Source organism: Passer domesticus, chromosome 1 (genome assembly GCF_036417665.1).
Source record: "Passer domesticus isolate bPasDom1 chromosome 1, bPasDom1.hap1, whole genome shotgun sequence".
In the NCBI taxonomy this organism is placed as follows: Eukaryota; Metazoa; Chordata; class Aves; order Passeriformes; family Passeridae; genus Passer; species Passer domesticus.
In genome coordinates, this window is record NC_087474.1 from 11,555,728 (window position 1) to 11,627,816 (window position 72,089).

The following is a 72,089-nucleotide window of genomic DNA, read 5'->3' on the forward strand; positions in this document are numbered from 1 at the left end:
CCCTCACAGCCAGTTCAAGGAGACAAAGACCCATAGAATACTATTCTGGTTAAATCAAATTGTACTGCTAGTCCATTGCTAGCACTGAAGAAAAAAAGTGATTGTTTCAACAAGCTTGAGTTTAATATCTTTCCTGAAGGGTAAATATATATTAATATATGTCTCTCAAGGAATGAAATGAGTAAATTAACCCCAAGCATAGATGAGATCTGCTACAGGTAGTGAACCAAGTTCCTCAAAAGCTCTTTGAGAAGCCTTTTCTCATTTCCTGTCATTTTAAAATAAATAAAAGTCTATGCTCTGTATTGCTTTTTCTTTAGGTAAACACATTTTTATTCTGCCATAAAGAAATCTCCTTGTGCCATTTTTCCCTGCTGTGAACAGCAGCCTATCAAAAAAATAAAACCTTAAAAGGTCACACTGGAAGCAAGACATATATTACAGTTTCAGATACAAGTCTCAAAGACCTGAGAAATGCTTCATTCAGATTCATAAAAGCTACAACACAAAGAAAGGAATGGCAATTTGTTGATATTAAATCTGTCTTTACCCTTCCAAATAATTATTTTAAATAAAGGGTTTCTCTTGCAATGTTAACTACACAGTATGCCTAGATTAAGCCAATTGAATTTTGCTGATCCGGTGAGACTGTTTACACTTTCAAATGTGGAGGAAGATTTTATAAGTCACTTAAAAAAAAAGAAAGAAAATAATTCCACTTGTTGAAATACACAAAGTTTATATTTACCTGAACTTTATCAATAGATATGTTCTCTGAGCTTCTGAGGCACTGTAATATTTTTCAGCAATTTATTTTTTATAGATGAAGTAACTAGACAAATCTACAGGTGAATTTACATTTTTTTTCACTCAGAAGTAGTTGTGATTTGTAGAGCTTACTAAATTAACAGTGAAGCAATCAGCTCAGAAATGTGACAGCCTCCAGCCCAGGGTACAAAATGTTTTCACTTTTGAGCCCATTTTGCTCAGAAGGTAAGCATGGCACTGCGTATTGTTTCCTTTCATTGCTGAAGCACCCAAGCCTCATTGAATTTCAGGCTTCTAACCTGGCTGGGACCAGTGGGATTTTCTCCCACAGAAAGAGATGGGAAGCCTTAAAAAATAGCAACAATATTACAGCTGAAGTACTAGCAGATATTTTTGCTCATGATGTTAAAGAACAGGAGCTGGTGAAAAATGGGTCACCCTCACATTCATCCCATTTCTCTTATCTGGGATGCCTTTCTTCCCATGGTATGAAAGGGTTTCCATGGAGTTGGTGTTCATGGTGCAAATTAAACACAGTGACCTTTTCAAATCCTGTTCTACCTCAAATGTCCACACATGTAGCATTACTACCCTCACTGATACTGGCAACAAGAGGGATGGGATTAAGCCCTGAAGAGATCAGCAAGAATAAACAGAGCACAGGACTTCTGTGCGAGAGTGATTGAAGTACTGACTATCAGAGCACTTATTCAGCTTTTCTTGACTTCAGCACTCACCTGCAGGATTTAATTTTATCTTCCTCTGTAAGTTCAAGTACATAAAAAATGCACTAATAGAAAATGATCATAAATGTAAAAGAAAGAGGAAGAAACCATTATATGTGTAATTATCATTATTTTATATGGAAAAAATTATATATAAACATATATGCAAATATATAAATAAAATAAGAAGCCCTTCTTTTATCAATAGCATTGGTAATATATAGCAAAATGATACAGAATTCTATAGCCTAGTGGTTAGCACACCTAACTTAAAACAGAATTTGTTATGTTTCTAGGAGTGCTGCAGGCTGTAGAATTCCCTACTCTGGTTTCAGAAGGCTTAGACAAATGGTGACATGCACATGGCCAAAACCTGGAACCAAAACCTCTCACCATGGGATGTGATTTAAAAAACTCTTGTCACTCGTCTTTTTATGTCTTACTATTTACCTTCATGTCAGGAATATTTGATTTGGTTCCTTAGGAAAAAAAAAATGCTGAAAAATTTTTTCAGTGATTCCAATTTGTCCCTGGGGAGTCTCAGCTCAGCACTGCACTTTTTATCTGACTTGGATTAGTGATCTGGTGTCTCTCCACCAGCTTTTTAATTCAGATCCGGTGCAGACTTGTGGAAGTAAATCTCCCTCTTCTGTTCCAGTCTCACTTTTGTGCACTTAGATATGTATGAAGTAATTTGTTTTATAGAACTACATCAGCTGGACAGAAAAGGTAACAGTACCAAGCAGAAGAGGGAGGAAGTGGAATGGAGGAGGGAAATTCAACTAGCAAAATGCCTTCAAAGTAATAAACCTTCCGCACTGAGCTATAAAAAAGTCCTCTTCAATGTCCAACAGCACATACCACAAGATTGGGAATATATGAATAATGTACCTTTTCAAGAAAAAATAACTACATAGGATTCTTGGAAATAGACTTTTTCAACAATCTTCATAGGGGTAGGCAAAGGTACGATTTACCTCCACTCTCTATTCCTGACAATGTTCTGTGCATAGCTTCTCCCCCACTACCCAGGGATTAAAGACAGAGAAAACAGAATGAAACGCAGAGAGATAAGAAAAAGGCAGTGTCTTTGATACTTCCCGAGTGTTCTTTTCCTTCATGTGTTTGGGAAAATCGAGTGCCACAAAAAATAGATGATGAATTAAAAAACCCAACAGTAAAAACATTAGATGAAAGACTTCTTGATCTTCTTCACTCAAACTTCTGCCTGAAAAATATTGTTTCATCTCTCCTTACTTAATAAAAACACAGAGTAAGCAAAACACTGTCCCTGAAGCAAAACTCTCCTTTACACTATGTTTTATGATGCTTCATCAAGTGTGGTCTCAGAGAATGGACATTGTGTCCAGAGCTACAATGCCTTCCTCGTCTGTGCCTAATTTATTTATCATGGAACTGTTGATGGCCTTGTCTAAACCTTATCTACTTGTCACATCTCCAATAATTGATATAGCAAAACACTGAAGCAACAGGGCCATCACCCAAAGAAAAATTGAAGAAAAAAAATATAAAGGCAGGGCTTTTCCTTCATGGAAAAGGAAACTGTGCCATCTGAAGCTTAGCAAGAATCTAATCTCATGCTATTTTTTCATAAAAAGAAACTGACTCCCGTGTTGGGAGGAGAACTCCACAATTTCTGCATTTTAAGTCTCTTCTCTACACAGCAAAGATTAATATGTAAAGAAAAGGGAAGAATCCTTTCTCTCTGGTAGAGAAGGGATCTCTGCCAGTTGGCAGTGACACACCAAACTTGAGACCTTCAGAAGTCTTTCAGAAGTTATTAAAAACAACAAGAAAAGGAAACTGCTCATTTTAGATTCTCCTATTTGCTAAGGTAGCATTCAGAGGCTGAGCTGGGTGTGAATTGCTACAGTTGAGGTCATTCTATTTTGAGGGCAGCCTTTTTTGAAGACAACATAGTTCCTGAAAGTGTAAACTGTTTTTTCTCACCTTGGTGGGATATTAGCTAGGAACTCTGATCGTGATCAGTCCAGAGTCAACACTGTTAGCTGTATTTTTCTCTTCTCAGAAAAATAAAGAGCTTTTGGGTTCCTATGAAAAAGCATAGTAGTGGAAGAGGGACTATCATATCAGAAAAACTTCTCAATCTCCCCTGGATAGCGTCTCATATTTACAGTGCCATCAAGAGACAAGTTTGTGAAGGCCAGGGTTTGGGAAAGTACTCTTTTGTTTGGTTGGTTTTTGGAATCCTTTATTTTCCAAACCAATTTAACCTTGAGGCACCATTTAAAGGATAATCCACATTTGTCTCTTTCCTAAGCCAAATGAATATTCACAACTGGAAAAAAAAGAACACAGAGGATTAACTGAGAAACAGCCTTTTAAATGATGAATGATGAAGAAATAAGGAAGGATAAGAACAGCTATGAATGAGCTGCTCAGCTTCTCAGTGTAATTGAGAAGTGTTTAAACTAGTCAGAGATCTACTGTCACGGTTTTTAAAAGGTGAGGTTATAAAAGATGGGACAGAAAACTACAGATGTACCTTCAGGCTGTTAAGGGAGAGTGACCATGGAAACTGGCATTCTTGGTATTCTTGGGGTCTGGGAACAAACACAGTATATTATCTTTCCCATAAAATGCCAAACTCACAGGAGGCCAAGAGGTGCATCAATTTATCCGTGGCGTAAAGTCAGAGTAGTCTATGGAGTAGTATTAAAAATTAATACAGCCCATTTCAGTGCTACAGGTTTGATTTGTAGCTGGGCAGTAGTTTAACATATGTTTAATCTGATTGAGAATGTAAATGGTTCAAAGAATGACAGTCAGAGCAACTGCAGGAGAAGTAGTTGGCACTTATATGGTTTTGCTGTAGAATCATAAGACCAAATAATCGTAGCTTAGTTATAAAATTCTGCATGATCTGAAAGAAGTAGTTCATTTTGTTTCACTGTTGATTTCTTCATTGCTGCAAGGGAAATCCTGACACACACAGAGGGTGGTGAGAGTGGACTCCTTCCATTTTAAACTGTAAAATGAAACTCCTTAAGAAAAATTAATTTATTGCACTGTTTGCTAGATTTAAGTAATATTTATATGCAAGTATATAAGGTATTTCTTATCTAGATATTATGATGCTGTGAGTCGATCTGCTTTGAAGTCTATTTAGACAACCATGGAATATGCCCATGAGGTTCCTTTAAAATTTAGTTTAACACACCTGCACATAACCCACCTGCAGAAGCGTCTCCACCTCACTCCACCTATCAGTGGGAACCTGCTGCACAACAGAGTTATTTGCCTTTCTCTCTACAAAAGTATAGCAGGACTGGTTGCCCTTTAACATCATTGTTGTCACCCTGCTTTGAAGCTCTCAACAAGATTGTTGAACTATTGTTTCAGCCTTCATAATAAGAAGGAAGAGAGGGAAGATGAGAGCCATGGCGGGTGTACTTGCACTGTGTAATGGAGAAAGGTGTGGATATTCTTTAACTGCTACAGGCTAAGGCTGCCCTAACGCTGGAATATGATTATGTTGATATGGAAAGGGTCTTGTGCTGGTAAAACACCTTTCCCTGGAGCTGTCCCAGGTCTTGTGACAGGCTCTGGCCTGCAGCCCTACAACAAGAAGTGCAACAGCCCTACAACCTGCTGAGTGCAAGGTTTCCATCACCCAATGCGGCAGTGAGCCAGGCGCAGCACAACCAGAGATGGGATTTCTCCATTCGGCACTTTGGGTGGGGTCTTCAAGCTGGGAAGGGGCATGGCAGTGTCACAGACGAGTACCACAACACTGTCACACAGAGTGTAGCAGTTTGAAGAGGCCTTAAAAACCCAACAGAAGGTTATTAATTTGTGCAAAGTTTGGAAATGTTGAAGCACAGCCTTCAGACCAAGGCGGAACTTTCAGTTTCCTGGTGCAATCCATGTCCCAGGCCAGCTCCCCTTCTCTGCCTTCCCTGCAGCACAGCGAGAGCTCAGCCCCTGGCTGAGCCATCATACAGCACTGAGTGAAGCTGCAGGTGTCACATTTTGTCCTATTTGCTGAAAAATTCCAATGGCTGCAGTGCTATCAGTCATCCAAAACTCAGCACAGATTGATATCCCCTTAATGATCTTTGATTACTCTGTGTGCTCCCACATAAGACATAATAGCCAGTATATGACTGTTCTGGTTTTCCATTAATTAGGAAATAAACTTTGTCAACAATCTATCTGTGAAATTAAGAATATATAGAAAATTGCAGCTTCTCTGCCTTCTCTACAAGTAATTTTCATTATTCTTTAAATAATAAAGAGAGTAGAGATCTGCAAAACCCAACAGTTTTATAAAATTATGATTTTAATTTTTGTATTTCACCCACTTAATTTTGATCAAACTAAAAGTTATCATTAATATCTTACTTTCAAAGATTTTTAAACCCTAAAGAGCTCTGGCAGAATAAGGAAGGAGTTCAAGTCCAGTATAAAGAGAAGTTTTATTTGAGTGACTTTCAGGAAACATATCTGTAGTATAGAATGAATAAACGCTTGAAAATGTCCAGATAAAAGCTCTTAAAAAAAAAGAGTCTGGGGGATAAAGTTGTCAGGATTTGAAAATTTGATCATATATCTACCTTCTCAAATTCATCATCATGGAATTTGTTTTTCCTGCAGTGTTCCAAAACTCTCTTTCCCATGGATGATTCATTTGGTAGATTATATAAGATTTTACTTTACAGTTCTCATAGAGAATAAAAATAAAATTGAATGCATGGCTAGGGAACAGATTGACCTTTTATACTTCCAGAGTCTTCACAGATGTTTTCTTTAATGTTTTTTTTTTTCATTTGCCAACACTGTTTCCTAATTTCCTATTTTTTATTTTATTTAATAGCTCCTTGCACCTGCAAATCTGAAAACATTGTAACATGTCACTACATACTCACAGCCCAAATCTGTGAATAGGAAACAGGCACAAGGTGATAAAGTCACTTGCCAAACATTGCAGGCTTGTCCAGTCCTAGGAGCACAATCTAGCATGTTATCTTTTATAACACACTGGAAAATATTTCACTTCTCTGCCAGTACGTGAACCCTTCACTCACCTTATATCTAAACAATTTCTGGTACGTAGAACTGGGGTTTTTAGGTGCTAATAGAGGCCTAAGTTATAATCACAGTGATTGCTGTTGATAATACAAAGCAGCTTGAAATAGCTTTTTGATATTTTTGACTACTTTCATTTTTGCATGCACTGATGTTCTGCAGTTCTCCTAAAAAGAATGGATCAGTCTCTTGGTACACAGGAAAATCCTCTCCTGCTGCAGACTTCCCATGGTGACACCTGAAGTGTGCTCTGTGCTGCAGAGAGGCTCCAGTCTCTGTGAGTTTTCCTTCCCACAGCAAAAAATCTGGCTTGAAGTGGAGGTAGGAGGTGGAGAGGATGGGAGCCTTTTTCCACAAGTGGGAAGCACTTCTGTATTCTACAACTGAAACTACTGAGTACAGTCCCCATAGCTGACCAGCCTGCCACTGATAAAGGGAAATTAACTTCCCTCTCTTCCAGTAGGTGGGAACACAAGGGTGTTAGAATAGCAGCTGTGGATGTTCGGTCACTTGAGGACTTAAAATAGAAAGATTGTTAATTTTAGGAACTTTTTCAAATATTTTAAATCTGTGTGTAGAATATCCATAGAAAATATTTTAAAATTAATATTTTCTATATTAATTCTAAGATAATTAGACAAAAAAATCAAAGCACAATATATGCCATTAAAGTCTATTAAAAAACCTTAAATTTCAGTTATGAGCATTTTACACAGACATCCAGACTGACTACATGAAGCTGGCAAGAGAAAAAATCTGAAAAACTAACAAACAAACCAAAAAATTTCCCACCTCCTCCTCCAAAATTCCACAATACAGATTTTCTATCTACAGTAACTTTTCTTGGATAGATGTCTGTGAACACACTGATAGAAATTGCAGCTAGTTTTGATGAGCTACAGAACAGATGCATAGAAGGAAGGAGGGAGGGTGAGAGATTGTGCAGAACTTCATAAATAAATGTTTTATGCTTATTCATTAATGTTGTGCAAAGAAATATGATAAATAACAATTACAGAACTATCAGTGTCTGTAAATAAAACTGTGCAAAGGAAAAGAGGAGAAATTTGTTTCCAACCATCTTTATGCTTAATGAATGTCTCATTTCTCCAATTAACACTTCCAGTCTTCCATTCTGAAAAAACAGCTGGATGAAATGACTCTGCCTTAAGCATGGATTGGAGGACGTGCCTTGTAACATGCATTTTCCTTGGTCTAAGTGTCACAATTCCCTGTGAATGACGCCACAGATCTGATTGACATGACAGTATCTTAAAACTAAACAGAAGCAAATTGCTGCCCAAAGGCATCAGCAGTCAAAACATTGCTGGTAATTACTCTTGAAGTTAGAAATTCCTCCAGGGATACCTTTCCTATCAAACAATTAAAATCACATGTTATCAGACACAAGTTTGGTTTCTGTGATTTTGTTTGGATTAAAAGACGGATAGAAATTTCTGCAATATTTCTCCATTTTCTGAGATGTTCACATTTTTTTGCCTTCATTTCCCCATTCTGTCTTCTCCAAATTTTTTTCTTCTTTTAGGTACAGGGACTTGTTACTACCTCACTGTGGAGTTTTGAGATATGTGACAGAATATTTCTGCATCACATGAAGAAAATTCAGCCAGTGGATCCATGTGGGTAGAAAACATTTGTGGGCTGGTTTTCCCTTCTTCATCCGACATCTAGAACTTACAAATTCACTGTATTAAATTTTGTGCTTCTTTGGTCAGCTTAGGGTGTGGTTTCTCCATATATGCTTCTTACCATGCAGAGGGATGATGGTAGAGCCACCTGAAGTGGTAGGATACCCATATCACAAGTATTGCATCAGTGCATCAATACCCATCTGTTACACAAATTTCTGATGCACCAATCCAATTTTTTTTCTCCTTTTTGTGGAATAAGATATTCACACCAAATTTCAAGTGCAATCAAAGCTGAGGTACTGCCACATGTAAAACACTTGCAAAAGACTGAACCCTCAATTACTTCCGAACCCACTGCCAGTGGTCAGACCTCCATGGGCACCAGGAACCCCAGTTCCAGGGAACCTGAACTCCAGCTCACCTTGACATAATTGTCAGGATCAAAGCCTCTAGAACACTCTTAACTCACACTTCTATTGCACACACAGCAATACAACAGGACAGTTTTAATTAAGGGATGTAATTGTACATTTCAGTGAAGCAGGATGAATTCAAGCACTCATGAACTTTATGCATTTGTTTATCTCCTGTCAAGCCCCCAGGGCATTTGACCCATGCTGGAGAGATTGCAGAACATTAGTGGAAGCAAAGACACTTTAAAATCCTCATTGCAAAATTGCTTTAATGAGTAATCAGCAGCACATCTTTAAGCCTGTCACACTGACCTTTCCCTGCATGCTTTCTCTCTTTTTTTTTTTTTTTTGCATTAACAGCATTTTTACTTAATACTGTGTTAAAAAAAATGCTGTGGAGAAGGATTTTAATGCTTTCCTTTTATTTCTAACAATGAAATACACATATTTCACCTCTAAAACTTGCTGATACTATAAATTGCGTGACTGTAGTGAAAAAAGATACTTTGTCAGGATGGCACCTTGACAGTGCATGTGTATGAGCCCACTGTAGTGATTTCTTTGTCATGAATGCTTAGTCCAACAGCCCAAACAAGGTTCTCCCCTACAGTTGTTCGCACAGCTATTTGCTGTTCTAGGAGGTCAAAATGGTGGCTAATCCTTAAAATGTATTGAAAATATAAACCAATACAGACCCCAGCAGTGTCAACGATATCAAAACCAGAAACACTGAGGCACAGAAGTTTGTCAATTCTCTTTGATTTTGAATGTATAAAAGGTCTGATTTCACTGGTAGCACATGTGCATTGGAACTAAAATAAGCTAGAGGCAGAGGCTGAACAGAGGACTAAAAATATTAAAATGATGAAAAAATAGTAAAAATAAGTAGGGAAAAAAGGCACAAAATTGGAAATTATGGAGATTATATACACAACTGAATTCTGACATTTTGTCTGCCATTTGTAAATAGGCTGTAACTTCCTAATTTGTGATTTGTTGAAGTCTTTCCAGGAAGAATTTTGCATGGGAAAAATACATGTACAGCTGTACTGAACTGTTTCATAAATGCATATTTTAGTTAATTGTTCTTGTTAAAAATTCAGAAGAAAAAGAAAATATTTAATTTCAAAGTTTTTTTGAACCAAAATGTTTTGGCTTTAATCAATACTAAATGTACTTTGATGCCTGTACATTCATTGATTTGGTTTGTTTTTAAAGCTGCCAACAAACAGAAAAAAACTGTTATTCGTGCAGATCTAATTATAGAAAATGCATATGCAATTGAGAAAACCATGCATACTTAAGACAATTATTTTTGCTTGGACTTCTTCAAGCACTTTTCTGAGGACTATCTTTTTAGATATGTATAATTTTATTCCAGAAATTTTTTTTTGCTCTTGTTTGAGTACTGTTTTAATATTATCACACATTTGTGAGCAGAGAAGAAAGCAAATTTACTGTAAAACTGTGAATTTGCTGTTGCAATAAACCTTAGCCTTAGTTAGAGTTGTTTGCAAAATTATTCTGTGATTTTTCTATTCTTATGTTCCATCTTACAGGATCAAGTGAGCATAAATAGAAATATGTAAATTCCTCCCAGCTGTGAGGAGGGAATGTAACACAATCTGAAGGTGGGCTTGTGGGCATTGAAGCTTGTGCAGATGCTTACTTAGATTTAGGCCTGTTGTATAATTTTTATTCTATATATTTATTGACAACAATACTTTGTTTCTTTAGCAGAATTTGAATTAGGAATAAAGGACAAGTTGGAGACATCAGGAATTATTCTCCTGAGCCAAACCAGCTTTTGAGTGGTCTTCTTGCCCGAGTGCTCATTAATACAAATTTATCATTATAAATTTCTCATTAATTTCTCTTTCTCTTCTTATACATTTACCACATAAACACTTAGTCCTCTCATTTTTGGGGTGTGCCGAACTTCCAACAAGAGATTTCAGGTTTCTTTGGTTCTAAATCTTGTAAGAGGCCTTGGGCTGTCATCTGCCTTTGTCTGGTTGTAAAAAAGTGAGAGGAAGGACTTTGAAGTAGAAAGTTTTCACTCATGTCCTGACCGCTCATGCATTTGGATTATTTGGTGAGTTTGCAACTGTTCAGTGGTTCCAGTGAGTGCTCTGAAGCCTCACTAGAACCAGGGGTTGATGGTGAGGATGGATGTGAAGTGGGGCTGGGCTCTGATAACCAGCTCCCAGAAGGCTGTTAAGCAGCATTCTGCCAGCAGACTCATTTATTTTGCATCTCACCCTGTGAAGCTGCATTACAGCACCTCTTTCAAAGCATGGTCTGTGAAGGACAGCAAGTGCATCATGTAGAAAAATGCAGGAGATAAAAGCTTGCAGTTCACGTCAACCTAAGGGCAAAGGTTTTGCAAAGGACTTTCACAGAGCATCCAGAGTGAGGTAACATATCACTGAACAGCAGCAGCCTTTCCTCCCAATCTTCACAGGGATCGAGTGGGAGGTTTTGCTATTACAAACACCTCTGGTGTACATTTCAAAGTCTCCATCACAGGTGATTATCTAAAGATGTCCTCATTTACTCTTCACGGAAACTCTTTCCAGCAGTCAATTTCCCAGGTCTGCCTGTGCAATCTGCAGCACATCTTCGGTAACACTTTTCCTTCTGACAAGAGGAGTGTGAGCACAAGTGAACATTTTCATAGGCTACTTTCTTAAAGATTTATAACACAATCTCAATGCAAACATTAGAATACTTATTGAAGTGTAACTGTGAGAGGGAGGAGTCAAGGGAAAAAGGCAGTTTGATTAAATTGCAAACATAGAATTGTGGAAAAAAGGTTTTCATTCTGAAATGAGGATTTACTGAACTTTTTCACTGTGAAATAAAATTAATTAACCTCTGAGCAGTCAGTAGTTTCCTTGCAAAGAATCCAGGATTCTGGTCTGTGAGGGTGAAGATGCCAGTCCACATCATGCCAGTCCAAAGATGCCTTTGTGCGACACATCTCACTGGTCACCCATGAGGAATTTCAAAATTGCATGGGTGCAATGAATGCTAGCAGGGAAGAAGACTGCAGAGTATACAATCATTCACACTATCCCTATTTTCAAAATTTTATTCAAAAAATCCTTTTTAATTTACTTTTTTTGGTCATAAATGTTACTCAAATTTTCCAAGGTGAACCCCTGCTCTTCCCTTTGCTGCTTCTCAGATGACAGGCATGAAACAGAGGGGTGTGTCAGGAATGGGCTGTGAGATGCCTTCTGTATATTCCATTGGTTGAATCAAGATTTCTAAAATTATTTTTATCCTCTATTTTCCACTTTTATCTGGAGAGTATAGCCCTCTTTTGTAGCCTGTCAAGGTGTAAATGTGGAAGACCTGACGTGTTTATGATAACTGTAATTGGTAATCTATTTATTGAATGATGCCTTTAGGACTTTATTCTTCCAACCTAAGCCTGAGTTATCTAAAGGTACTACTAAATACATCTCATGAGCACAAGCCACCTGCATTTGTTGTGAATTAGTGGATGTGCAGGGTGCCCAAAACCCAATTGAAGTGATGCCATGGTGCAGCTGTGTGGCCACTTAGGGTATCTCAGATGTGTGGGGATTGCAACACTCATGAGAAAAACACAGCTGAACAGCACTGGGGTATTCCTGCCTATGCCATTTATCAGAGATCAAATTGTAAATGTGAAACAATTATTTAACAAACAGAAAGATCTCCATGAATCATGCTTTTTGCATTTCTTCAATTTACAGTAAATAATGTTCAATCAGATTAAATCAGAGTGGAAAGTCATAATACTGGAATAATATTAAGTTCTTATAGGTAGATTAATACATTTGTTATGGTTTGTTGTGTGTTTATTACAGGGCAGTGGTTGAAATGTCAGTGTTAATTTCTCCTAGATTTTGTTTTTGTTGTTGTTTTTGTTGCTATTTAACCCTTCTGTTTCTAAGACTTTATCTGAAATCCTGGATCTATGAAACATTTTTAAGGATAAAAAAATACAGCATATAATTATTTTCCTTTCAAAAATAATTCAGTCCGCTCTGTATGTAGCAGAGAATATTGAAGCACACATCTATGCCACACATTGTCCAATATAAGATTTGAAAAGCAATTTTCTAAGTTCCAGCAAACAGAGTTTTTTCTCTGACAATGATGAGTCACTCTAGGATTTGGAAGTAAAAAAAAAAAAAAAAATAAAAATAAAAAAAAAAAATTAGAAAATCTTAATTCCTGTATTCCTATGGAAAACAGCAGACATCAGGATTGCAAGATACTAAGATACTTTGGGAATATTTTGCTTTAACAGTTTCCTTTAGCTGTCCAAATTCGAGAACATGAACTCATAATAGCCATCTTCCAGGCCCAGCATTCAGAAACTGTAACATAGCTTTTGGCTGACTCAAGCTTGTCTCTTTCTGTAACAGAAATTGGCTTCCCTGCTACCCCATGACTTACCATCAGTGGTAAACACTCTCCAGAACCCTTTTGAAAAGGATGATTCATCCCTGGGGTATTTTTAGGAATTTGTTAACTTGCATTTAGCTTAGTGTGCTGGTAGCCAATAAACAGAGTGAAGACAAGCCTTGAGCAGTCACACATAAACCATTTTGAATGCTATAATTGTACAGCATTATCTTGGTCTGTAGACTGAGTCATCTGCTGGTTAAGCAGAATGGAAAAAACAGAATAAGACCGTTGCTACAACAGGGATTTTGATAAAATGCTAAAGGAATCAGTGCTAGCAACTGGATTAAATTTATTTTTCCAGGATTACACCTGCTTGTTCCAGGCACAACTAGAAATCTGTGTGTTTTTTCCCAAATTTACTGGTCTTATGTGTGAATATCACACGAATTGAAGTGCCAATATCACAGAAATAACACAGTCTAATGTACTGATATACCTCTTTGAGCAAGTTTGACTCCAGACAGAACCCTTTCTGTGTCTTGTATTTCAATCCATCTGAAACAAAAATGAAACACAGCAGGCACTGCCTGTTGTATGTGGCTGGGGACCCAGTTTTTGCTGACACTTGGAAGTATGCCCAAACTGAGGTGGGGAAAGGGCTGGGAGGGATGAGGGGGGGACGGGGCAGGAGCGGGTGTGGAAGAAGAGAGAAGGAGAAAGAGAAAGAGTTTTTTAGCAGCTGACCACCACTTCAAACCAAGTGCAAATCAGAAACAGGTTTTGCAGTACTTAGCCTAACAGGAAGGTAATAAGTAAGTGAGATTTTACACCATCCTTGGGACTGTGAAACAGAAACCAGATTTTGGCAGACAGATTAGGGGAATGCCACTTCATGGAGAATGGAAAGTGATGAGTTACAGGAACTTGGCACACTGATCAGATCATCTTATCCTCCCACTCCAAGCAATACGATCCTGGCATCCTACTTTACACAAATATCAGAAACATGATCTTCATGAAAGCTCACATGAATTAGAAGCCAGTGACACAGTCTGTCATGCTCCTCTGCAGAGAGTTCTCCTTCAGTGTCATGAGTTGTCTGGCTACGCTACGTATAATGATTTAAGCCTGAAAAGTAAACACTTAGCTGTTTGGAAAATATGAACAATTCTGCTTTTTCTTTTGAAGGATGTTGAATTGGTGAAAGGAAGATATTTGTCAAAGATCACAGTAAAATTGCAGTAGAAGACAAATAAGATTTTGATGAAACTCATGCCAAAAATGTTGCAAAATCCTTTAATCACGTGCCAAGGTACCTGCTGAGTTCTTTAGCACCCAATTAACAAATAAATGAACAGGTGAGAGGACAAAGATCCTTGGAGTCTGTCTCCTTTACAACTTGCCTGAAGGCTTCCAGGATTTTCAAATTCATAGGTCAACAGATGGGCTTATGTGGATTTAGGGGCCTGGAAACTCTGAAAGCTTCACAGTTGCTGCCCTGGCTCTTCAGTGACCATGATAATTCCCAGCTTCTCAGAGAATGCTGCTCTCCATCTCTTTGCTTGGGACATAATGAAATATTCATTGAGCCAAAATGGTCTGTCTCTATGGTTTAGTAGTTTAGGGCACCACCTGACTTAAAACAGGGATTTAAATTCAAGCTGATGGATGCCTTTATACTGAAATACCAGCTGGCACAGGAAATAGGATTCAGATCACTGTCCTAATTATCAGGCTATATAGCAACTTTAATGCTCTGATCAATATTTTATTATGAAATGTAAAATGGAATAGAATAACAGAAGCAGTGGAAGAAGACACCTATCTCAATACAACACTTATGACATCTCTCAGGAGTCAGAAGGGTTTGAGTCCTTCTTTGCAAAAAGGAATAGAAGCCAAGTCCCCTAATCCTGTACTGATATTTGGCAGCCACATGCTCCTAGTTATGGCTGGAACTTTATTATGAGTGTTTTAGTACAAATTTGTGAATAGTTATACTTTCCATTACAGAACATTCTTCGCATCATTAGCTCTTAGACAAAGAAATAAGATACAGTGCAAAGTTCCCAGATCTAGTAGATTTCCATCAGAAATCAGAAGGTGTTAACAATTTTGTTACACAATGTTATGTTAAAATCATTCTTGAAATTTACTCACATAATTTAAGCAGAAAGAAATAAAAGCTGAGTGTAATGATAATTAACCCACACTATTCAACAGCTAATTTATCACAAGTATTTTTAATTTTTTTATCACATATACATATATATGCATATGTAACAATAGAAAATAGAAAATTCTTCCATCAAAAACTAGTTGTAATTATTTAAGTTTGTATTATATCTTCTTTGAAAGTCGTTTATACTATGCCAAATTTTCTGCAATTTCCCACCTGCATTTAAGACTAAAAGCTTTTTATTAGAGAAAGCCATCTGCAGATATACTTATAGCTGATATTCCATCAGATTCTGTAAGTCTATGTCAACCTTACAGATTATATACAATTATCATCATCAGTTTTGCTGCTATATCTCTGCATGTTGTGAACAAGATGACATTAAGAGAATGTTTCTCCAAAGACTTTCTGGTGCTTTTGCTGCCTATTTACATAAAGAAGAAAGACTATTACAACAAGCATGAAAGGTTTGCTGGTCTTTTGTTCCTTCATCTGCAGAGAAAGTTCTCTCATTAATTTCCATAAGACAAACATCTTCCCATGGTACCATCCAAGAAGGTACTGACAAAAATGAGACCAGATGCCTTTCAGTAATTCTATTTGAAACACTTTCTCTGTCAAAATTAGCAAAACAGAGCTGGGGCTGTCTGTTGAAACAGCAATGAGATGAAAGCAATGCTGCAACCTGATATTCCTGTTGGGATTTCTTCAGCGTAAATTCAACTTAAACACCCTTTCTAGAGCATGGCACTAAGGAGCAAGGACAGCAAAAGAGAGGAAAAGACAGGGGTAAAATGTTACAGATGCAGAAGAAATGAAGCCCCAGGAATTCAGGAAGTGTTCTGTAGTATGAAATGAAAGCCTGACACCCAAAGGCTAAAACGGAACCACTGCAAAGCTGGGGACATTACCTACACTGTTGATTTTTTACTATTTCAGGGTTTTTTTTTTTTTTCTCCATTCGTTTTCTTGGGGAAAATTATTGCCTTGCTCTCTAGGAGCATTTCCAAAGAACAGGAAGTGAAAACACAACCTGAGTGTAATTGAACAAAACCTATATTTCAGTGAAAGCACCTCCTAAATATCTGTATTTATGTCTAGCATATGCACACAGGATATGCATATACCCCTGGTAGAGGGGACCAGTAGTGATAAAGGTCTTGTGTCTTGTTCTCTGACACCTGAATTGTGATCTTTGAAAGTGTTGTAACACCTACAGAAAATTCAAGTTATAATTTCACATTAGGAAGGTGGTAAAAAAAAAAAAAAAAAAAAAAAAAAGATGCTGCAGTTCCCCATCACAACACTTTAACACATTCCTGATAGGGTTTGCTGCATCTGATTATCTTGCAGCTGTTCTCGGTGAAGTTTCTTGTCTAGCTGGCATGGACACTGTGAGAAATTGCTTTAAATAAGATAAATCCCAGATAGTTTCCTTAGGTTAGCTCTTGTTATACCTTCTTGATAGCTAATAGAAAGTATCACCACATAGCAGTTCACAAAGATTGTTTAAGGCTGTTTAAGATTATACTGAGACAAAACATCAGACCAAAAACACAACACAAATTTCACACCAGTTCCCCCTAGATGTCAAAAACACAATGAGAGTCAGTTTGGGCCTTATTGAAATTATCAGTCTTGATCAGAAACTTATACAATGAGGTCATTCAAACTGACTTCAAATGCTAACACAATCAATGCATCCTGCTTTCTAGAGGAGCCTGAATTCTCAAATGCTCCCTCATTCCTGCAATGATGCCTCACCAGTCACTCTGTGGGTACAGTTTTACCACACTGGCTTCATGCTTCTTGGCTTTCAATCCAGTCAGTTTATGATATTATGTATTTTCTTGAATGACTGCTACTGAGGCAAGAATAGATCATTATTCTAATTACATTCTTTCAGAATTTTGTCATTTATGTACATAGCTTTATATGTATTCTATATGTGAGCTCCATTTTATATTTTGTCCAATGTGTCTGACTAACAGGAACTTCAAATCACCAATAAACCATGTTTGACACTCCCTTGTTTAACTCAAATCTCCTCAGTTCCCCTATGTGTCTGTAACATAACCAGTCTGGCCAAACTCTTCCATTTCCACCCACAGCAATTTCCAAAATGAGATCATGATTCATTCAGTGGTGCTTTTATTCTGAACACAAACTTATGTTTAAATAGCTTCATGACTGGCATCTACTCTTACAAAGTCTGAGGAACAATTTACAAAGGGATTTCCTTTTAGATCCCTGTTATTTATGAGCTGCATGACATAAGCATGTAAAGCTCTTTTAAAGATATAATGGAGCTTTTAGTGAATTTCCCCATTAATTGGTCTTAAGGAATTTCTGGTGCTAATGCATTTGCAATTATTTTGTAGTGTCTTGGTTTCAACAGCTCCAGTTGCTGCATCTCCTACTGTGTTGCATCCAGGAATGAAAATGTATGGAGGGGGAAATAAAAAAACCCAACACATTAAAAAAAAAATCCACAGATCAAAACAAAATCCAAAGGGTTTAGGAGACAAAAATGAATATCCATTTGTGTATAGCTGGGGATCAAATTGAGAGTTTACTCTTAGTTGCAAAACTAATTTTCTAGAGACTAAAAACAAATGTTTATTTTAATTAGTAAGGACTATCAACACCTACTATGACACTTTAGCAATTGATGACCTTTCAGGCGGCCTTAATATAAGAAGCTGACTTTAAAGTATTGCTGTTATTATAATTAATGCCTTACAAGAAAATGTTGAAGCACTTTTTTCACCTTGATCTTGCATATATACAGCAAACATTAGATTGTACTATCAAGATGCATTTTTTGGGGTGCTCTCTATATTTTTCCAACACTGCTTAGCATTTTCTTTGCTTTTTGACTGCACTAAGCTCTGTGAAAATTATTTCCACAGAATTTGGTACTCAGATTCACTCTACATTAGAACTGGTAAACCAAGATTGCATATTGAAGTTAAGGATCATCCCTCATAATTATATTAATTTATGTTTATCTATACCAAGGTTCACATTCCATGCTATTTTTGTCAGGTATTCAGAACAGCCAGGATTTGGCTAGGTTCTTATGAAATGCTGCTGCACAGTCAGTGTGCATTTTTTGTAGCTTTGAACAACTTCAGTTTCAAAGGCTTCCCATCAGATTTTGTCACTTCAGCTATTCCCCTTTCTAGACAGTTTATGGGTAACTTTCTACATAATTTATTGATAAGTTAACAGCACAGATCACTGAGGTATGCTATTGATCACTCTGCTGGCAATACTGACAATATACCCAGATAACCCTGGATGTATGGACAGATGGGGAATGAGAGGATGAAAGCACCACCTTGAAAAGTGACTTGGGGGTCCTGGTCTGTGGCAAGCAAAACCTGAGCCAGCAGTGCCATGATCTGAAGTCTTGACAGGGGAAATTTAGGTTGGATACTAGGAAAAGGTTCTTCCTCCAGAGGGTGGCTGGACACTGGACAGGCTCCTCAGGGAAGTGGTCACCAAGCCTGGCAAAGCTCCAGAAGTGTTTGGACAATGCTCTCGGGACTGGTGTGACTCTTGGGGATGGTGCTGTGCAGGGCCAGGAGTTGGACTTCATGATTCTTATGGGTCCCCTCCACCTCAGCATATTCTGTCATTCTGCAGTGTGTTTTCCATTTTCTGACCACGTGTTTGTCTTATTCATGTTCAGTCTTCCTTTTGTATATGGATGATAGTGCCTAAATATAGAAAGCTCAAAAAGACTAAAAATGGTGTATTGAGTAGAAAACCCATATGGAGATGTAAGCAGCTTCCTCATGACCATTTCATTCACTGAGAAAAACCTTCAGCAAGTTAAATTTCCAAATGCGTTTTGGAGATTCAAGTAGATTTTATGAACCTACTCTCCATTATCCACATCACTTCTAACCAAAGAGCTGTAGTAGGTTTGTTTAGACAAAATTAACATACAGAAAACCCAGCTCACTATTCCTTAATGCACCATACCTATCATGTTACTTTAAGTCTTTACTGAAGATTGTTTGATCTGTGTGGCATGGCTGTGAAAACAACAATTAGCATTTCTTCAGATTTTCCAGAAATATTTTTGAAAATTTGGCATAATATTAAGCAATTTTGAGCCCTTTGAGATATAAGCATTTCTCTCTTGAGGATCGAATACCACAGTTATGGCTCAGTGATTGCAGCCTTGACTTCTGTTTAGGACTTCTGGGTAACTCATGGTTCTGCTAATGTAGTCTGCAATGTTTTTTTCTCTTACTTCAGTGTGAATCACATTCTCTTTTCTCATATGAAAGTAAAGAACATTAGGTTTAAGAATCTCATCACACTTTTTCAAACTGAGACAACACATAGAGATGGGTTGTCTACCCAAGGCACCATTTTTTGTCCTTTTTGGACTTTGCATGTCTGTGCACTATCATCTATATGCAGAAGGAAGAATGAACAGGAATACATTCAAGTTTCTTCTGAAAAAAATGGTCAGAAAATTCCAGAGGTCAAATGCTTTGCTGAGTAACTCGGGTTGTTGATAACTAGGAGAATGTGAGGAATCTATTTAAAACAACTTGGACACTGTTTGGGAGGCTCTTGTTCTTCTGAGCAGGGTCATATGAAATGGTCACCTGATGTGTGTAGAGCTTGACTGACATAAACCTGCAAGAATCTCATGCAAAGCAACTGCATCAAAACAACAGGGTCATTTTACAAAATAAGCAGGATGAAAGCAGCAGTATTAATTTAGGATATGAATAGGGTTCAGGACTCCATGTGTTTAAGCATTTACTGTAATTTGTCAATGTAGTTCTTAGTAATAGGAGACAAGACATGAGGAATGCGAATCTGACTCTTAAGGATACACTGATGTTATCACTGGAGTTTTCATTTCTTTCAATGTACTAAATCAAATGAACGTGCAGTGATTTAAAATCATCACTCTGCTCCCATAAATCAAGGATTTAACAGTTATGGCTTTTTCAATATGAAAATAAAGAGGACCCAAGTCACTTCTCAACATTCCTACTTAGTCTTAGCTTTGTAATACAACACAGCTATTCCAGAAATTACATTCTATAATGTCCTCTATTGAAAACCTGGTTTTATCCAAGAGGTTGTAGTATTCATTCCACTTCCTGTCTGTGGCCTGTATGTTGTCCATTTCTATGTCCTCAAGGCAGGCAGGAGGATCCAGACAGCAGGATATTAACGACCTGCCCATAAGAAGCTACCCCTGCATGTCTGGCTTGGCACCTCAGTTTGACTTGCTTACCTTAACACCTGAGCTAGAAACAGAGAGCTTTAAGCTGTTGTTGGGGTTGTCTGCAAGAACAAAAACGTGTAGGTGTTTTGGCATTGGTAGCTGATCAGCTCTGTCCCCCAGTCAGACTTTCTGGATGATCAGTAGACTTAATATTGTCTTTATGCTGGTGTGCTACTGCCCTGTGGGAGGCACCATGATTCTTTCCCCTTTTGGAAAGGCAGTGAGTTTGGAGAGGATCTGTAGCTAGTACAGTGTCTATATGCACAGGAGAGGTAAGGCTGAGCTGCAAAATATGTCAACAGAGAGAAGGTTGTTATCGTTTCCATGGTGTGAGTGCAGGCAGGAATGCTGAATTGTTTACATTCTTTTCATATGCAGCCTGCTTACATTTCTGGTGTACTCCCTTTATCAATCACCTGCTGAATTCCTGCAGTGAATCATGTATGGACAAGCTCCAGCTGATGGTTATGTTATACTCAGGTGCTGATAAGAGTGTCTTTCTGTTTGTGTCAGCTTCTGCTCCATAAACAACCTCAATGACCCATATCTTCAATATGTAATAAGTGAAAGCTTTTCCAGGATTATACTGTTAAACTGAAATTAACCTTCAAAGAGCTTTAGCAACAGTGTTAATGTATCAACATATTACACAAAATGGCCTGAAGTGCATACTAATTTCCATGATGGATGAGAGAATTTTGGAAACTATAACTGCTTATTTTGGGGTTTAAAGTAGTCTCAAAGATTAAACTCTATTTCATCAAATTTTGGATGTCTGTGGTGTGAATACCTACCTATAAACTCACCTTGTCTGCTTCTAACAGGGGGAATTAGGTACTTTAAAATAGGTGGGATTCCTTGTGCTCTAGAAATGCTTTGTTGTCTCCTCTGGTTAGAAAAAAAATCTGAATGATGAAATCAGATATAGATGTCTACGCTGCTCATATCAAATTTTGGTAAAATGAAACTGACCATGCCTCTCTGGGATTAAGTTATAACTTCATGGGGTCAGTTTTTTAAAATCTGTGCAATGCATAGCCTCTGGTGCTTTCCTCTGGTGTAGTGTGATGGTGGTTCCTGGGAAGGAGAGGAAACATATTGTGTCCATGGATAAAATGTGTGCTGCAGTATAATAGTTCCCTCGTGGCTATAACAGAGCATTTCATCCACTGATGGAATATGTTCTCTAACAAAACAATTACAAATAAATGATGACAATTTTGAGTACCAGAAATGCCCTTAAGACAGTACTGGTCTTCATTTGTCTTTACTTCTGACCTCAAGAACTGGAATTCTCAGCTGCATGGTCTGTCACACCTTGTTTGTATTGCACAATATTGAAATGGCAGACAAGGTTGAGAGAGGAAAATTTCTTATTTTAAATTTGAGTGGATATTGTATTGTTTCACATTCAAAATCTCTAGGAATGAAAATTGAATTCATAGTGGCTCAGCCATTCTGGCCTTTGGTGCAAGAAATAGGAGGAATTTTGAGAAAGACAATTTGAATCACATACAGATGCATTATACATACAGCTATATACATAGAGATATACAAGATAAGCCCTGTCATGAGAAGGGTGACAGGGCTTGTACATGAGTTTTACTTTCCAAACATCTGCATTTATTAAAGCATGATTTGCCATCTAAAATACAAAATAGACCTTATTTTAGTAATGTATTTACAGATGTTTAAGATGGATACCTACATTAAAGATTGAATTTTATTTCTTACCTACACATTCTTTCTTAAGTCAAGAAGATTTAAATTGTCCTGAGCAACAGTAAAACTGAAAAAACAGAATCACATAAATATCCTTCTAGAAAACTGAGTGAAAGAAGTAGTAGTGGAGAGGGAGCCTAAACTATTCACATTCTTAGAAATAAAAAACAGTGATATTTGCATAATAATACAACATCATTATCTAGAATAAATTGTAGTGTGGACAGGACCTGTTCAACTTATAATGCAAAAAAGACAATTAAATATTATCAAGTTGTTTTTCAGAATTGTGAACAGATAACCATTTTATTTTTCAAAATTTAAGCAGTCTCTAAATTAAAAACAAAAAACAAAAACAAACAAACAAAAAAAAAACCCTCAGGGAAATTTATGGGAGTACTCACATTAATTGAGACACATATATCTATGTTGATGTCAATATTAATCCTTATCGATAGATAGGGACACCAGGATTCATGCAATTCCCTTTTTTCATTGATTATACAGCTCTGTAGCTGGTGATGTAGCCAATAACAGTGCAGGTTGCAAATCCAGAACCTGGTGACCAAGAACTATTTTCTCCCACTTCTTCCATTAAGTGTCAATTGGTGTAATGATGTACTATATTTTAAATAATAATAATTTTTTAAAAGGCAATTTCACTATTAGATTAATAAAAAACATGCATTTGGGAAAAATAGATGTATGTGTTTGGCATTTGTATAGGGATCAGTTCATTCATTCAGAGTTTTGAAGCAGTAATTCTAAGAAGAGGTTTCATGGTAGTGGTTAAGTTTTATGACTGATTGTGATGTAGGTACACAATCAACAGGCACAATATAGATTTGATTTTGCATTTTTTTTACACATCATTTTTGGCTGTAAAATCTGAAGCCAGTTTCATAAAGAAGCTATAGCTCTGTAATTGGAACAATGTGTGCAATAATACCAGTGGCAGGAGAAACAAATGCTTTTTGGACTAAATCAGTGTAACTCAGCTGAGTAAGTCTGAAAAGCTGTGTGAAAGCAGTTATATATTCCCTCCTTGTATGGGACAATTTTTCTAAGTTTAACAATGTACTACAAAGCATAATTCATAATCTCAAGAGAAGACTGAATAATAAGGGAGAAAAAAAAAAAGAAAGCTAATAAAACCCCCCAGAGTAACACAAATTGCTTGACTTTCCTCCATTTATTTTCTTAAGAACTGGGATGAGATAATGGCTTATATGGTCACTGGCACACACATACAGCAAAGTAGCTCCAACATGGCACAGAAGAAGGTAAAAGACAGGAGCTAGTCAGGGGTAATAAACTCTCTGGGTCATTTCAGAAGTCAATTTAAACTGAAATATATAGATATAAATATATAATTACACACACATGTACACACATGAGGATTTTATTACTTGATCATTCTTGGTGGCTCTGTATCCTCAGCAGGAGTAAGGAGACTTCCTGGAGAACAGCAATGGGCCTGCAGCCCCTGCCCTGCAGTGCATGCAGTGACAGCTGTTCAACCTTTTAAGTGAAAAGCATGTGCTGCTCTGCACCCTTCCTTCTTCATTACCAGAATAGTTCTGTCTTGGATTAAGTCCTAGAATATCTACAGAAGAAACAGAATTAAACCCTCTCCCAATAAATCAAACCCTCTCCCTAGAGCTCTACAAAATATTTCCCCAGTAACATAACTAAAAGCCATGTCTTGCAGGAGCAATGACAGATGAGCCACAAAAAAATATTGAGAGGGGTGAGACACTGTCACAGGTTACCCAGAGAAACTGCGGGTGCCCAGTTTCTGGAAGTGTTCAAAACAAGGTTGAACAGGACTTTGACCAACCTGATCTTGTGGAAAGTGTCCTTGCCCAAGGCAGGGGGTTGGAATTAAATGATCTTTAATGTCCTTTCCAACCCAAACGATTCTATGATTTGAAAAGCTTTTGTTTCTGTCACTATGTTCTGCGTTCTGTTATTTGGGAAGAGGGAGTCCACATAGTCAGTTACTTTTAGATTATGGTCTTTTTTTCCCCTCTTGTTTTGCTTTCTAGCTCTGCCTTTCCACAATTCTTTAAACCACTGCATCTTGTTTATTTTATGAGAATTTGCCTGAGAGGAAGAGACAATGATATTATCTCTAACATACTTACTGCAAAACAAGTTTCAGTTCTTGTAGTTCACTTTCAAGCTGTGTGAACATTGACTATTGGCTGCTTAAACACAACTTTCCTGGAAAAAGTGGTTTTTGGTGGGTTTTTTTGGGGTTTTTTTTGTTGTTGTTGGGTTTTTTGGGGTTTTTTTTTTTTTTTTTCCTGAAAAAGTATTTAATAAAATTCATAACACTGAGAAATTCAACTGCAGTGAAATTTTCGACCCTGAAATTTGCTGGTACTAGAAGAAAACACAATGTGTAACACTGCTGTGCTCCAGCATTTGCATTTGCTAGTTATAGCATTCTATTCAGAATTTAAGTTGCCTTCAACAGAATAAGCCTAACTTATTTAGAACGACTAGAAGGCGAGCTGCTAGGATAAGACAAGAGCAGTACAAGCATGTAAAATTCTATTTATCTATGACAGAGCCCAAGGGGCTCTGAGCTGCCTAATAGGAATCCATTCTCTGCCAGTCTTCACTATGAAGAGCTAGAGACCCCTGAAGAAATGTTTATTAATGGTAATTGGACTGCCATGGCTTAGTAGTGTATCATTAATTATATAATTGCATTTGATTAAAAATCCTTACAATAGCAGTTTGCACTTGATCTGGTCTTTTTGATGAAACTAAAAAGAAAATAATAGAAAAAACTTACTGTTCATTAGTAATTCTTAAATTACATTAAGGATTAGTACTGCAATTTGCAGTTACCAGTCTCTTATTCTGTTACAATACTAGAAAATTTTACAGTTGCAAACAGTCTTAAGCTTTGCATTTTGACTTCAGCCTTTTCACTAATGTTGAGCCCTAAATTGTACAAAGAACATCTTGTTGGTTTTAATAGAGTGTTACTTCCAGTCTAACTTCCAAATTTTCTCTGAATAATTACAAGTATTTATGGGAGAAAGAAAAAAAGAATTTTAAACAAGGATGGACTTAGCCTACTTGTGACTGATATGAAATTTTTGCCTATAATTTTTGGTGTCTCATATAGAGATTGAGAGAAAAGGCAGCTTCTGAGTATCTGTGTTCAAGAAGTGTTTGAACGAGACTCTGTGATTCTTGGAGTGTCCTGTGCAGAGCCAGGAGTTGGGCTTGATGACCCTGATGGGTCTCTTCCAGCTCAGGTTATTCTATGTTTCTATATAATTCTGTTATATCCACAGAATTTCAGTGCACTCCCCCTGCATATAAAACTCTCTGAGTCAGGTTCTATTTGTGACAAATCTCAAAGTCCTTGGTCAGGCAAATAAGCTGTAGCAGTTTAAGGTCAGTTTTTAGCTGCCATGAGATCAGGGCAACAAGGCCCTTAAGGGCTGCAGGTCTAATTGAGGAGTCATGAATGCTGGCATGTGATAACACTCTTTAAACGTGTCTCTGATCTCTGACCCTGCTCCTCAGTGACAGCACAGTCCAAGGGCCAGGAATGTTTCAGGGTGGACAAAGCACATCCAGGCACAGAGTCACTTCTAGCTCATTTCTAAACACACAGGTCTGAAAGCTGGATTGGGGCAGGTCTAGGGTCCTGTCTGATTGCCACAAGTATTTCTTCAGCAGGCAATCTTCAGGTAAGATGAGCACAAAGAAGATTCTTTCCATGTTTAAGTGTTGCTTTAGCAAGATGCAAGAGCCAAAGTAAAGCCAATAACCTTACTAATTAATTGGTAAGACAGTTCTGGTTATTTGGGTCTCTGTTCCTGACAAGCAGGCGTACCATACCAGGCCAGGCCTGAAAGAACTCTTCCTGATGGATGACTTTGACTGCTGTGTTACTACTGAAAATAGAGATAAAACACCTTCTCTAGATCTGAAAGCATGTGGCAGAACTCACATGTGCAGTTAACCCAAATTTCACAGTGATCAGAGGTGACCATACTCACACTGCTGCAGGTGAATGGTTCTCCAGCCTCAAGGACTTTGTCATAAATGCTGGCTTGGCCCTTGCCCGTGGTTTGGGACAGCAGATGAACCACACTGGGGTCCATCCTGATTGTATGGTTATGTAGATGATTGTGTCATCGAGACCCTGGTCACATGCAGTTAATAATATGGATATGTCCTTGAAAAACTTGGCTTCTGTTCATGTAAGTGTAGAGATGGGAGTCAAGCTAGGAGTATAAATCAATTACTACTAACAATGCTGTTATTAGGAAAATGTGTTTGAGATCATCCCTGCACACTGAAAGGTTCGGGGAAGCACTCTGCCTTGAAAAAATGTAATGTCTTTTAGAGATTGTAAGCTAATTAAATATTTTCTTAAAGTTTATTAGCAGTAATGTATTAGAGATGTAATGGTCAAAAAATATTAATATGGCTCACACATGTCAGTAAAAGCAATCAGCTTTCAGAGTGTTTCACCCCAAGGTTGTATTTTGAAGCACATGTAAGGAAAGATAAATCAGGGAGAGTTGATTCTCTATGAGATTACTGTTTTTGTCACAGAGTGACTGATTTTAATAAAGTTAACATTTCAAGAAAACATTCCAAAATGTGCTCTTTGTGTTTGCAGTCCACCGGCCTCCATTCATTTGACCAGAACCAAATACAAAGAAGAAAATCAGTACTGCTGTTGAATTCCATTTCATGCCTTATGTTAGAGATTTGTAAAACTGTCCCTTGCTGACTTGGAGATAAGCGGAATAGCGATGAATTCAGCTTCAGGCAAGCTGCTTTTCAAGCAAACCTGTCAGGAGACGGAAAGACTGTTCATAATAATTCATTCTTGTGCAGTGTCTCAAGCGATTAGTGGAGGTATAGGGCAGATCTGAAAAACAAATAACATTAACATACCCTAAAAAAAAAATCTACAAAAGCTAAATGCCTGAAAAACCCTCCCAAAACCCAAACCCAAATAATAATCACATTACTCATTGTAGAGGAGTGGAAACTTTAGGGTAAGCACAGGAACCAGTATTAAGGGATTAATTGTCAGGAAAAAAGGGTCCTTGTCTATAAAGTGCTTTTATGAGAATATACAATCCAAAGCACAGCAGAGAACGGGATTTAATTCACTGTATTTTTACAAAATGCCTGCTCAAGAAAACAATCTCTGGGGCATCAAGTGTAAATGAACTGTGAACATAGAGATCGCCAGTTGGAAAATAATGTCAGTGTGAGCAACCAGAAATATGCAGAATCAGCTTGCAGCAGTGTGCTACAACTGAGCAATTCAGCCACCAAATCATTTTTCCCCTGAGAGCAACAAGCTTTTAATCAGTATCCAAACTGAATTTAGATCTTCCAGTGGAGCAAGGATTTCCACTTAATTGAAGCAGAAGGACCAGTGCCATGGACAAAATCACAGATGTAATTATACCACAGTCTTTTTCTGCTTCAGAGAAATGCAATGGGATATTCTTTCTATTTTTGGAAGAAATGCTAAAGATTTATGGGAGCAAAGTGTGCAACAAAAAGTGAGAGGATAAAGTTAACTTTTTCTAGATTTATGACAGTATTGTGGATTTTGAGCTATTATTATGAGTGTCTGTGAAATGCCAATAAATAACAAAACACGAAAACCACCAAATTACCTCAATGAATGCAGTTCACAAGGATATTTTTTCTCTAGTAATTCCTGTGAGATGAATCACCTACAAAGCTACAGTACTTGGAGCAATTTTTGATATGGGTCTTATTTAACAGTAGGAAAAAAAAAAAAAAAAAAAGAAAAGAATTCAGAGTTTTAAGAGTTTTGAGGCATAATTTGCTATCTCTACTTGCTCTTAGTAGAAGACCAACAGGGTAGGAAAAAATGCGCCCTTCTGTCTGGTGAATCATTATCTCTCTTTCTCACAGTTTCTAATGCTATCTTACCTTTTAAAATTCAAGTGATATTTAAAGTTTTTTCTGTTAGAAGCACATTGAGAGAGAACCCTCTGTTTGCAATCCAGTTCTGGCTACAGCTGAATTATCTGAGCACGGTGCAAGGAGCAGGAGCAAGGCACTGCTGGCCAGAGGAAAAGCCCTAAAATATTAATGATACACCATAGAGCATCCTTGCTGAATCTTAAAGTAACTCTGCTCCTGGCTACTGTGATTCTTTTTCCTCTAAATGTAGGTAGCAAATAGCATGAAGAGGCAAAGCCCTGACAAACAAGAAAAAAAAATTAAAAATTCGAGCTATAGTGCAGAGAAGCTGAAGTGAACAGAAGGATGTGTGATATACCTAAAACTGGCTGTTAACAGAGGCAGTGCCTCTTTTGCTGTGTCTCTGATATGAAGGTAGAACTGATGAGGAACTGGGATGGGGGACAGGCTGGGATTGGTCATGGAGTCAATGTTTCCAGGAGGGCAACAAGGATCTGATAGGGCCTGAGTTTTTCTCGGCTTTAACACCAAACGGTAACAGAGGCAAGTAATTGATCTCTTAATGCTTTACTGAACCCATCTCCTCATGCCACTTTCTGTCCCACTGCAAACACTGGAAGGAGAACATCTGTGGAAAATGTCTGTCAGTCTTGTCTGCCAAGGTAAAAAAAGAGAGATGTTTGCTCTGCATTTTGAGCCCAAGGCTCCCAACTCAGCAGTCAGGTGCAGTAAGATGGGGCCTAAAGGCTCCAGACACAGCTGTAAATGGTAAATGTCCCAGAGAGGAATAAAAAGAAAAGATTACAGTAATGTTTAGAATATGGAAAGTTTGGAAGAAAATGACATAGTAGAGTGCCAACATCCAACAGAGAAAATAAATACAACCAGTGGGTAAGAACAATTATAAGAACTCAGATGTCAGTCTTCCTCATGTCATCAAATCTCTTCTTTTGGTGGTATATATGGCTGCTTTCTAAATAAGGAAGTTCATTCAAATGGCATTGAATTTCAGAATGTATAAAATATTACATTAAAAATAGCAAAGAGATATTTAGGGGGGAATTATATTTTTGCAAACACAAAAAAGTCCATAAGAAATAATTTACTTCCAATGAATATTTATTTTTCTTGTAATATGCAAGGGCAACACTGGACTCAATATTTTGCTGAAAAAGTACTTTTGTTCCCATTTCTGTTCATTTTGTCTTAAAGAATTAGGGCAGCTAGAGGAAAAACAGCAAAAAAATGGCAGCAGTAGCCATGAAGGAACCTGCAGCTGCCCTGTAGTGCAGACTGCAGTAAGGAACACGTGTTGGCTGACCAGTCAATGGGAGGGGAGCAATAAAAATATGAAATCCACAGGTATCCTGAGAAAAAATGATTAAAAATTATCTTATGAAGTTAAAAAATAAGTCCTCTTCTGGACTCCTCTAGTGTTTCACTAAAGCTAAGTGGGTGGAGATTGGAGTTTAGCTCAGTATCAGAAAGAGGAATGGTATCACAATAACCTTCCTGTTGAAAAATCATGATGAGAGCAAATGCACTGAAGAAGATTATAATAATTTTACAAGAGCTAAATATCTGCAGATATTTGTTTTACACAAATTACATAGACTTGGAGAAGATGATATACTTTTTTTGGAGATATTTGTTAGACTTCCCTGTCAGGAGATTAAAACATACACATCTCCTCAAAGGGTCATAACGTTAGACAAATTTAACAATATCAAGACCTAATAAACTTTGAATGATTGATTCCTAAGAAAGAGTCTGTCTTAGGCCATTTTTAGTGCTTGAAGTGGTATTTCATTTTGTTATTGATAGTTTTATGCTGGACCTTTTTCTGTCTCCCTGTTTAATATGTTTTTGATTTCTTATGATACTTAATATTTTTGTACTCATTCTTTCAAGCAGTGGCTTCTAAAAATATTAAACAAATGTATTACTTGCTGCTGGAAGCTGTGATAACTTATTATAGTAGTTATTTTTGTAAAAAAATACATACAAATTAATTTTTTTATATTATCAATATAATTTAAGAAGCAAGGTGAGTATAAGAAAAATCTCAAATTAATGAGCAAACAAATGAAATATATTTGAAAATTACTTTATCAGGAGCAAATGAAGGAATAGAAAATGTAAAAAGAGGTATTCACTTACATATTTTTTCTGTCTGGATAAAAGAGGGACAGACATCCTGAAAGTGCCCTAGTAATGGTAAGAGGAAAGGGATGATAAAGTTGACATAGATCTTTACAGTTCTCCAAATCCTGATGAAGAATTACAATTTTTTTTCCTTTGACTGTGTGTCAAAGCATAGGAGAATCTGGAACTATGATTACTGAGGAATTTGTAGAACTGGGAAAACTGACTAAGTAATATGCTCTGGAGGTCTTCAGTGACTCCTTTTGCCCTCTTTTTATTCAGAACCTAAGGAAAGACTGCAGGGAGAGAAGATGCAGGGTCTTGGCCTCACTCAGGAGATCACAGCAGCACAGAGTCATTCAGGTGACAGGAAGTCCAGGAGGTGCTCAGAACTGGGTCAGCAAAAGTTCAGATGGGGTTGCTTAGGGATTGATACAGATGAGTCTTGAAAACCTCCACAGATGAAGATCACCAAGCCCAAAGATAATTTTCAAGATAATTTCACTCTTAATATTCAAGGATAATATTAAGAATGAATTTCATACTGTGCTTGCTGACAGAAAGCAGAGCTAGAGGGATTTTTTGGATTGCTCATAGTAGCATTCTTATATCCTTCTAAATTCAATTTAAAAAGTAATTGAGAACGTGGTGAAAATGTTACAGCAGAATGCAACATTGATCATAGTGGTAATTTATCAAAAACATTATAGAAACAAGCATAAAGGAGAGTAGGAGAGCAACACAGTCAACTCTGGAACTTTTAAGCCACTTAAAACACTCAAAAGAAACGTATCCTCAGTGAAAACCAGAACATTTTACTTAGGAAAGGTAAAAGCAGAGAAGAACAAAATACTGTTGTTATTAGATCTAGTCTCAAGAAGGTTTCAATTAGCAAAGAACAACAAAAAAAAAAAAATCTAGAATGGCTGTCATCTGTGAGAGGAAGAGTTTTCTCAAGGAAGTAACGATACCTAGACAAGATATTCACAAGTCTAAAAAGGTTTTTCTCTTTCAGTATTCACAAAAATACATCTACACTTCTATCTTTCAGAAAAAGTGATAGAAGGTGTTTGTGTAATTTCTGATTTTCTTAATACTAATTAGATACATTCTTTCAGTAACTGAACTTTTTTTTTTTTTCAGCAGTTTTTAGGACATGAAGTAAAGAGGAAGAAAATAAGTTTGGCAGGTTTTTCTCATGTATTTGCTGGGGAATCCAGAGATCTTATGGAATAGCCATTTTTTTTCTCACTCTGCTAACCAGATAAGCCTCTTAATGTCCTACAAGGTAGCAAAAAACCTGTCTATACCGTAAAGTCTTTCAGAGAGTAACATCCAGTTTATGAATTTCACAGTATTCAATGTCACTCCTCACTACTGTTGTTAAAGGTCCAGTGAATGGTGCAGATAAGATCAGGGACTCTCTTCTTCCCAGAACTGCAAATGGACATTAAAAGTGTTTTTTCTAAAGATATCTGAAGGGGAAGTGTATTTGATGTGATCTGATTTTCAGCAGATATAACTGTTGATTTCTTTCCATTATATGCTGCCTATAAAAAGAGGAAGAGATTTTTTTTGTAGCAATCCCTTTTCTAAAGCTGACTCACTCTAACACAGCAGTCAATTCATATCTTGGGTTATTTTTCACTCACACACCTGAGCAAATTACTTCCTTATCTCATAGGGTGTAATGTTCTAGTCTGTAGTCTTTCTTACGTTGTTAAATATATTGTTAAAAGAAAAACAGATTGAGTTTTATACCAAAGAGTAACTCTGGAGTAAATGTAATGCAATCTATCACAACATTTCAGGGATCCTGCAGTAACTAACTAACACTTCAAGTGGTGTATTTCTAATTGTAATTAATGTTATTTTTCTGAATAATTGATTTTACCAGTAATAAAAACCAGAGAATAAAATTTATTTTCATGTGCAGATCATTAAATAAAAAGGAATATTTTAATTATTTTCTAAAATACATGTTTACATGCACTAAATCATTGTTTTGATTTTTTCTTTAAAAGATAAACCATTGTAAAACAAACCCCAAAAGCCAATGGCTTAATTTAATATACAAAAGCATTACTCTCCTCTGCAAGGGAAAGAGAGCAGCAGCTAAATTTAATTCTGATGTATCCAGTTCTTACCCTTTTGACCGTAAGTCCCAAATCCATTTCTCTGTATGAATTACAAGGGAAAGGAAGGGGTAGGTGGAAGAGGGTGGAAGAGGAGATGAAGGGAAAAGTGAATATGGCATGCTGGTTTTTTCCTTAAAAGAAATGTCAGACTGAAAAATGGAAAAAATTCCAAAATTGTCTAATGGCTAAAATTAAGTTCTCAAGAAAAAAAAGTTTTTCTTTTCTACTAGACACAGCCCCGCTGCTTTTATTGTGTTTTTGGTTACAGGGCAGATTCTCTGGCATGAGTTCAGTGAAGAAAGTTTTGCCAGAGCTGATGGGCCAGGCCAAGCTACAACTTGAGACACCTCAGGAAAACACAGAGATGGCATCTGTGACTGCGTCCTTTCTTGGGGAGCACTGGGGAGGACAAAGAGGAGTGGCTGGGACAGGGTGTGCCTTGCCCAACCCTGCTGTCTGTGGAATGCTGGAGCCAAGCAAAACCTCTTGGGAGGAGCTCTGCTCCTTCCCATAAAAGTGATAAATAGTGTACACTGATCCAAAAACCTGATCTCCTTTTAGCTCAAAAAAACCTAAGCAAAAAATCCCCAGCCCCACACAGATTATTTTCCTAGTGGGTGTGGTCTGTTGCTGCACAACCTATATATGGAATTGTAAATGCAAAAGTATATGACTTTTTGAAATGGAAAATTATAAAAAATAGTTTCAAAAAGAAAAAAAAATCTTAAGTTTTTTCATTGCTCTATGTATGTAAGGTGGGGATATTGGTTAATAAATTGTAAACCACAAAATTTATATCTAAAAGAAGGTTTATATGAAATAACCCCAAGGTAATGTTGTTCTAAAAAGAAGAGTAAATTATTTCCCAGCCTTTAAATGCTTTACATTCCATCTCTTGATTTTGCAATCACACCAGTTTTGTTAGTACTTTTTTTGCATTAAATTTCTTGATGTTTTTTAGGGAGTTGGAGACCTGAAAGGTGAAATAGCTTAACAGATTTTATAGAAGAAACAGGCCAGTTATTTTTGTAAATTACATGTGTCCTTTGTATATTACAGTGGAAGATGATTCACAGTCCTGTTCTGTGGACATCTAAGGGTAAATCCAGAGTATAAGCAAACATATAATAGAACTAAACCTTGAAGATTATTATTAAATTAAAACAAAATGTGCTATAAATAAATAAATAAGCATGGATCATTTTCAGTTTTAGCAAAAGTATACCAAAGATTGCACCAGGTAAGTTCTTTGCTTCATTAAACCTCTGTGTATAAGAAAAAGAATGTTGTCTTCATTCGTGCATGGGGTTTGAAATACTTGTAAGTTACATAAGCACTAAACTGATTTTTTTCCTTAATACAAGATTGTTTTGCATCACAGATGAGATTTATAGGCAAAAAAAAAAAAGTGCAATCCCTAGATTTATAGTTTCCAATAAGTCCAAACATTTTATCACTGAAACCTAAAACCACCATAAATATCTTGGAAGGTTTCAAGAAAATGAAATAATACCATATGGACACTACCACTGGAATTTTTTATTCAAAACTGATTAGGTAATCTACAAAAAAACTGATATCAAAGAGAAAACTGGAAGTAAAACCACAGGAATGGCCAATACATCTGTGTGAAGTCTCCCAAATTTTGAGATAAATGGTCAAAAAGGGAGGTGGCTGCAAATTTTCAATATTTTTGGGTGACCTTCCAATCCTGCCCAACAGCAATATCTTGCAATATTTGAAAATTCAAAGAGTGATGAGGCTTGAATTATACATTTTTATTACCATAAGTTTTGCACAGTCATATTACTGGCAAGTGATAAAGTAAATAAAAGCTATGTACAGGTTTTTCAGCATATGGGAGTACACTTTTTTGGCCTTTCTGCTTTGTTTCAGTAGCATTCACAGGAAGCTATTTTAGGAATTTACTGGATTTAAATTATAGCAACTGTGCTAATTTGCTTTGTGTCTTAGTGCATTATGGAGATATTATCCATGCTGGTTGCAGAGAGTGAATTAATGAAAGTGGATAGACAAGCAGGATAAAGAAATTTTATGAGGAAAAGGTTTTTTCCAAATGAATAATTATTCCATAATCAAAATCTTACTTGAAACTCATAGAATAATATACTTCACTTTTACTCATGCTAACATATCTGATACTTCTTTCATTGAAATACTCTGATAAATTAATGTATGGGTTTAGATTTTTAAAAAATTATAACAAGTGTAATACATGCATGTATTAGATCTTTAATACATCTTTGAAATATGTGTATTTCTCCCTTGAAATTTTCATGTTCAGCATCTTATTATCTTTCAGAACAACCTGTGATAGCATAAAAATTTTAGTTTTTCTGAATCAAGTGAAGTGGGAATTATTTCCGTATTAAAACATTTTGGTCAAGATAATAAGGAAATTCCTTTGATACTATCTAATTCATTTTGGTCCAAATAGATGTACTGAAACCACCAGAATCTAATGTGATACAGGCTGGAATCTGAATACAAGATATTTCTTAACACCTGAGTTTTTATGGTAGAATTCCCTGGTTTTTATGACTAGATCAGCTAAAGCTTTTAGAAAGTTTGTAGTATCATGAATAATCATGGAAATAATAAATCAGTGACATAATCAGAGTTGATAATGAGCTGCTCAATATGTACATGGCCGTATATTTTATTAGGAGTCTTAAAAAAACTTAATCTTTATTATGTTTTGTAATTATAGTATAGTATTATATACCTAAACTAATACAAAAGTCTAGAAGAATTTTGGAAATTCTTTAGCATTTAGCAATATAAATACACTTTCATCTTCTGAAAAATTGAAAAAAACTCTCACTCTAAAACCAAAACCCAAATCAGTCCTTACACAATCACCCATACTTTCCTCATAAATCTGTTTCCTAGGTAACAAGTAGATCATGATAGAACTAAATTACAATGTAGAAGGGAACAACAACCTGCAGCATCTCCATGTTAAAATTTTTGACAAAGGTTTCTGCACCAAGGGTAGTGCATTGCAATATGCATAGATCAGTGACATTTAAAATTACTGTCTTACACCTTAATATTTTTTTTGTTGTATTCATTCATTTTGGTTTAGAGTATTTTTTCCCTGAAACAGTTTTATTCCTAGTTGTGGTGCAGTATGAAAAATACATAATGAAGTTGTTTCCTATTACACTGAGTGCCATAGAGTTTCAAACTTAGGGACTGTGCCTTACTTGTTGATGGAAATTCTAGAGTGACAATAGAAAGGAAAAGTAGAGAAATGTTTTCATGAATGGAAAAGGGAGTCATCATGGGACTCACCTCACCTACCTTTGACCCGGTAAAAATCATATGCCTTGGAATTACTTTCTTGTGAGATTAAAAAAAAAAAAAAAAAAAAAGGAAATTGGGATGATCTCAATGAGATGCTTCACTATAGAGGACTGAAAAGCAGCAAACTATTACTGCATGCATACTCCCAGGTACACATCTCCCATGCAAGAAAAGAAGCCTAGGTACTAAAGGCTCCTAAAGAGCTACTTGTTGCGATGTGATGTCATGGCTTGTCTCAGTTTCCCTGGTGTCTCCCTGAAGTTTTCTTCCCCAGGTGGGGTGTCAATCAATCACCTCTCCTTTCCCCACCCTTGACCGCTGCTGAGCATCGTCTGTCAACCCAGAAATTCCAAGGGGAGCGTGGAGTGATTGGCAGGTTCAAAGGATGCTCTCCACCCCCTGGGGGGCCATTGGCCCACCCAGGTGTCCTTCTCACCTGAGACCTCCTCCCCTCATACCTGGGTTGGTGCTCCCTGTGTTCCCTCCCCTTTCCCTCTCCCCAGGTAAAAGGGCAAGCAGACCATACAGTTGGGAGTTTTGTTGGAGAGTTCTGTTGGAGTTGTTGCAGGATTCAGAGGCCGTGCGGCCCAAATTAAAAACTCTGGATTAAAAACTCTCCTTCAGGACCCACTCCTTTCTCCACCTCGCCTTAAAGGATTCTCCAGCACAGCAGGGCCTGAGGAGTGATCCCACATCAGCAAGTTCCATCCTCAAGCACTGGAGCTCGGGACGTGCCAGGACTTGTCTCCACGTGCCCAGCTGTGACCACAGGTACTGAATAGAATTTCTGGGGAGAAAACTCCACAGGTGCCGCTATTTTGTTCAGCAGCTGGGACCAGGCAGACCAAGGCAGGCCAACTCAGTAATAGTGGTAAACTCCAATAGCTACTAGTTATGTAAACAAGATATAAATTCATTATAACTCACTCTTGAAAGAAAGTGAACATTTCCAAAGTTTTTGGAAAGCTGAAAGATAGTTAATTCTCACAGATTGTTTGACACTTTCATGCTAAGCCCCTCATCTTTAAGTTCAGGATTCTTATTTCATTGAATAATCTGAAATTTATAATAAACCAGAAAAAACCCCAACAAAACAACAACCCTCCACCACCACATAACAAAACAAACAAACAAACCACCACTACAACAGCAACAAAAACAGAAAAATGTTTCTCCCTGTACTGCAGGAGTCATTGATTTCAATAACATGAAATTAAAATTATGGTCAATAATGTTCTGATTGCAGTGTTAGGAAATAGGGCCACCTGACTTTGCCACATAAGTGATAGGTTCAATTTGAGACTAAGGCAATTTGAAGTAATTCTACTCTCAGTTGGTTGGGTTCAGCCTCTACTGATTCCATTATGAAAGGCACCTTAAAGCTGGATGAATAGGGTAGTTGCAATCTAGTAGAAATGCATGTTTATAGTCACATATTAAGAAGCAGCAGGAATAAGTATTATTTGTTCTTCTGAGGATTTGTGAGTAATAGTTTTATCAAGATTTAGTGCTTATAGTCCATCCTTAAACATCCTGAGCACACAGACTGTGAACTAGAAGATCACTTAATTCAGTTTTAAAGTTGAGCCAAAAATGAGAGCTTAATACAGGCCATCAGCTAAAATGCTCAGCATTGACAAGTTTGCCTAACTCGTCAAATCTGGGACAAATGCATATTTTGCAGGACAAGAGATGTGGTAAGAAACACCTGAGATACAATCCCAGTGAGAAAGAATTTGGCTTTGTTTTCAAACCCCATGCACACTCAAAAGAGTAGTTTCTGCTTTACAGCTTTTGCTAGGGAAAACAGACAAAATGGCATTTGTGTAATTGGATGATGTCTTTGCTCACATGGTATGGCTTTATCTTTCACAAACTTTTATGAGAGCTCTTTGATAATATTTGCGTTCAGAGCAAAGCTGCCAGATTTTTTGGCTTTTATCCAGTTCCGCTCAGGGACAAGTAATTCTGGCAAGTTGCCAGATATATTTTTGTTTTCATTTTCAGTAATTGGAATCAATTCTTACAATCTCTGTTTTTCCTAAGGTCTTTTGTCCCATTAAAGGTGACTGCCATGAGTTCAGGTTGAATCATGCAATGCACAAGCATTTCAGAAAAAAAATACAGATGGGAATGGAGACCCCAAGCCTTTTAAGTAGCAGCTACACTTACATGTCTCTCAAGCTTTTCTATTTGAACAAAAATCTATTTAAAAAAAAACAAACAACTAAAAGTCACTTTTCTGTATTTGATTTTGCCAGTACTACAACATTTTATGTTGTAATATATAATGGCAGTATTACAACATTTACCAGTTTACTTGCTTTGGATAACCTACCCTAGAAGTTCTGCCCAAGGTGCAGAGGATGAGATGTCTGATTACAGCGAGGTGAGCCTGCAGCTCATCCCACAGGATCAGCTTCTCACCATGCCCACACTGTACATGAGTCCTTCAAGGCACAGTGAGGAGGCTTGGCAAGACTCTATCCTCTCTTTTTCTGTGCCTGAAGAGGGTGGGTAAAAGGTGGGGGAAAAAAGTGTTTTCCTGATTCTACCTTGTATTGACCACCAGGTAACTGATTTCAGTGGCCAGTAAGGACCTTCAGCTGTGGGCTGATGGCTTCTCCTTTTCACTGTCCTCTGACAAAAAAACAAACAAACAAAAAAAACAAAAACAAAACCACCAAAAAACCAAAACAAAAAACCTTTTGAGAACACTTTTCAGGATACTTGGAGACCTGCTATAGATTCAGCTCCTTTTTGTTTGTTTTCCTCTTTTGTTCAATCAGCTGACTGCCTTCTCCATGCTCTATAGGTGTAAGAGGTGCCTAAAAGAACACACTTCAGGTGCAGGTGACACAATGAAAAACCCCTGAACTTACAATACCTGATGGGGCTGGTACTGAAGAGCTTAACAGCTTAAAGCACGCTATTACAAATTTTTAAGGAGTTTCTATCTGCATTTTCAAGAAGATTGTGATGAATAGACCTTGCGTGAATAATTAAATGCAATCTATTTTCATAAATTATATCTGTCATATGATAGACCTAGTAATTAAATAATTGGAGCTGGAAATCTAGAGCTTTCTGAAAGAAAAAGACAAAAGAAAACTAAAAGAAAAAAAAGGCAGAATTCAATAATAAAAGTGAAGTGAATTTCAAGAACTGTTGTTCAGACTCAAAGATTTCAACTTAACAAAGTGAGATGATTATGTAAAAATGTAATTCTGGACTGCTAAGATTTCTTCTACACTTGTCTGCTGTTTGATATGCTGCTACTCACAATATTCTCTGGCAGATGCTACTGTTTGTGCTTTCACTATTCTTAAAATGACCAAAGCTCACAAAAAATTGCAGTCAGAATTAATAACAAAAGCTCCATATATTTCTTTTGTGTTTGTTTCAGCCAATAGATACATTATACAAGTATAATGACAGTCTATGCATATTTAAAACTGTAGGTTAGAAAGTAATTATTTGGGACTCTAAAACATTTAGCAAAGAATAATATAAAAAAACATATGCAAGCATCTGTGAGCTGAAGGTCAGATTAACAACTTGGTGATAAAACCTTATGGAATCCTTTTTTCTCCCTAAGAAATGTTCTGTATTGGCAAGAGGGAAGGATTACGTGTGGACACGAGAACTTGTCATAGAATGTGACATAGGTGGACTGACCTTAATGCCCTCTGCTTGCTAAGGTTTGATTAACTCTTTACTATATAAGTAGGACATAATATGTTTCCTTCATTTTATGGCTTTTTTCTCTTTAATCCAAGACACACAAAGTACTAGAAATAGTTTTATTTTCAAATTACGTTAACACAATAGCTGATTCTAATACTTTTTCATCTCTAGTTTTTCTTTTTATTCCACATGTGTACCACAGATCAAATACCACTTTATGAAAATACTTGAATACAGAAGAACAAAATTTTAAAAAGAACACAAATTTTTACTTTTAAATAACCATTTCTCATAGTTTTCTGTGTGTTTTGAACATCTCATCTAATTCCAGGGCTAACACACAGACAAATGAACAAATTTCATTAGATTGAATTGCACTTTCATTGTAAAGAGTAAGGATTGCTAGAAATGTGTCCTGACCTGAACTAAGACTTCAAGAATGTTTTTTGCTGATATTGCACTAGAAAAAAAATGTATTTTAGAATGATTAAAAAATGCTCTTAGCTTTTGGAATCTGCCAGAAAATTGACATTTTGAAAATAAATTTGTGCAAAAAAATTTAATTAAGAATGTTTTTATTTATTGAGTTTGTCCAAATATAGTCCCTGCAAAACTTTAACTGTAATTAAATTCCAAACTTCTGTTCCTTTTGGAGCTGAACTAGACTTTCTGCATTGACTAGACATGAACTAGACATTGACAAAATGGTCCAGGCAGTTTTCACAACCTGAAGATAAGTGCAGTGGCATTGGTTAATATGCATCAGAAAGACGTTTAGAAGATTTTGCCATTTTTCAAGTCTTTTCCCTAGCTTTTTTTTTTTTCTATAACATAAGGGCATTCTAGCAGAAAATGTAATTGATTGATAATATTCCTTTTTGATTACCAATTTGTAAGTGGGCCCTTAAGAATTTTCCCATTACTTCATACTTTCCTTCCCCATCCCAGTCAGGTGCAGTGAACTGCATGCTTTGCAAGAGAAAAAGAATTGGCTTAGCTATCCCCTTATTAATTTTCAAATAATTTTTAACTTCATATGTATTGAAAAGATAGAAAAAATGTGCTATATATCAAGTTAGTCAGTAGATGACAAATGATGGCCCCTCACCACCAGCCCATATGCTACTTGCTGTGCAGATTGTGACTGAATAAAAAACGGAGTTCTATTGTAGACAGGCAAATCTGTGAGTTTAGTTTTGCTGAATCATCACATCCTTTGTGCTCCTTCTGACTTTCCATATGTACCTTCTCCCTTCCTCTCTGTTAAATGATGAATTTCCCAAAGGCCAGCTCGTTTTTGGAGGTTGTGTGGCCAAGTTACTGTGGGCTGTTGCAAGAGCAGAAGTTTGAGGGGAGGGGGACTTCTCTCACCCCCTTCACAGTTATGTATTGAAATTTGTCACAGAATTAGCCAATTATTTCACATGTTCTCACTTTCCTCTTCTTTTGAAGATTTTCTTGATACCAAGTTTAGCAGTTTTGTCCTTAGCTGATGTGTGTGCAGCACACATTTTCTGTTCAGGTATTAAAATTTTAAGAGCTCGTTAGAGACCTTTTCTTAACACAGTGAATTTAAATCTTTCCATTTACTTATGTGGAGCACATGTGGCCACTGATGATCCTGTGGTAGAATAATTATCCCATATTTAACAACTTATATAACCTTGCATTCAGTAATTCAAGGTAAGGCTATTTTTACACAATTCAGTATTTGCTAGAGCTAGCACATTATGCAGAGTTATTCTAGTTAAAGAAGTGATAGAGCACTACAGGCCAGCTAAAATATACTAGAGAGAAAAGAGATGTTAAATGGGATCAGTGAAATGGTCTTTCCACTCTTGGATTCTATTACAGCAGATATCCAGGTCTAGTCTTAGAAAACCTGAAAAGAAACATTACCCTCTGTTCCTCTCCCAAGGAAGTTTAGTTTGCTGCATAAGTAATTCATTATTTTCCATTGGCTTGTCATATGAGTAATTTTTAAGCACTTTTCACCACTAAAATTGGCAGAAATTTCTCCTTGCAAACTGACAATGTGATCCGATTCAGTTACAGAGGCATTCTAGAGAATTTAGCAGGATGCCCACATAGCTGTATTGACAAAATGTCCACAACAAACTGAAATAATTGCATTTGTAAAATTGCAAGAAAAAAAATTAGTAGCAATCCTGCTTAATATGTTTAAGAGTACAATTCATGGAAAATCTGAACATGGAAGACATGACTGATCACTACCTGGAGAAAATCATTCTGTCATAAGAGAAAAAACTGCATTAGTATGCAAAACCTTTTGGCATGTTCATAGAGAATCAAGGACAGGACTCTGGATCATCAGTGTACTGTGAAATCTCCCACAAAGAATGTTTCATGTGCAGTCTTTTATTCTGCCCATTCCAACTGATGCATTTTCAAGGACTAAAATGATCTTTCCATTCACTTAATTTTCATCTCTTTGATAGCAAAACCCAAGAGACAAACTTAGCTTTTCCCATGAGGATGTGACCTGAGAATCTTCTCTATGTTTACCATACATGTTCATCCTCAGTTTTTCTGCTAAATTTAGAAGACAAATATATCTTTACAGAGGAAAATTTTTAATGTGATATCTTAAGAGAAGGAATATGACTTGCTAAATGTGGAAAAGGGTTTGAAAAAATATCAGAAATAGGAGCTTGGCACTGTAGAGAAAGACAGTGAGTAAAATGGCATCGTAAAAATATTTAAATGAATAAAAATCTTCAGTGCAGGTTTCCAGTATACCTATAACAAGGAAAGATTCCTTGCAAGCATGCTCTTGTGAAATACAGAATGAGGATTTAAACAACTCCTCAGTATCAGCAAGCCTGAAAATGACAAGTAAAAAGTAGTATCAGGAAACATTTTGCTTCCGCACAGCTGCTCCAGGGTTTTCTGTGTCCCAAGGACTGCATCTGCAGGCAGCAGGACAGCATCCTCCCATGCCCAGCTCCAATGTTTTCTGCACAAAGTCCTCACACCTGGCACTGAGTCCCTCTGAGCCTGGAGTCACAGCATGGAATTTTCTTTCTCCCTCAGATCAGGCCCATGGGGAGGCAGCCTATAGTGATGAACGTTGTGATGAATTCATGGCAGAATGGAGCACTGATGAAGCTTCTGGTCTTATACTCGCCTTCCTCTAGGTCAAATATGCATATGTTTAAAATCAAACATTAGAAAGGAAAAATGAGAAGGTGGAAGGATTTGGGATTTGAATCTAGCAATAATTTCAACTACTGCATGAAGGTTGGGCTATTTGTAAGCTATTTAAGGTTTCAGTTCTCTTTCAGTTTTGTCTGTTTCAGTGTTTACTAATAGCTCAAACAAACACAACTCTGGTTTAATTTAAAAGAAAGATCATCTGAACTCCATTACGTGCTGTAATGTCTCTAAAATAAGGAGGTGAGATGGAAAGCATGAGAAGTCAGGTTCTATTCAGATGAAAACTAAAGTCCATTTATTTTATGAAGCTGTAAGAAACACTTACTTCAGGTATTCTTTCCTTTACAGTCATGAGTGACCAAATTAAATTTTACTGATTTATCCCTTCAAGATATTGTCATACATAATAAATGCATATATAAAGAAACTGCAATAAGAAAAAATCTTTAACTGCTGTTCTCTACAGCTGCAAATGCACAAAATATGAAAGTGGATAGTTTTTATTAGAGTTTCAACTTTGAAAGTCCAGTAATGCTGTGAACTTGGTGATATAAATTAAGTCAGTGAATAAATAAAATATAAAGTCAGTGAAGTTGAAAAGTCAATTTTTCTTCTTGTATAAAGCAGCAGAGTTCTACAAAAAATTATCCAAGCTCTGTCAAATTGCACCATTCATATAGCAAGGTAACTCAGCAGAACTGTGTGTGGCATAATTTTTCCCAATCTACTTGCAACTCATATTTAACCTAGAGATATGTGAGTGTCTATACATGCAGCTATTTGCTGAATTTTTTGTGAGCTCATTTATTGATATTTTCACTTAAACCTGAAATTAAGTAGTTAAAATTTTTGCTTCCTAAGATTATTTTAAAAATTATCTGAAATCACAATAATGCCTTGTGCCTTGCCTGTTCCTTTCAGTAAAGGGCTATTGGAAAAAAAATTTAAAAATATTTGTATATCCTGACTTTTGAGCAAGTCAGTTCAGTTTTTTGATGCAGACATTCTGAGAGGCTCTATGGAAATTTTGGGCCTCAGTTCCCACACCTTCCAAGCACTTATCTACCCACATCTGTGAGCTTCCTACACTCAAAAGGGTGTTGTATTCATATACTTCACTGATGAAAGGCATGTTCATACACTCTTTGTATTTTCTAATCCATTATTTTCCTACTCTAAAGAATGCTATTATTTTATTTTTGATATATTTTATTTCACTGATGTGGAAGGTAATCTCAGTGATCTCAGTGTATCTACTAATGCTATCTGTCAAGCTTTAGAGATTACACTGCAGGGACTGTTTTCAGAATTGCACTGGATCAATAGCACAAGATTGTTTAAGCACACTTGCCTTCTTCCCACCTGAAGCAAATGGTTTGATTATCTCTTCACAGAGATTATGACACAAAGTGCTGACTATGGTTTTAATTTTATTTGATTGATGGATTTAGATTTCAGCTGCACACTATCTAACTATGCCTATCCACCCACAGTTCAGTTGCCACATTGATATGCCCTTTTTTTGTGTCTGTATATGTCTCATCTGAAGAGTAGAGATGATATAGTGGAATAATAACTCTCGAGTTTAATATTCTGTTGAGCATCCCCAACTGCAGTTCTGCAAATGCAAAGCTGAGAAGTTTGCTCATTACATTTCTGAAAGCTGTTATCTTATTGGCCTTGGAATATACTGAAAGAAAATAGGAGCCTCAGAAACCAAATGAAAGGCATTAAAAGTAAAAGCCCAGAAGCTCAGTTATTGAGCTGAAAGAAGTTACTTACATATGAAAGAAGCAAGAAAAATAAGCCATTTGCCCCAGGCCGCCTGATTTGTGAAGGACTCATTACATTACAACAGATGTAGTCTGGAGCTGCTGGTATTTTTTTTTTTATCATAAGTTTGCAAAAATCATTCTGAGATTGTACGTATTATGTCTCATAGTCAGGCTCCCTACAAATGAAATCAACTTTCTTTTATGAAAAAAATAAAATGAAAGAAAGAAAAAAGGAGACGAAAAAACCTTGTACAATATCACAATATGTCACAATATGTCACAAGTGGTAAAATATTTATTTATCCACCACGCTTCTATTGTACAATAGAATCGACATAGTTGCAAAGGCAGTCTTCATTCTGTTAAGATTCTTTTCCCACAAACATGGATAGAGATTGAAGCAATCCAGAAAGGCCTTGGAGATTTGGCTCCCATTATAATTCACCTTGCTAGTCTTTGGATGGTAGGATGTAGGCAGCTGGATTGAAGGGGCCCAGTCTCACAGTTTTGCCATCCATCTGCAAATTCCACAATGCCCATGCCTGGTGGTGTGAATGTGTTAAAGACATGGTTTTGTCATGTTTGCCATACGCAACTCCTATACCAAATATATTGAATTTCTGCATTTTAAACTTCTTTTTTTTTTCTTTCATTAATAATCTTAAAAGGTCGAAAAGTATCTTAGTTCTCTATTACATGCACACAAATTATTGCTATTTTCTTCCTGTTCAAGATCTAATAGCCTGTCTGTCCAAGCTGTGAAATGAAACTCTAGGTCTCCAATTAAGAGTCAATCACATAAATCTTGAGATAGAGAAGCAGCACAAACACTTGTTCAGAGTTTCAGTGTTACATTATGCCTTTAATTGTGATGACCTTTCCCCATGTGCTGCTTTAATATTGAAATCATGGACTGGAATGAATGCTTTTTATCTTTAGATTAGGTTGGTGTAAGGCTGCCATTTGACTTGATCTTTATGACAAATACCAAAAGCCAAATTCTGACCTCATGTACAGTGGTGTAAATTTAAGGTTTCTTTATAGATTTTCATTTGGTATTAAACCACTAATTAGTTCTGTATGAATCATCAGGCTCCTCTTTAAAACATGTATGCAGTGTGAATAACAGAAAGGAGGTTTTAATAAAATACAAGCTTTATACAGGCAATAGTAATTTCTTTTTTAATTACCTGTTAACTAGGAAAAAAAAGTAATTAAAAGCTATTATTTAAAAAAATACAATGTAATTTCAAAGATTATGGAGGATAGATACTTTGGCAGGATTATGTTCATGATACAAACATGACCTACCTGGGTTAAACAAACAGGGATGAAGTAAAAATTGAAATAAACTTTCAATGAAATAAGCATGACAATGTAAGAAACATGAACCATTGACCCTGGAGAGGAAGGAAGACCAAAAAAGTTAATTTGTTTTCAAAAGTCTTGTCCTCCAAGCTCAAGAGCTGTCCATCCCAGTGAGCAGGAAACTGAAATATCATGAGGCCTGCGTGGATGAGCATGGAGCTTCTGCCAAAACTGAAGCACAAAAAGTATCTAGAAATACAGAGTTCAGAGCTTCCCAGAGCCAGAGGGATGTGGAGATGAGAGGTCAGCAAAGAGTCCCTACAATGTTTGAGGGACTGGAGCCTGCCTTGTATGAGGAAAGACTGAAGGGAGCGGGCTGCTCAGAGTGAAAAGAAGGCTCAGAGGGAACCCACCAATGTGTGTAAATATCTGAAGGGAGGCAGTAAAGAAGACAGAGACAAGTTCTGGACAAGCTGCCTAAAAGAAAAGAGGCAGTGAGCACAAATTTAAAACCAGGAAGTTACATCTGAACGTAATGAAACGCTTTAGGAATGTGAGGGTGACAGAGCAGTGATACAAGTGGCCCAAGGAAGTTGTGAAGTCTTCATTCTTGGAAATATTCCATGGTGTCTGGACATCATCCTGGACAGCCTGCTCTAGGTGCCTCTGCTTGAGCAGGTGGCTTGGATCAGATGACCACCAGAGTCAACCTCAACAATCCTGTGATTCTATGATATCCATACAGAATCTAATCCATGAAACGTAAAATGTTTAGCAAAAAATCCATAATCAAATGTGAGTGCAAAGATATTAATCTAGTATCATGATTGAAAATGGTTGAGCAAGTTGCTCAGTTAAGATCTTGCCCAGACTCACTCTATCTCTAACTTCTAATATCACATTTCTCTGAAAATTTGTGTGACAGTTGAGGGGTTTGGGATTTGGTTGGTTTGTTTGCTTGCTTTTTTCTGTCAGCACAACATCTGAACTGAAGAACTCTCACTAGGCAAAACTTAGCTAGCCAAGGCTACAAGATTAAGAGGCAAAGCCTATGTACACCTTCTGCAGAGCTTAACTCATAACACATTAATCTGTGTTATCATTGCAGCAAACAGAATGTGGAATTCTGCTTCTAGTCTTAAGGATTTTATGTTGTGTTTTTGTGAGATTTGTTTGGGTTAAAATTTGAGGTATTGCAAACATTTTAGAGCTAGTGCAAAAAGAATTCTTGGTATTTCAAAACGGAGCATCTTTTCTCCATATTACCATACAGACTGTCATGTGACATGAAAACCACAGTAATGGGCTGTAGTGATCATGCAAATGAAAAGCTTTTCCGGGGAAAAATGTGACTGTTAGAATGTGAAATTCAAAGTATAAAGCAGAAAAAATATACTTTGTGATGCCGAGTAGCAAATCTGTGCCCAAAAGTATACAGCACAAAGAAAAAAATAAACCCCAAATAAATAAATAAATCATAATAATTCTAAAAAATAATTTAATTGAACAACTTAAGGAGGATAGATCTTCAAAAGTCATTAGCTTAAATGTGTCTTGTAAGGAACAGGATATTTGATAGTTAAGGCATTATTTTCAGTAACTTTCTTAGCACAAAAAAGGCAATAGGAACTGCTTATACTATTGAGTTGACAGAAAAAAGATGTGTTCAAGGAAATTAAAGCATGACTTGATCTGAGAGTTTTTGAATGAAGTGATGCAAAACTCAAAAAATATAAAGTTCATGTGAATTCTACATATTCAAAATTTAAAAAAAAAGGCAAAAGTTCTAAAAGAAAGAGATCAGAAATAGCTTTTTTATTTGACATTTATGTATTCTTATGTCTAATATAATTAGGTCAGATCAGAGGTCTCTGCCAGTGTATCAAACACTTTCCATGGAACATATTCATGGAGTGACATTTCCTTTGAAATATCTTCTCTCTTCAAGATATGTGTTCAGGGGATTCTGGAATGAAAGTTCAATCTCAACCATTGTTTTTTCTCATACTTATATAATTGTCCAATTTGTCCTTGAACACAATATTCACTTATTTTCTTTGCAATATTTGGTTTCTATGGATGCATTCTAACTGCTAAATAACAAAAAGGTCAGAAACTTACACTTGAAGCCAAATATGGTTTGTTTTACATCCTCTTAGTCTCATGAGTAGCTTGGCCATGTCCTCACTACATAACACAAATTTTACCTTCTGGACAAGTGGTGCCTGCCCGATGACACTAACTATTATTTTGTTAATTTAGTTCAAAATGTGTAAGGTAATGTCTGGACTGTGGAATGCTAAAGAAGCTCAGTACTATGATATCCTAAAACAAGAAACGTAGGGTGTTCACTGCCTTCCCCCAGATGTGATATGACAGGAAGGGTAGGCAAAATGTTTCACAACAGCCCTGCCCTGCTGGGATTGGGTGCAGGGTGGGATACAGTCCATGTAAAAACGATGATTCCCTGAACAGTGTGCAAGAATTGTCTGCGTGGAACCTGGGATGAGCTAAAGCTGGAGAAGACCATCAAATCATGCAAACAGCTTCATGTCTGTAACTGAGTTTGTGACCTTGTTCTAGTTTAACAGGCTGAGTCTATGCATTCAGGCAGTGGTGGCTGTATTTTAGCTTTAAAAAGTTAGAAATATAAAGCATTCATCTTCTCTGCAACCTTCAAAAGACCTTCAGATCTGTACTTCCTACTCAGTATTTTCTAAGCCAAAAAGCTTTAACTATTTAATATTTTGTCTGGTAATCTATGCTTTTTTCCCACCTTTACAGGTCTTTTCTCCTAGGGCTTTTTTTTTTTTTTTGAGATAGGGTGACCTTGTGGAAATCAAGTTTAGAAGGTTTTTCTTGTATGAGATGACAATGCTTGCTGCAAACTTTGGTTTTTGAAAAGACCAAAAATTTATGGCCTAGAGCCAATAAAGCATTTAAATGCATCTTTAAGCATCTCATTTTTATTTTCAGGTAATCTAGGCAAAATTCTAATGAAGATAATCATATATCTAAGGTTAAACAAATACTTCAACTTTTTTCTGGTCTCATCAAACCCACAATAGCAACAGTACTGCAAGGAATAAGGAAAAAAGATTACCTCTTTTATGGTTTTGGTGTTTTTTTAATGTCAGTTTTATGACCCCCATTTGTATACTTATTGGTTTTTGGCATTTCATTGCCATATTCATTGTTTTCTGTTCTGTTGGGTCAATGATCTAATAATAGTTAAAACTGGAGGAATGACACCTGACTACAAAGAAAGGTGATATGACTTTTAATACTCTAAGTGTCTGAAGGATACTTAATATAAGAATACTGAATATTCTTTAAGTTAATGAAGGACTGTTTTATGTTGCTTTCTAAATAAACTGTATGACTAGAATCAAACCAAATTCTGATTCAGAATTTTCATACCACAGACAGGGTTAGGTATCTCACACAAGTTCATTGGCTACAAGAGCATCATTTGTCACCTCCAAACAAGACCACCCTGTGCATCTGAGCTAACACTTGCTAGCAGATGCACAGATCTGTTTATCTGCAGTCACCTCTGCAATTCCACTGCAGCACTACACCCATCTTCCAGCTGTGCTAATAGAGCTGTTCCAGCTGCAGTTACCCCTCCTAAGGTCAAAGCAGAGACTGTGCCCAAGGGAGACACTGAAGGAGAGAAAACTGCTTGCAGTCACATTAAGCACATGGATTTTTCTATTGTATTTTGTGGTTATAGGTTTTCTGGAAAGTTGTCTGAGGCAGTCTTGAACCTTTGTTAAAGGATCACAGAGGAGTTTAGCAGTTAGCTTAGTTTGTTTGGTCTGAGAATAGTAACACTAATAAGACAGAAGGAAGAATTAAAAGGGAGCCTAGACCTGGAGTTATTAACAACTGCATAAGGACATGAAGAAGACCTAGGGAAGCAGAGGAACCTCAGTTAGGTTATATGAAAAAAACTGGAGGCAGTATACATAATTTGTGGTGGTACTAGAGTATTCAATATATTTTTAATACTTAAGAAGAAATAGATATTATGCTTATTTTAAATATCCTTTAAAGAGATCATATAGTCTTTAAATGTCATAAGGAGATACAGAAGAGAATAGGATGGATAATTTCAGAAAAATATAATACCTGGATGTGAGTGTTATAAGTTTTACTTAAAATAGAATGGATAAAAATACAAAACAATACAAGCTATTATTTGTTGTAGAATACCAGATATCTCTTGCTGTGTCCCTACAAAGTTATCAAACATGCAAGCAGCTGTCAAACTCCCTTCATCTGGATAGAATAGATATCATTACATTTATCTGTGTAAATGAAACCCTGCCAAAAATAAAATGCAACACTTCCAACCAAGGCTTTCCCAAACTGGAACAGATGATCAAAAGGGACAAGCCTTTATGCTTTTATCCAGACCTAAAATGTAATTTTTAAAAAGTGCTATATTAAGAGCTGTCATGTACCTCTACAGCTGGATGCCCAATGATGACATAAGCAGCTTTCATACTGGAGAGAAATATGTCACATTGTTTGTTGCTTGATCAGCATAGGGACTGGGAAGGGGAATATTAACTTCCATAGATGTTTGTCCTAAAGCTTATTTTCTCATATGCTTGGGAAACAGGCTGTATTAATAGCACTGCACGTAGTGGTATTGACCGTCTTCAGCTGGGAGAGCATTAATAATGTGTGAGAAGGAAATATAGCATGTTAATGAAAAGGAAAGTTTTCAACAGTGCTCCCAGAAACTTATGGAATTTTAATCTTCCTGAGCAAAGCCCACCCAGCATATTACAGGCTAGTCCAGTCCTAAATAGAAGTAGAAAAGAAGATTTGATAACTGATGAAAAAGACATTTTTAGTTTCCAAGCCAAACTGCACAAGAAAGCACAAGCTCATAGCAAAGTTCCTGTGGAAAGCTTTACTTTGGACTTAAAAAAATCCCATTCAGTTAAATACAGAGATATCATACCTTTTAACAAAAAGATTAAAAAGGTTCTGTTACATTTATATTCCTTTACAGAACTCTCAGCATTTCTGCATGATCAGCCCTTTTTTCCCCTCCTTGTTCCACGTCTGTAGCATTAATCTTCTTGGAGTAACTGCTCACTTGCTAAATATATCCATCACTGAAAGATAATTGTAATATATGACAAATACACCTTGAGAAGAATTCATTATAGGCACCAATCTGACATCACAGAATAGTGATGTGTTAGCAATATCTCTTCTCCCCAAACAGGTTGTGAAATCAGACTTTAAGATAATTGTATGTCTTATCTAAAATTCTCCCCATAAACTGATACTTTATGGATGACTACTGAACTGTTCCCTGAAGCCACAAATCTAAATTAACCTCAAGTACAAGAGAGATTTGTATAAGAAGTTAATATAAACAGAGAAGTTTAAAATTTCTTTAGCTCTGAATTTTTTATCTAAATTATTTTTTCTTATCAAAGTAAGCATAAAGTTAGGAAACAATACACCACAGAATATGAAGGTATATAATCCCTCCACCTCTGTTTCCCTCATTGCCATTTTGCATGAGAGAAATCAGGAGTGTATTTTTCCAGGTCCCACAATTCATAGGGTTATTATAACCCCCTCATTAAAACATCTTCTGTCATAGCTATCATGGGGAAACTGAAGTCCACTCATGTTGACTTTCAGCGACAGAAAATTCTCACCTTTCTGGAGCTAACTGTGCTGACCTCAAACTGGGGCAATTTTATGTGAATACCAAATCCCACTAACACTGCAAAAAAATTTTTAAAGGATTGAGCAGATGTTATGTAAAAATTTTTGTTCTTTTGCTCTTTTTTTTTTTTCATTTAAGTTCTGGTTCCTGTCTCAGTTAGACCTTCAAACTGAGATGTTTTTACTTAAAATAGAAAATAATTCATATATAGGAAACTATATAACTATTGAAGCAATTTTTTACAGGAAATCCATACTACCTGAATGGAGATTTCTTCATAAAGATCGTGTCTTTTTTTAAATTATCATTTGACTATAGCAAGGAGATTTGTTAATCTAAAATGTTTCTTTACAGTCCAACTTAATGTGCACCTGTTGTAAGCATCAGTTGTGTTAGAATGCAATGGATTATTTTTGTGCTGAAAAAGGCATGGGGTCTAATATTAATTCAGTAGCAGGTTATCACAAGGAGCTTCTGCTGTCTCTATCTGAAGGTTTTTGCTTCTGTCATCATCTCTTTACAGGACTCAGATGTGTGTTGTTAAAATCACATAAAAATGTATCTTATTTCAAAGCTCTAAAACTTTTTATCACATCGTGTACTGACATTTTGAGCAGTGACAAATTTTGGCTGTGCAGATGTTACCATTCTCAAAGTACAAAGCACTTGTAATCAATGCTACTTTCAGCCCAAATGTTGAAAGGTAAAAATCAATTGACACTTTTGTATGAGGTTAAGCCTTTGTTTTAGCCCTCCACAAGTACTGTTTCATTCAGTTTAGTTTATGACTCTGAAAGAAAACCTACACCACAGAACCCCACATCACAGTTATGCACTGAACACGGGTGTTGTGACCCAGTCTTATACACTTACCCCCAAAGTGTCTCCTTACCACATTCCCCATTCCTCCCTCTGTGAAATTAAATCACTGCTGATGGCAAAAGTAGTGCAGAGAACTTGGAAATATTACCTTCACTGCTCCTCCTTTAAGGCACTTTCATATTTCTCTGCAAGTATTTCTGTATTACTACTCAAAGCATGTTTGTGGAGAACAGATAAAATAAGTTCTTATTCTGACTCCTTCTGGTGGGAGATGACTAAAGAGGGATCAGCACCCCTGGTGATCAAAACCCCTGGTTGTGCTGACTATCAGTTTCAGAGAAGAAATTTGTCACCTATGGGCCTTGAAGCTCAGTGTTATTTTAATCCTAATTCTGGTTTTGAGGTACAGTCACTGTCTGTTCTTTTGCCTTGAGCATAGAAACTAACAATGTTGAGGGAGGACTTTAGCACTTCATTCCAAAATGAACCCTGTCCAAGAGCTGTTCAACAGATGTTATTTCCTTGTAGTCTTTTCTCCAAAGCCTTGTTAACACAAACGATTGAATTTGTACCTCAGGGACTCAAACTTTATTATGGAGCTGCAGGTAAACGTTTTACTTTGATCAAATAAAAAAAATGACAAAACTGTGCCCTAAATTATAGCTGCAAAGAGTAATGTCAGAGAGGAAGGCAGGCTGAAATATTGGTTCATCTTGATCAAGTTATACCCATATGTGTTTGAGAAAGGGATCTTACTCCCAGTTTACTGCAGATGTGTTGCTGTTAACAGATGCATATCACATGGTTCAAGAAAAAGTAAAAGGCAAAAGAAGAACAAACAGTAGACATAAAATGAGCTTTTCTCAGAATATCACAACTGTAAGAGCTCACCATTTCTACCCCCAAGCCTCAAAAGAAGATGAGTTGTCTTGATTGAAGTGTAAGATTCAAGCATATTTAACTGTAGAGTTACAAGGAAGCTTAATCCCAAGCCTAGGATCTTTGGTTTACAACTGCAGGAAAGAGTTTATTCACTCAGTGCTGTTCTTTATTATCTGTGAGTTATACTGTTCTCAATAGAAGCCCAGCTGATCCAGGTATATACTGAGAAGGGAACCAAAAATGCATCTATGCCTTTTAAAGCATACAAGTTTGTGTCTGAATTTGTGGTGTTTCCATTAGTCGTCTCCACACTGCATGTGCTTTACTTTGAACCCAAGCATGGACTGAACAATAATTCTGGTCTCAGGGCTAAACAAAACATAGAAAGTGGAACTCAGATTGTACCATTTAGTTCAGAGACCATACAGTACTCTAGGGATCTGACAAAAAGAGTATCTATTCTGTCTTTAAAGAATCCTAGTGAAGAATCTAAATTTTCTTAAGAAGGCAGAAACCAGATTTAAAACACTGTCATTGTTATGACTGAAAGAGAAAGAGAAAAACACATTAATGCACTATCCGGAGAACAATATGCAAATGCAAATATTTGTGTACCATGCAAAAAGATCTCTTGTTTTCTGTATACAATAAATCATTACAGATGTGGCCACCAGAGACAGATAAAGACTTTTTGCAGATACTCACCACATGCACATTTCTGAGATTACAGAATGAACCCTTCACATCTGCTTTCCACACCATCATCAATAAAATATTCTGGGAAATATTTTTTCTAAGAGGGATCAAAAGCAGAGGATAATGCATGCAACAATCAAGAAAGCTCACTAAGCAAGATATCAGCCCTCACTAAAATGGAAAATGTCAAAATATTTCATCCAAAAGGCAGTACCTGATCTGTTCTGTCAAAACTGGATGCTGTGTTTTCAAACTGCTTTCCAGCCAGGAAATGGAAATTCACAATGGCAATTGTCTTCTGCAGTAGGACTACATATGTTACGTGAAGATTTAAGATAGATCTCAATATGTTAAAAGGTATGAATATGCCACACAGGTGCTTCTTAAATCACCCAAGTTCAATCCTATCAGTCATAACTAAGTTGAAATTTCCCACTAAAATGTACCCAAGTTTTCAACCTTGGTAAAGGTGATACCAGTCTGATTAATATTCCTATAGCTTCTCTTGTTAACTAGTTCATGATTTGCATAGAATACATAATGGAAAAGTATTTTGCCATATGAAATAACTCAGACTATGTTAAACATAACATGTTCCCTAGAATTTCTGCAGGATCACTTTATGAATAGCCTTAAACACCTGACTAGACCAGAAAAGTTAATCAAGCTCCAGAAAATTTGCTACCAGTTCCATCCTTGGTGGCCACTCAGTTGTTCTAATTTGGTATCTGTTGTCACTTGCTTGTTTTCTTGACCATACATATCTTCTGAGTCTTGAAAAATAATTTCTCCAGGTCCTGGTTGCACCTGAGCCAACTTGAATTCCTAAAGAGTAATTTACACTAGAGGACAAAAGGGACATTTCCTTTATAACAGAGAATCAAAGTGTCATTTCCCAGCTGAAAAGCAAGTCTTATTTTACTGGTTCACTCTTGAATGTAGCCAGGAAACAGCTGAATAAGTTCCCCCTGCAGACACACATTCAACCCATCACATACGCACACTGGTGGTGTTCCCTGTCAGAACAAGCACATTCTTATCACTTAGCATCTGTTTCCTCTTTTCTCAGACTTGTTTACCAGCATTTTCATTGAGAAGCTTCCTTACAGAGGATATTTTTTTTTTTACTTTGTCATTCATTCATGATGGAAATACAACCTCCCAGCTGCAGCTATTTTAATAATGCTAAGAGTGAGGTATAGAATTTTTCTGTGTGACTCAGATCCTATCAGAGAGATAAAATGTAGTACAAAACTTAATCAAAACTTTTCATAGTGACAGTCAATTTAAAAAAATATTTTTTAAAATTATGTTGCTTCATATTCTTTGGCAGTAGAAGGACAATGATGGAACTTTTTTTATTTGAGAAAAAAAATAAACAATATCCTAATAAACAATAATCCACATCAATATTATTTGTTCTAACTAGCTAGAATTTAAGAGTTTATTAAAGAAAAAAAAAAGAAAAAAACTTGAAATTAAAAAGCTCACAGTCACAGTCGGTTTGTAAAGGTTGGAATGAAATTGCTATTTCTAGGGGTTTCCATGGAAACTACAGTACTAAGCAAACCTATGTACAAAAAGAAGAAATTTTTTTTGTTGCAGTTGCTAAGTGTTCTTGAGAAAATCCACACAAGTATCATTATAATATGTAGTCAAACCAACAGGCTTGCTAGTTAAATAATGTATAGCATAAAACTGTAGTGTTTACTTGCTGAATACTTTAGAAATGAAAGTTCAGGCATCTGTGTGACCTTAAGACTTGGTCCTGTACAATTTTTAGATTTAGCATTACATTGTTTAAAGTGAATCAACATGGTTAACAAACAGAATTACTCAGAGCAAATCCAACATGTTGCCAAATTTTTATATTCAATGCATACGTGATAACCTTAGTAAAGTTTCTTAATTGGTTTTGATATGATCAGTTTGCTCCCAGTGTTATTGAAAATAACCTTCTTTCTTCTAAGGGTTTGGTTAAATCTGAATATAGGAATTAACACCTTCTATGGACGGTTTTATTACCTGAGAAGAGACAAAAGTCTTTTCATAGTAAAGGTGAAAAGTAGGGCAGGTTTTGAAATGAAACCAGAAACTTTTTGAAGAAAGAAATAGATGCTGAGATTCCAAATTCTTTATGGTCACAAACTAGTTTAGAACCTTTTTCCTTTTTGCATTACCAAATCAACCTACTTGGTTTCTGAAAATTCAGATTATTCCACAGTCAAACCCTAAATGTGGGTGCTTAACATTGGCAAGGGGTATGTGAGCCTATAGAATGATTTATGTGAACAAGATCCAAAACAAAACAGAAGAACAGAGGAAACAGAACAATATAATTTTGTGGTAATTTAAGAATTCAATAGCTAGATTTTTAGGAAAAAAAATTAAAAATTTTACATTTAATTCTCTTATGAATTAAGGAACTGAAATTTATGTCCATCTGTTGTCCATAATTTTCAATGTTAAGTGCTATTTAGAAATGACTTCATTTCATTGGAATAATGACAAAAATGTCTGTGAGTATGAAATGGCACCGCAATGTGTTGTGATTATTGATATGATATTTGAAACATACTGATTATAAGATTTTTTCTAAAGAAATTATATATGGTAGTGAAGCTTTAAATATTTAATTAAAAGTCATGTATTAATAAAAAATTATTCAATAAGTCACCAAGTGCAAAATTCTGCAATGATGTCTCTATAAATTATTTAGCAACTCCAAGAGTGTTGGCTTTAATAAATTAAATTCAAGGACATCTGGTCAACATACTTACAAACCAAAAATGCAATTTTCTTTGTCGGTGCAGCAGCCTTGGCTCTTATATTTTACCATGAGCAACTTCAAATTTGCTTGATATCTTCTTACTCAGACATTGTTATTTTTCTAGGAGATAAAATTAGTTGTACAAAGAGGAAAATATGAAAAACAATAAACAATTTAAATACATAGGCTCATGTCTATTTTTTTAAATGTTAAAAAACTGCTTACTTAGCCAAAAGCAATAACCACCAACATTATTTCTGTCTTTTTGAAGTTGTCTAAACATCTCTTTTTCTTTTTTGTTTTTTTTCTATCAACAGTCTTACTCAAAAACTGCTTAACTCTACAAGACCTTGGGATTTGCACTTCTGAATCTTGCCAAGAGATTCTATTTTCCATATAGCATGTCGGACTTTTGACATACAAATTTATTTTAAATTAATTTCTATTATTTGTCTGTTTTCAAAAGGTCCATAAACATACTCAGTACAGTAGCCCAAGAAGCTGCATGCATTAGTTACTTCTATTTTACTAGAAATAAATGCCAATGACTATATGTTTGCACATATTTCATGAAAGGAGGATTGGTTTGTTTTAAAAAGCCACAGATTGAGCAGCCATAGCGAGTCGTTAAATGGACATTTTGAATCTTCCTTTTCAGTCAATGAGTTAATTGTCTCCAACTGTCAGAATGGAGAGCTCTGGTAATCTATACACTTTAAAAACCTATTTTCTCAAGTATTGTTCATAAGTAGTAAGTAGAGAGAATAGCTATTTAAGGTTATTCATATAAAGACAAAGATATTTTTCAGTAACAATGTTACATCTGAAAGTAAAAAAACTTCCTGTTGTGTTTGATATTCAAAAGCTCCTTCACAGTCCTTCACGCTGCCCTTCAATCAGTATTTAAATGGTACAGATTCAATAGCTTTTGTATTCCAATTCTTTTCTACGTACCTAGTGTTTTGCTTTTTAAAATTATTACTGTTATTGTTATTACTACTGCTACTACTATTATGTTGACGAGAAAGCTTCATAATTGATTTTTTGTTTCTACATCATCTGAAAGAAGTGATGAAATATCCTAAAGATTTAACTAAATCTACCAGTGTGTATAGACAGTGATAAGCATGGAGATACTGGTTACCTCAGAAAACATTAAATACAAAAAGAATTTCAAAATAATTTAGGAACTGATAGCTATTCAGCTGCCATGGATGTATCTCCTTGTTTTATTTTTATTCTTTAATGCTCAAGAATTGCCAGTAAGCATAAATCAGAATTGTACACCTGGAAGTACAGTAATCACCTGCTGAGCAACAAATGATCCTATCAGAAGAGTTCATTTTCAAAATCGTATATGGAACAAAAATGAGCAGAGTTCACTCAAAATGGAAACCCTTTAGGGCTGACAGAGCTCTTACCCAAAGGAATCTGTGAAATGCAGGAGTACCACCACCAGAACAGGTTAAACAAAACGTAAAATGCTGTTGATTGCATAACCCCAGAACCCTCCCATCACAGCTTTGTCTCATGTTGTTCATCTGCCTCTCACACTGAATGTGTCACAGTTGTAAATGAATTAGGGACAAAGAGCCAAGGGAAGCAGGATCAGGTGTGTGGCTACAATACAGCAACAGCAATTTACTTCATAGCTCCTAAAATAAAGCAAATTGGAAATGAAAATGTTGAATTTTTCAGAGGCTTAAAACTTTGAAATGTCTCATCTGTAAGAGCTTGTGGCTAAGAATTTACCATATCAGTATAGTTCCATGATGGTTCCACGAGGCAATCTCATCACTACATGATGAAATACACATGTTCAATGAAGTAGAGGACAAAAACATTTTCCGCTCAAAATCAATGGTAAAACTACTTCACCAGGAGGAGAATTTTCTTTACATGCTCTATCTGTGCAAATCAAAGAGGACTTACAGTCTTAAGTCCTTCAGGTTTTATAGCACACATCAGCATTTTCAATTGCTTTTCCAGTATCTCAGAAGTTATGACATGATAAAAAAAATCTGGGATTTATTTCACAAATGTATTCCAGATTCGTGTGGTTTTAATGGACTTCAGTGTAGATTTTTGAGTTAATAATTTGCCTATGATGTCAGGCATCTGTGGACTAAGACCCTGGGTCCGTCTATTTGAATCATAGTGCATCTAAGAACAGTCACTGGTGCCTGTATAGAGTAGGAAGGAATTTGGATATTTTATCCTCAGGTAACCCACACCTTAGACCGAAGGGAACAGATAATGACACATGTAACAGAGTCTGTCTCACTGGAACAAATGCAAGAACAATCTTAGCACTTCTTTAGCTCAGGATCATCCTTAAACCTCTGATATTCAATGTCAGGGTGCAAAATCTGAGAAATGGATTTTAGCAAGCCGCTGTAAACAGTTTGTCTGTTTACTTCCCTGCTCTTTCATTTTAGGAAAAAGAAAAAGGAATACAGGCTAAAATCAGTGCTTTAAGTTTAGTTTCTACTTCTAAAAGCAGTTTTTCTAATAGGATCTGGTCATTGCTTAATAATTCTGACTGATTTACCCATTAACTTCATTATAAACATTAGCTTTGTTTTGCTAACAATATAAAAAGAAAAATACACTTTATCTAAATCATTGATCAATAAAGCTAGGTTTTCTTTTTGACCAGCTATGTTTCCATAATTTTCATTACATTTCACTGAAAGCAGCATTCATTTTAAAGTAGAATATAATGCCATTTGCAAGTAAAACTTTTATATTCATTTACAGGCAAATTTCATAACACAATTGATAGTTACTTAGCTGTAGTCTGGAATGCACAAATAGTTTTGCATTTCTTTTTGGATCCATAAGCAGTCTCATAAAATATTGGTAGAGGTAGTTTCATTCACACAATATTCTTAATCACTAGAGAAAAAAGGATTATCTATTTCTCACTCTTGTTAGGAACTGGCAATATTGCAAGCCATAGTGATGATAGGGACAATCAAAGATAAAGTAGTTGGCTAATTGAAAGAAAATTTTATGCTGTCTCCAAAATCAGTAAACTGGTGAATCTGACCTCCTCTTTTTAATCTTGGCTCTCCAAGAAACATTCTGTTCTAGGTGAAAAGTAGATTAGTCAATCTCTCCTGGCAAGAAAATTGGAAATGACTGAGCTGTAGAAAGAAATATCCTGGTCCTATTGAGATATACTCAGTTAACATTTAAATCAGCTTGAATGAAATTAGCATCCTGTGTAGCCTTTGTGGAGTACATGAGTTCTGTTCAGCACTTTATAGCACCATACAATCACCTGATCAACATCAATGAGACTCAAACTTGTTTTGTCAGATCCAAAAGGAAAATAAATCAAGCTCTGTGTCTGACCTATTGCCTAAATTCTATTTTTCTAGGCATGAGCCTCCAATTCTATAAACAACTCTGTGTACTTAGAATAGTTTCAACACGTGCACAGAGTCCAGCACTTTTGGGACAGACTCTCTTTGTGTGAACAATAGGATTTGTCTGCAGACACAACAGTCATTCATCCAGAGAATCATTAAATCACGAGACAGAGCAGTAGTGTAGCACATTTTTGTAAAAGGTGGTGGCTTCCTACCAAAATCAGGAGGGCAGTGGATCTGGATTTGTAGCTGTGGTTTTCAAAATAATTAAGTTGGCTCTTCCTAATGGAGAAAGTTTGCCTGTGGAAAACAAGTCATTAATGAAACAGTCCATTGTGTAATCTGGATTTTTCTCATATAAATTATGGTAATTTCCTGCAGTGCACTTAGGATGCTGAATGGCAAGACTGAGCTGTAATATCCATGCACAGGGCTTAACAAGGAACGTACTGCGGGCTGACATGGTGGATTATAACAACCATTACAAGAAGACAATGACGTCCAAGTCAAGAGCAGGTTTGCCAACTCTACTCCAAATTCATGTTGTTAAGATGAGAATATTCAATAATATCATTGCTATTCAAGGCAGTTCTGTAGCAAACACTTTCCATTTTCAAACTGATGTGGGTAAGATATCTTTAAGGCAGGGTGTGGATAAAAGGGAAGCAACTGTTACACTAATCTGAGGGTTCCACTTTAAGAGAACCAGAAAATAAAAACAGAAATGAAGGTCTGAATCTCTTTTGTGTTGTTACCCACTATGGCAGAGATTAACACTCTAAAACATGTTAGATGGGAATCTGGGAAGTGCAAAGCTCAATTTATAACTACTGATTTTCAGCAGTTACAGTGGTTCATAATATTATACATATATTATAAACATTTTTTTAAGCTTAGCATATTATCTGAGAGTGTATATTTAAGCTTTAAAATACAACAATAAAAATAAAATATTCCATAACTAAAAACCAAGAACATATATTAGTAAAAATATGATAAGGAAACAGTGGTCCATTGCACTTTACAAGAAAATATGTCTAATTCTGAGGTCTAAGGATCAAAGAGAGAATTATGAAGTGAGAACCTAATTCAGGAAGAAGTTGGGATTTGCAGAAACATTTGTATATTCAAAGAACTATTAAAGCTTCTTTGTAGAAGTAACAGATAATTATTCAAATACATCATAAGGCTGATTTAACACAGTTTAACCAGAAAAGAGTAAGTGAAAAAAGTCAGGGAGAACTCTGAACCTTTTGATTTGTGTAGTGCCTTCTCTGAACTTATGATCACTGAGAAATATTAGAACTGAAAAATGATTTGCAGTTTGATTGGAGAATATTTGTTAATAAATTTGGGGGAGATCTAAAATGTTTTGGAAAGCACACTTGAAAGGAGGAACGTAAAGCAGTTGATTTATTCTAGGTGAATTTCACACATAATGTAAATCACAGATGAGTCATAATTTAAAAGATGAAACACAATCAGATATAATTGTTTTATAAAATAGCAACATCCAGGAAAGTTTGTTCTCTTCAGCATGGTTTTGAACATAACTTATAATTTTTCTTTTTAAAAATAAAAAAAAAACCCAAAAAACCAAAACCAACCAAACAAAAACTTCCTAAATGAGAAACTACACCCATTAGTATACTTTTACTTTCACATTAAAAGAGGATAAAACTTTTGCCATATTTATCGTATTTCGGATACCTCCTTTGAACAGTTTTCTTCTGATTTTATTCTCATCTAACTCTAGTCATGTATGTTCAATTAAAAACTTTACCTTAACTCATGGCAATCAACTGGGAACATTAAACGTGCCCTGGAAGACACTGATGTTAAGTTTATTTGAGAGAAAGAAGTGGAAGACAAAGATCCTTTAGAGTATATAAGACAGAGAGATTATCTAGATCTCTATTTAGAAGGTACTTATGATGCATTTTAACACTGATTAGATCATTTAATATCTCATTTCTCAAGTTAAATAGTAAACTATCTCAGCATGTATTTTTAGAAATATAATTGGTGTATTCTGGCAAAAGAAATGTAACAGATGATCATTCGCAAAAAAAGAAAGCAAAACAGAATGAAATGTTCTCTACTGGTTAAGAGAAGCTCTCTCTTTCTAATTTTATCCTAAATTTCTATTTATTTGATTTTTAAAAAAACCCAACAACCTGTTGCTACAGTTTTAGAGCTGTATAGCTTTTTTTTTCTCACAACGTTCAGGTAACTTAAAATCTACTTCCACCTTTCCTAGATGTACAGAAGCTTCCTTCCTCATTCCTGAAGCATCTGTATTTGCACTTTCAGGAGAAGAACTAAACTAACTTAAATTTAAAGCACATACCATAACATATTCAGAACAGAATGTGACAGCTTGAACCAAACATATTAATGTCTTATGCAAAACGGTGGGTATTTAACTTAGAGTCTGCTCTAAAGGTGTTATGCTATATTTCATTACTCTACAGAGTAAGCATTGCTGAAATCCTAAGTTTGAGTCACAAACAATGAGAAAGAAGTTCCAAAACCTACTACTGGACAAATCTTTACAGAAAATCATCAGTTCTGAATATATCCTTAATACTGGATAACATTAAAGAATAAGTCAGAAGATTAAAAAAAATGAAGTCTCTTCCATATATCAGTTGTAATAAATTAGTTATAACAATTAGCTACAAATAGCTACTCTAAATTAGGGACTCCAGTGACACATCTGAGGCCCATCAAATTTCTAAGATTTTTCCTTGTACATTGGACAGTTTTGTAAGATGCCACCATTGTTAGGCTGTTCAGAAACAAAATAATGAATAGTTATGTGAGAAGGTAATGAGAAGGTGGTGAGGCTTCTAAAAATTAATGAAACAAAAGGAGCCAGGAAATGCAATATTGCCAAAAATACCATAGTCTATGCTTCTTAAGCAACACATGATTGTGCTGTAAACTGTTGTTTATAGTATTTTATTTATAGTCAATCATCAGCTGGTTTTGGAGGCAAAAGCAGACAGTTCAGCTGGCTTCAGTGCAAACCATGTAGAAAAAGTCAATTTCACTAGATTAAGGCACAGAGCATGAAATGTGTAGGAGTGAGGAAAAAAGGCTCTTGCCCTAATCTCTACCCAGATTTATCACAAGTTTGATCCCAGATGTATCTCCAAAGATTCCCAAAGCTTTTGATGGGTATCTTTCTTTCTTTCCAAAAGAATTGATACAAAGACATTTCATCTATACTGTATAAGACTAGAGGTTTGCATTTCAAGGGTATTTTGACCTGAATTTGATTCATCAGGGCCTGGGAAAAAAAAAAAAAACAACCAAACAACAAAACAAAACAAAACAAACAACAAACAAACAAACAAAACAAACAAACAAAAAACCAAAAACAAAAGAAGCCCCCAAAAACACAAAAACCCCCACCATGACTCTGCTGGTTTATGGCAAACATATTAGTCCTTACATTTACAAAGTGGTTGTGCCCTGTCACAGTCAGACTGGATTATTGCCTTTCTGCATGGTGTATTTGGAGTGTGAATCCCAGCATTAGTGGAAAATAACAAAGGAGTTATTATTTAGGAAAAATGCTGTTGTTGATTGGATTAATGTTATCATTTATATTAATATCATATCCTTGAAAACACTACCTTGACCTTATTTCTTTGTTTTTCCTATAATTTTCACGCAGATTTGATAGTAATAAAAAGGTTGGAGATGTGGAGAAGGATGTTAAGATGCAATTAATTAGTCAAGTTCTTTTGTATAGCCTGTGTTGTGACTGGGCTTTCACAAAATTATGACTGTTCAGATTGATGAGGACTGCCTGGACTTTCAGAGATTTCAGGCACTCTAGTTCCATCTACCACTGGAGTTTACACCCTAGGTAATGATGCTTTTTTTTTTTTTTTCAGTTTTATCTTAAATTTTTGCCCAAAAAGTCCATTAACCAAATGAAACAGTGAAGCAGATAAGAAAATGGGTGATATGTGCATATATGTAGTCTGTGAACATAATTTTAAGCCATTACCATTTCACTTATACCCAAAGGACAAGAATCATAGTACAGGACAGAATCATAATAATACTTGTAATTTACTTTTATTGCTTCACAGCTCAGGGAGTAAAATTCCCCCTATTTTATGAAGCTTCTGCAAATATTCTCCTTCACTTGATAAAAATAGATTAAGAAAACCTTGATTGGTCTCCTGGCTTGTTTTTAAGGTTTCAGCCTCCTTTTCCAGGTGATTTTCCAGATCTCAGCAGGGAACTTCCAAAATATTAACTGGCAAATTTGTAATTAAATGTTTTCTAGTAGAACAATTCCTTTTTCTTAGATATCTAATTTTAGAGTGACTGCACTTCTTTTTCTTGCTCTTTAGGCAATCCTTTGGGACTTTTAGTCCAAATTAGAGATTAAAACCTCCACTCTTAAGCAAAAGTTTGCCTTTTAAAGAAAGACAAAGCAGAATTAATTTGCTTAGTTTTATTAATTTTCTCAGCCTTTAGAAGATTATTTTTTTTAATCCAAGCAAGTCACCAAAGCTATGGTTACAGAAAAAGGAAGCATAAATAGAAGTTTCAAAGAGCAGATTGCCACAAGTGTATAAAAATGGGATGAATGCTTTACTCAAGGTGCTGTTTTCTACTAACTGCAGACAAAGAAACTGTGTGTTAAAGCCTAATCCCTATGTGTGAAATGCTCTGTCTCAATTTGTATTTCATTTGGAGCAAAAACAGCAGCAACAACAATGCTTTGACTTTCTAACGCTATGTTTTGTAATTTTTAAAGCAAATATTTTGTGCTTTTCAGATTTTGTCCTCAAGGGAAAAAAAAAGAAAAAAAAACCCACCAAACCCCCCGCCACCATACACACACACAAGAAACCACCCCTAGATTTATAAAAACGTGTTGTTTCTATTACAAGGAGGAAGCATTTTTTGAAGTTTCAGAAGTCCTCAAAGGAAGAGGAAAGAATCTCTTGCCAGAACTGCCAAGAGGGCATGGATGGGCTGGGGAGTGGGGGGTGGAATGTTGTCTGCATCAAGAAGCCTTCAGCAGGTGTCAGCCAAGGCAAAGGGGATCAGCTGTTTGCCCATCAAGCAGCTCTGATTTGTGTGCTGACCTCCCCACAGCTGGCTCCCCACGGAGGGTGACCTGGCTCGGGATAATCCTCTCTTCCTGCCCGCAGGAGCAGCGCATTTGACACCCAAGGACTCCAGCATGGGGACACAGGAATGTTGCTGCTCATCCTCTCCTTCATCCTCCATATCCCTGTCCCCCAGAACATGCTTACTAGCTTGCAAGGTAGACCTGCACAGAGACAGTTTATTTTGATAAAAATGCGATTGCAATATATCACCACTGCAGTATGGGTCATGCTTTACTTACAGAAAGAGTTTTAGTGAGGTAGATAGAAAGTGGCAAGTAAATTTTGGGGTTTCTTTATTACCTGCTAACTATTTTACTAGAGTTTGTTTTTTTTTTCCCCTTTCTATAAAGATAGATAAAATCTTTAGAGTGTATCTAATGGATAGCTGTACCAATGTTCCCAGGGGATTGTTAACCTTAAGACAGCACAAAGCACCACCACTGCTTAATTGGAACAGTATTAGCAAACACTGAATTTAATTGGGAAGCATTGGCCTGGAGCAAAGAGGTTATCTAGTGTTTGCCCAGGTGTTTGAATCAGGGTTCTGGGATTGTGTTACAGAAATAAAAGATTCAAAAGGAAATGTAAGTTGTTGTATAAAAATTTTAATCTTGGTTCAAACTATTGTATTAAGTTTTTTAAATTTTTTTTTCTTCATTGGGTGTTGGGGGGCTGAAATGTAACTTTGGATGTTGTTGACTTGATGCATACGTATACTTAATACTGTTATTTAGAATAGTTGTTAAAAGCGATTAGGGACCACCTTTCTAACTTTTGAATTCTTTTCTGCTTCATGGGTAAATTGAAATTTCAGACATTAATGAAATATAGCCAATTAGTAGATAAGGTAAATATTATCTACCAGCCGTGGCTATAGTAATGTATTGCTAGTTGGCTTTTTAATGGTAAAACTGCAAATTTCAATGGCAGAATGGAGAATTCCTCCACTTTTTTATCTTACTCCTAAAAGAGTCAGAACTAGTCCAAACTAAATAGTAATTCACAATATCAAAGCTCAGTATATTGGTCTTGTAGTATCAGTCAGAGATGGGAGAATTTCCTCCTGGAAGTCATGCACAGCAACTTTTGACAAGTTGCTTGGATTGGGTGTGTGTGTGACACATTGAAGTGCTTTACTCCTTTTATTTAAAATATCTGAATATCTAAGATAGCTTAGTCCCTAGAGCCACCAAAATAGTCTGCCCCTCTCTGCAAGAAGCTTATTTGGAGCTCAAAAACATCTTCTGTTCCATGTCCCATGATGACATGATGTCTCTAGCTGAGAAAGCCCAGCGTTTTTGTGTCGTAGATAAACATGGTGAATACTGGGAGGTACTGTAATACCTGCTGAAGGAAGAAAGGAGAAAAATGGTACATTAGATTTTGCCATGTAGCATCCCTCTCATTTTGCTCTATTTATAGAATTTTAGCAAGTGGACTAAAGGATTCGGATGCATGTTCCCCTCAGGTCATTTGCAAGTAGCTGATCTGTTGCAACAGAGCTCAAGAGCTGAGTTTTGGAGCTTGCTTTTCATTTCTCTCCCAACAATGTTCATGGAGCTTCACAAAATTGTTCCTGATTTGCATTACTATAACATAAATGAGAATTTCAAGTGCTCTGAGCTCTCTTTGCTGTATTTGCTGAGAACATAATTTTTTCTTTGCCGAAAAAACCCCAGAAGAAACAATGGAATAGATTTTCCATTCATGATGTTTTTTGCTGATTTTTCTCTCCTTACTTCTCTCCAATTTGTATCCTCTCTCTGTCTCGGTGCTTACATAACTCACAGGACATGTTGGAGAGATTTACAGTTTACTTACAGATTACCATTTAAGCTGTTGTTTTCAAGTTTTATTAATAATGTATTATGTTTTCCATTTATGATCTACATTTCTTTTGTGGACCTTGCTGAAAGTACATTTGGAGGGGAGAAAAAAAGCATGTTAATATAAAATGGAAAAAATTAGTTTGCAAATGATGGTTTATAACTTTATTGCCAAAAAAAGTTGTCAATCTGCAAATTCTCCTCTTATGTAAATTTAGTAATCTGTACCAGAGGAAAGTTTAGGCTAAACATATCAATGACTGTAAAGTAAACATAGCTTGTCCAAAGTTAAAATACAGGAATTTTTCTTCTTGCCAGCAATTCCATGCTGCTCTGAACCATGAAGCAGAGGTAAGAAAATAAACACATATTCCTCACATAATGTTAATCATACTTTTGGGTGAAAGACAAAGAATTTGCAGCATTTCTACTTCAGTTCTAATAAATAACCAACATACTTCAGCTTCTCAGTCTTCTATGGTATGTTCACTCTTTGTGAGCACACAATAAATGACTTCATTTTTGTTTGTCCTTGGTGCTAAATCACAGAGAGGATTGCAGAGGTGCAGCAGGGGTGGGGGGCCAGAATCATCTTGTTAATGGAAACAGCAGAGAGCTGGAGGCCAATAAAGCCTCCACTCTGCCTGACTGGGGTCAAGTCACCTGCTGCCTTTTTCATCATCCTTTGACACAGATCAGAAGAAGTAGACTAACAGCTGAATCTCACTGAAAATGCAAACCTATTTTTGAATAAAGGTTTAATAACAAGCAAATAAAATTAATCAATCTTTTAGGAAATTTAATTCCAGCTGTGTTGCATTTACACAAAGTAGGAGAATCCCAGGTGATAAGATCATCTGCCAAAATTAGGGAAAAAAAAAAGCTGAATTTGATGCACTTCTTCAGTTCAGCTGTCCTTTTAAAAGTCCAAATTTGGTGTACCTGAATTCCTAGTGGGCAATTTGGCTTAGAAAAAAACAACAATTAAGTGTCTTTCAGCTCCTATTGAGGATAGAACATGTGTTGTGCTTTTCTGACATTGCCAAAGTACCATAATTAAGACTGTGAAATTATTTTGACACTTTTAAAATATGAGACATCTAGTAGGAAGTGAATTTATTAGCTGTGCTATATGAAGTGTGCTAAAAGGAAAAATACAGCTGATATTATAGATTTGTCAGGAGGGAAGAGTTAGGTGACATGGAGATGTTACAGCTACTGCTGGTCAACAGAGAGAGCTTAAACGCCAAGCATAACGATTTGTTTACTTATTTTTATTTGGCTGATTTGTTGATTGATTCCCTGAGTGCAGTGTGCACTCGAGGGCTGTGGGAATTGTGTTAGTTGTGTCAAACAGGGTTGGTGGGAATTCCAGCCTAGTCAAAGCTGCCTGCCTGTGGCAAAGCTGTGTTGTGTAAGTGCAGTTTGGTTTTTCTACAAGCCAGGGCATCCTACTATATTTCTAAATGGGAAGATTTCTGTGCTAAAACTGATAGGCACTTCCAGTTTTTCTACATGATGCTCCCCTGCCTCTTCCTCTCTTGTGAAATCTTTATAGATCTGTGGAAGAAGCATCAAGGATTCATTTTATGCTCTTCATTCTAATCCTGCTACTGTGCTAATCAAAAATCTGTTTGATAGCACTTTTATTATTACATAATTACTTAATGTTTTTTGTTCTTCTCATTGTTATTGCCATTGTTCTCCCTCTACAAATATTTTAGTTTACATCAGTTCATTTCAGGTGCACATTTCACACAACATAGAAAAAAAGATGTCCTAAACTGCTTACAGTCTAGCGACAGAGAAAGAAAAAATGGCAATTGGTTGGTTGGGTTTTTTTATGTGAGTAGGTAGCAGGGACTAGAAGAGAACAGATATGCAGAGAGAACCAGTTTGTACTGAGGAACATGAAAATGACAGTTGAAATTTCAGGGTTGTTAAGTTTGGATTAATTCTCATCTGGTCTTCTGGACTGAATAATCTTTTTGTGTCTAGAGTCCATTAGGTGCACACCTGGAGCACATCTCCCAATTCCTTTTATCCTCCTGGTCATGCACTCTAAAACTGTTTCACAATGTGAATCAAAGCAACAATGAAAAAAATGGGGGAGACCATAGCAGGGAGGTTAAAATTCAAATTATAATGATTTGTACGTTTAGGAAATAGGACAAAGAATTAAATTCTTTGTCTCAGTTCCTCTAGAACTCTTTCACCAGGATTAAGTCTAAAATTATTTAATACTAGTAAAAACATTCACACAAAAAAGCATACTTATTTAGCAGTGCAGCAAATATATTGAAAGATACCCCAGCAAATCAATCTAAGGCAAGAAAAAAGTGTTTTGCATAATTCCCAGGGAAGAATATATGCATACTCAATCCTGGTTTCCACTCCTGTTAAACAGGACTGTCAACTTTTTTAAAAGTGAAAGAAACATCTCCAAAGATGATAATTCCAGTTTGCATGCTTTGTGGTTTATTAAAGGAATTGAATTCTTATGAAAAATCATTATTTCTTATATTATTTTGTTTTCTTCTTTGCTGATGCTCACACACGTTTCTTCTTTGCTGATTCATATTCATTATATGAATATATATAATATTTCTGTTTCACTGCTATGTTCTGAAAAGCTGTTCAGCTAGACAACTGCTTTCAGTATTTTCTTTGGATATCTGAAGTTTAAGTATTTTACTGTGGACCAACACCATCCCACAAAATTCAATCACACTGCACCTCTCAAGAATTTTGCCTCAGTGTAAGCCCTTAATTTTAGCCAAAATTTTCTCCCCATAATGGCTTATAAAGCTTTAGTCTGCATGAATACACTCAAAATTTCAAGCAACTAAGATTAAGGAAACTGTTGGGAATCTGGTGAAAGAGAAGAACAAGAACTGAGAAAAATGCAAATTTTCTTGACACGGTGGAGTGTCTCCTGATTCCGTCAAATCTGAAACACATCTGAAATATTTTATGAAACTTTAACCAAAGCAGAAAAAAATCCCTCCTAAATCCAGTGGTCTTGAATTTTTAAGTTTTTTAAAATGTGAGGTACCAAAATAATATAATTGTCAGGCACATAGATTTATTTCACCAACATAACAAACTATGGGTATATTATGGCTGTACCACAAGATTTTGGTTAATTTTTTAGTGAAGAAATATAGTCCTGTGAATTTTTGTCATTAGGCAGAATCTACTGCTTGGCTGAGGATGGTAGGAGTAAAAAGATTTAAATGAAGGAAGGACTTAAAATCAGGAGCAGGAGCACACTTGAACTGGTGGAACCTGTTAGAAAACCTATTTCTGAAATACTTTGGCTCTGAAATACATGTCAATAGAGGCATTTACAAAAATACTCATAGAAAGTTAAAGGAATGTTCTCTAAAATAACTGGCCCAATATTACTGTCACTCTTTTTAAAAAAAGTAAAGGGGAGCAGTGGAGGTGCTGCTTCCTTTCAACTTTGAGCTATTGCAAAAGGTGGATTTAGTTTTTCTAATCTAAACTAATATTGTGATGCCTTTATTCTACTTCAATCAAACTTCTTGTAAAACCCATGACTACAGAAAGTCTGAGGTAGGTAACAAAAGCGGTACAATATGTAGTAAATCCTCTCCTTCTTAGCAATACTCTAAGCTCTGTCTATTGTAAAAATGAAAGTGTGAAACAGAATACACACACCATTTACAATACATCAAAAGTAAAGAAATGAACCCTTATCTACATTTCTGAGCAGGACTATCAGATAATAATCCTTGCTTCAAAAAGGAAAAGAAAACAAGAATCTGGTCCTTAAATCTTAGGCAAACTGAAGGGGATTGCAGTGTAACAAAACCTACAAAGAAAGTGTCTAGCAGCAAATCCTACACCCAGAGCCATTCCCTTCCTGCACTCTCAGGATGGCACAGTGACCTCCCACAGCAAGTCTGTTTCTGAATTTAGACAGATAAAACCTGGGCCCAGGTTTTATCTTTTTGTAAAAGATTGCAATATTTCTTCTGCACTGTCCTCAAAAGGCTCTTGGTTACTGCAGTTGTGAACATTTATTCTATATTTAACTATTTAGTGCAAAACTATCTCAGATGTGGCTCCACTCTCCACTTGCATTAACTCCAAGTTAATGAAAGGCAGAGAAAGAGCTATCCTTAGTGAGGAATATTGAGTGAATTTTCAGGCAAAATCTATGCCTAGAAAGAGCAAGGGCTGGGAGTATGCATCAACAATCTCCAGTAAAATGCATGCTGAAAATTCAGATGCCAAGATAAACTTCAGATGAAATTCAAATCTATCAGGCATGAAAATATGTAATTTGTTGCTTTTCCCTGCCTACATATCATATATTTATAAGTTCAGAGGGGGTTCCCTTTCTAGGGTAAAAAAGAAAATCAGACGTTTTAGCTAGTAGGTTAGAAATGAGTTACTGAATAAGCAAAATAAATGGAGATTGAAAACTCTCAGCTGATTTGATTCTTGGAGTGTAATTTTGGGGTTTGGTTTCCCCTCCTTCCAAAACATGTATATTCATTGCTTCCAGTGGTGCTAGCCTTGATTTACAGCAGTGTAACTGGGAGGAGATCTGTCTCCTGAAGGAGCACTATCTCACATTTCTTCTATACACATGCATCATCAGCCTGGGACAGCTAATGACTACTGGGGATGATGATCAGTAAATTAAAAATTCTCTAATGAGGCTTTGATATGGTACAGTGTAATGGCTCCAAAGGAGACAATACGGTCTACTGGGTCATTGATTTGTTAGCTACAAATTCTCTTTGTGTGCCATAACATTAATCAGCTTTAATGGCTCCGATGGAGGCATATTAATTAATTGCAGCTCCATTAATAACTCCCTGATTATGTATTTACCTGACCTAGACTGTAGTGTGCATTTTAGAAACTCTTTAATTATGTTTTACACAATAGTAGCTCCAAGGGAGACTATAAATAGTGTGTTGCAGGTACTCTTATTTCCAAACATTATTCCAAAGGCTATTTTGACAAATCTTTGGCTAATTTTAAGGCAGATACAATGTGATATTTTTAAAGTTACTTTCATTAGTATAAATCAAATCCATATGGAAATACAACCAAGAACTAAGGGTAAAATACCTGGATTATTTGTAACTTCAGCTCCTGGAAGTC

At 36.1% G+C, this 72,089-nt stretch overlaps 1 long non-coding RNA gene across 1 annotated transcript; it reads right to left on the reverse strand.

Moving 5' to 3' along the window:
- Positions 1–26,873: 26,873 nt before the first annotated feature.
- Positions 26,874–38,327, reverse strand: LOC135287063 (uncharacterized). The gene is made up of 3 exons (XR_010350961.1): positions 38,112–38,327; positions 37,946–37,978; positions 26,874–27,036 (listed from the first exon to the last, which is right to left on the reverse strand). It is a non-coding gene; the product is annotated as an uncharacterized LOC135287063 (long non-coding RNA).
- Between the last annotated feature and the right edge of the window lie 33,762 nt (positions 38,328–72,089).